At 43.8% G+C, this 72,089-nt stretch overlaps 1 protein-coding gene across 2 annotated transcripts; it reads right to left on the bottom strand.

Annotated features, from left to right (window-relative positions):
- Positions 1 to 38,771: 38,771 nt before the first annotated feature.
- On the bottom strand, positions 38,772 to 51,329 carry RBM47 (RNA binding motif protein 47). Of its 2 annotated transcripts, none has more exons than XM_045989979.1 (4): positions 50,173 to 51,329; positions 49,115 to 49,321; positions 46,332 to 46,540; positions 38,772 to 41,514 (listed from the first exon to the last, which is right to left on the bottom strand). In XM_045989979.1, the coding sequence occupies exons 1-4, from the start codon at positions 51,296 to 51,298 to the stop codon at positions 41,281 to 41,283; spliced, it is 1,776 nt and encodes a 591-aa protein (XP_045845935.1). In that variant the 5' UTR covers positions 51,299 to 51,329; the 3' UTR covers positions 38,772 to 41,280. The 2 variants fall into 2 exon arrangements, with proteins under 2 accessions (XP_045845935.1, XP_045845945.1); XM_045989989.1 differs by having other exon boundaries at positions 49,115 to 49,318.
- Positions 51,330 to 72,089: the final 20,760 nt, after the last annotated feature.

Here is a 72,089-nt window from a genome sequence, read left to right as displayed (position 1 = left end):
TTAAAATGGTGGGAGACCTTCAGGACAGGGAACTAATTCTACTTTTTAACATAAAGATACACATGTGATGTGTATGAATCTATGAATAGAAAACCTATTTCTCCTGCCTCCACTGAATTAAACAAGAGACCAATATTTACTGAACATTACTTTGAAGAGGTGCCCAAGTATCACCCTGTCCAAGCACCCAAGTCTACTTCTGTCAGTGAGGCAGTGGGGTATAAAAGATGGGAGCTCCAGCATTCTGAAAGCTGAACTTGAACACAGGCTGCTGTACTTCCAAATCTCTGTGAATGTGAGCATGTCCTCCATCTTGTTGATTCTCAAATGCTCACTTGTAAAATGGGAACAACATCTCACGGTACAGCTGTTCTTGTCAAGTAGATGCTCATGACAACTTCACCTTCACCTTCATGTTGGGTACAGTGGTTTTCAATGCGTCATCCCTGGACCAGCAGCACAGGATACTTAGGAATGTACTCGAAATGCACATTCTGGGTTCCATCCAAGAACTACTGAATCAGAGACTCAAGGATGGGCCCCACAGTGTTTTAACAGCCACTTCTAGGATTCTGATGTGCATTTACATCCAAGAAGCCCTGGTTGAAAAGTGAGGGCAAGGAGCTAGTCTGCTAGTTTTGAAACCACCTTGACTTCCTCTTCAGCAAGTTATTCAACTTCCCCTATGCCTCAATTTCCTCATGCAAAATGAGGATAATGGTGATGTCTGTCTTCTCACAGAGCTGCTGTTAGGATTGAATGAGTTCAAACATATAAAATACTTAAAATGGGACCTAGCCCACAGTAAGTATTTAATAGATGGCAACTGGTGTAATTATTAATAGTCCTATTGTAGTTGTTGTTCTGCTGTGGACATGTCCAGGTCAAGGGTCACTTGGGGTGAGGTGGCAGGCATACTGTGACCATGTTTGGTATCCCTAAATCTTCCTCCAGTTCTGTAGCTCCTGCTTCATTCCACCCAGAGTGGCTTGAGGAAACTTGGGAATAGTGGAAATATACCAAAAATACATCTTTGCCAAGAAATTGCTAAGTCTTGTCATGCTGAGATATTCATTCAGTAAGCTGTTTAAGCCACTTTTGAACTGTTTATTATGAATCATGGGGTTTCAACCACGTTGAACTGGTTCTTATGAGTTTAATTTTATCTTAGTAAATGCGAGCTCTTTTTTTAACGTAAGAAGTAATTAACAATTCAAAGGACAAAAACTGTATCGTTTCGCTTATGAATATGACCTACTAAGAGTAGTCAAATTCATAGACACAGAAAGTAGAGTGGCAGTTGCCAGGGGTTGGAGGGGAGGGGATGGGATGTTGAATGAGTTCAGAGTTTCTGTTTGGAAAGATGAAAAAAGCCCTAAAGATGAGTGATGGTGATGATTGCGCAACAGCGTGAATGTACTTAATGCTACTGAACTCTACACTTAAAAAATGGTTAAAATGGTAAATTGTATGTTGTGTGTATTTTACCACAATAAAAAATAATGAAAAAAACAAGATAGAAAGGTAATACATGATGGTGGGGGGGGGAATAATGTGCAGAAATTTATTTATTTATTTATTTATTTAAGATTTTATTTGTCAGAGAGAGAGCGCGTACACACATGCATGAGCAGGGGGGAGGGGCAGAAGGAGAAGATACTCCCTGCTGAGCAACAATCCCCATGTGGGACTCCACCCCAGGTCCCTAGGATCATGACCTGAGCCGAAGGCAGACACTTAATGTCTCATGTTTTTATTTATTTTTAAAATTTTTTATTTAAATTCAATTTAGTTAACATACAGTGTATTATTAGTTTCAGGGGTAGAATTTAGTAATTTGTCAGTTGCAGATAAGAAAACAAAGTTTTTAAAAAGAACCTCATGGTTGTGGGGTGTAGGCAAGATTCTGTTCTTTCACCTGGTTACATAGGTGCTGATTTTATAATAATCCATCAAGCTGTTTGCTTATGCAATTTTTTATCTTCGTGTTATATTTCACAGGAACAAGATGGGACAAGGTATGGGAGTGATAAATACTTAAAAATAATCACCCGTGGGACTACAAATTTATCCAGAGGCAATCACTCTCTATGATTTGGGGTATTTCTTTTTCCTCTGCATATAGCTGTGTAATTGTTATTCATTCATTTCATTCATTCAACTGGTATTTACAGAGCACTATTTCGGGTGCTGGAATGTATTCGTTATCTACTGCTGAGTAAGAAATTACTCCAAAATATAGCAGTTTAAATCAACAAGTGTTATTTCACAATTTCTGTGAGCTAGAAATCTGGGCATGGCATGCCTAATGGCCTCTGATTTAAGGTCTCTCATGAGGGTGTACGCACAGTAGGCCATAGTTTCATCTGAAGATTCAGTTAGAAAAGTATCTGCTTCTAAGCTCACTCACATGGGCCTCCACTCCTTACAGTTGGACTGACAACCTCAGTTCCTTGTTGGCTGAGGTCTCCTTTTCTTCCTTGACACTTGGATGTCTTCACCAGGTGGCCTCACAACATGGCAGTTGGCTTCTCTCAGAGCAACTAGTCCAAGAGACAGAAAGAGAATTATCTAAGATAGAAGTCACAGAGACACTTCTGCTGAATTCTACTTGTTAGAATCAAGTCAACAAATCCAGCCCACACTCTAAGGATGGGATTACCAAAGGCAGAATACCATAGGGTGGGGTCACTGGGGTCCATCTTAGAATCTGTCTCCTTTGTGTGGATATAGCAGTGGACAAAAGGGACAACCTTAACTCGAGTTGCTTACATTCCTGTGGGAAAAGTCACATACTTGGTATGTTAAAATGTACTAAGTACAACAGTAGTTGGAATTTTCTTCAGCTTTATTATAGGTTCTTGGGGTAGAATGACCACACAAAAGACCTGATATATATATATATCTATATCTATATCTTATATCAGAGTTCTTAGTTATAGCCCAAAACCCAACTCTGATTCATTTATGCAGAATTAATTAATAAAATAATTTTTACTTAAAAAAATGATTTCACTTTTCTCATCAATGCATGATTGACTTACAATACTCTGTTAGTTTCCTGTATACAGCATAATGATTTGACATTGGTATATGTTGCAAATTGATCGCCACAATAAGGCTAGTTACCATCTGTCACCACACAACGTTAATACAATATTATTGACTGTATTCCCTGTGCTCTACATTATAGCCCCATGGCTTAATTATCTGGAAGTTTGTATCTATTGATATATTCCACACATTTTGTCCCCCCGCCGCACTAACTCTCTTAAGTAATTTTGCTTTATTGAGAGACCAGTGAATCAATACACAGAGTCTCTGGGACAAGAGAACCAGGCTCAGAGTTCCCAGATGGGAACAAGGCCTCGGACTGTACCACAGGGGTGGACGCAGAAGTTCAACATGGCCGTTACTGCAGGGTGCCCACTCTGCCCCTTGTAGCATGGCTGTCGTAGAGCTTGGATAGTGGACACAGGCCCCAGAACCAATTTCCGTTGCTGCCATGTTTGCCAGCAGGTGGTCGGTCAAGTTCTCACTTTCATACATTAGCAGCACTTGTTCCAAGTCTGGGCCGGTATATCTGATAGGGGAAGCCTTGACCATGGGCCATGAGGGAGACCAGGAGAGGAAGTATCTGGCAAGTTTGACTTTGGTGGTGGGAAGTACATTCTATTTTATTAGGAAGGCAGTTCAGATGCTGGGTGGTCCAAGGAAGGATGAACACCGACCAAAACTGTTTTTAAGATCCTGGAGACACACTGCCAAGGGGCTTGTGTGCCTTGCTGGGTCAGTTGGTATGCCCATCAGCAGTGTATCTGAATGTCCATTTCATTGCATCCCCACGGACAATGATAAATTTACAGTTTTCTGTCGACCCTCACTTTCTTGGTGACCTCATGTAAGTCTCAAGTGTTTAAAAATTATTAACTGCAGAGGCACCTGGATGGCTCATTCCATTAAGCATCTGCCTTTGGCTCAGGTCAAGATCCCAGGGTCTTGGGATCAAGTCCTACATTGGGTTCCCTGTTCAGCAGGGAATCTGCTTTCCCCTCTGTTCCTCCCCTTCCCTATACATACATACACACTCTCTCTCAAATAAATAAATATTTTTTTAAAAGATTTTATTTATTTTTATTTGAGACAAGAGATAGTGAGAGATAGCACAGGAGCTGGGGAAATAAGTAAGTTCCCTGCTGAGCAGGGATCCTGACGCAGGACTCGACACCAGGACCCTGGATCACAACCTGAGCCAAAGGCAATGCTTAACCAACTGAGCCACCAAGGTGCCATCAAATAAACAAAATCTTCAAAAAAATTATTAATCTGGGGCACCTGGGTGGCTCAGTCAGTTAAGCGTCTGCCTTCAGCTCAGGTCATGATCTCAGCATCCTCAGATCGAGCCCCGCATCAGACTCCTTGCTCAGTGGGGAGGCTGCTTTTCCTTCCCCCCACTTTCCCTGCGTGCACACTCTCTCTGTCAAATAAATTTAAAAATCTAAAATAAATTATTAACTCCAAAAATGTTTATGTGCACCTTGATCTTTCCCCTGAACATTAAACTCATGGATTCCACTACTTTCACACCTCTCTACTTGGATGTCTAATGGGTATTTCAAGCTTAACATGTCTAAATACCATACAGAGATTCTGCTAACACCCCCTACCCCCTCTACTGACACCTGTACCTTTTTCCTCCTATCAATAACCAGGAACTCCCTTTTCCTGGTTGTTCAAGCTAAAAACTTTGGCGTTATCCTTGACTCCTGTCTTTCTTCTCCCATCCAGAATCCAATCCATCAGTCAATCCGGTCAGCTCCATCCATCTTCAAAATGATCAAAATCCAATCCTTTTGCACCATGTCCATTACTATGACCCTGTTATCTCTTCTCTGGGTTGTTGTCATAACCTCCTAAATGCTCTCCTGGCTCCTGCCTTTAGAATTATTGTCAACCCAGCAGTGAGAATGATGCTGTTAAAATGTAAATCAGTCATTATGGGTTGAATTGGGTAACCCTCCCCACCCCGAATTTGTATGTCCTAACCCACAGCACCTCAGAATTTAACTGTATTTGGAGATAAAGCCTTTCCAAAAGGGACTAAGTTGAAATGAGAATTAGGGTGGGCCCTAACCCAATCTGATTGGTGTCCTTAAAAGAAGAGGAGACTTGGATATAGAGAGAAACACTATGGACGTGCCCATACAGAGGATAGGTTATGTGAGGGCACAAGAAGACAGCCATCTGCAAACAAAGGAGAGAGGCCTCAGGGAGAAACCAAGCCTACGCACTGCCTGATCTTACACCTCTGGCCTCCAGAACTGTGAGAAAAGACATTTCTGTCTTGTAAGCCCTTTAGTCTGTGGTATTTTGTAAGGGCAGCGCTAGCGAACAGACACATCAGATTGCATCATTCTCTCCCCAACCCCTGCCTGGCTTCCCATTTTCTCCCAAGTGAAAACTAAAGTTCTCACAGTGCCCTGTACCACCTGAGCCACATTCCCTTCCGCGAATCTTACTCTTAGCACTGTCTCCTTTGTTCATTCTCTTTTAGTCACTAAACTTTCCTGCTGTTCCTCGCACACAAGCAATCACATTTTGCCTCAGGGTCTTTGTGCTTTCTGGCATCTCTGTGGAGGAGCCCTTTCCCCAGAAACCTTCTTCCTCTCTTTCAGCCACTTACTCATCCCCGGCCACCCTGTCTTAAAAAGCTCTCCCCACTCCCCATCCTAAGGCCCTCCACTCCCTGGCTCTGCTCTCCTTCTTAGCACTTACAACCACCTAACATACTCTATATTTTATTTATTTGTTTGTTTGTTTTGGTCTGTCTCCCACACTAGGCATGCAATCTCCAAGATGGCGGGATTCGTGTTTGCTTTGTTCGCTGCTGCAGCTCCAGGATCTGAATAGTGTCTTCGTGTAGTGCATGCTCAGTATTTATTGTCGAATGAACAAATAAATGATTTTTCATTGAGATAGAATTGACATATAACATCATATTAGTTTCAGGTGTACTAACGTAATGATTTGATATTTGTATATAACACAGAATGTTCACCACAGTGAGTTGTTAACATCTCTCACCTCACACAGCTCTAACTTTTTCCTTGTGACGAGAACTTGGAAGATCTACTATCTTACAATTTTCAAATATACAATGAATATGAATAAATTATTGACAAAGTGTTTTTTAATTAAAATTTACTTAGTTATCAAAGATGGAAAATATTTTTTTCCAAAAGGTTTTTAGTGATTTATATTTATTCCTCTATGTTTTATCTATTCATGTTCTTTGGTCATTTTTATTTATATGTTTTTGAACATTTTTTAAAATTAAGGTCCAACAGGGCACCTGGGTGGCTCAGTGGGTTAAGCCTCTGCCTTTGGCTCGGATCATGATCTCCGGGTCCTGGGATAGAGGCCCGCAATGGGCTCTCTGCTCAGCAGGGAGCTTGCTTCCCTCTCTCTCTCTCTGCCTGCTTGTGATCTCTCTCTGTCAAATAAATAAATAAATAAAAATCTTAAAAAAAATTAAGGTCCAACAGACAATGTTTTCTCCATACTACCCACTGACTCTCTTTCAAATGTTGCTAATAAGTATGAGCTATATATTAAAGAAATTAAACTCTTTGCCATGTGTTGTGACATATATTTTTAGTTTGTGGTTAGTCTTTTTATGATTTTTTTAAACAAAATAATTTTTACATTTTTATGTAGTTAGATCTATTGAGTTCTTCTGATGCAAGTTTAGCCTCAAAGCAGCGGTTTTTCATAATTCTGACAGTTTCCCAGGAAATCTTCCCATATCTTATTTCCAGAGACCCCTCTGAAGCTCATTTATCTGAAACTTGCTCACCTGGGGCAGATGACAATAAGCAGTTTTTCCGCAAAAAGAGACTAAGAAATTTTTATAGCACATATGTCCAAGTCTCATAAAATTGCAATTGTCAGCAGTCACATGGGCTTAGGTTTTTTTGTTTGTTTGTTTGTTTTTGTTTTTATGGTGCCATCCAGGGCCCAGTCCCACTCCATAGGTGCTGGCTTTATGAATGATTGTCTACGTCAGTCATTCAGTTGTGTGTATCAATGTGTGCTCTCTCACTTTCTAAGCTTCTTTCTAACTATTTATTTATAAGATGCTATTTATTTATTTGACACACAGAGAGAGAGAGAGAGAGACAGACAGACAGACAGAGAGAGTTGGAACACCAGCAGGGGCAGTGAGAGAGGAAGAAGCATGCCTCCCGCGGAGCAGGGAGCCCCATGCGAGCCTCAGGACCCCGGGCTTATGACCTGAGCCTAAGGCAGAGAGACGCCTAACGACTCAGCCACCCTGGCGCCCCTCTAGCTATCTTCAGATGCCAGTCACTGAGATAAGTAGCTTCCTCTATCCCAATCCCATCTTTTGTCTCTGGCCAAAAGATGAGAATACCGAGGCACAAAAATGCTTAAGTAACGGGCTGGAATTTACGCACCGATTAGGAGAGCGATATTCAAACCTTTAACCACCTGCGTGATGTTGGTACCAAATACTCAGAAGAGGCAGCAACAGAACCTGACCAATCAGAACAGACGCGGGAATGAGTTCTAACCAATCAGACCGGAGGCCACGGAAAGCTCGCAGGGCGGCCCCGCCTTTGGGAACTCGCTGTGGTGGAGCCAGGACGTGGGCTCCGGAGCCCCTGCACTGAAATCCACTCCGCTCTGGTGTCTCATCGCCAGATTTCTCAACGATCAAGTCCCACAGCTAATTTCAATCCCTCCTGTTCTGTTCTGTAATCTCCTGCTCCTCCCAAGCCTTCAGCCAAGCAATCGGTATTCAACTCTGGCTGTAGTGGAGTCATGAGCGGGGAGGGCAGAGGGGAAAGAAGTTGTGTTCAGGGTGACCCGCCCCCTGGGCAAAGTAAGGAGAAGGCAGGACCAGTGGATAAAGCAGCCTTTAGCAGCCCCCTATACCGAAGTGATGGCATTCCCCATTCCCCAGGATCTGAGAAACCATTGGAAGGGAAAGAGATTTGATTTCAAGATATTCTTGTTGTTACGTTAGGAAAGGAATGGGCGAGTGAAAAGAGTGTGGAGGCTTGACATGGCTACGTTGAAAACCCAACACGGAAGGTGGAAAAATCCATCTCTGCACTCTAGTAGTCATGGCTCTCCTTCCACAGGTTGAGTGATCTCAATCAAACCTCTTCCCCTAAGTCTCCTTAACCTGTAAAACGGGTGTAATGGGGTGTAATGGCTACCCCATAGGGTCTGAGGCTTAAGAAGACAAGCGGATCCAGTCGCTGAGCACAGCGAATGGAATGTTGAGTCAAGGCCAGGCTCGCTACAGAGAGCAGTGACCGTCCCACCTTCGTCATCACTGTGTTCTCTGGAGCATTTTGAGTCCTTAGACACACGCTCACGCATACACACCCCACAGAAGAAAAGCCTGGAGGTATGCTGGCATACTTACTCCTTATCTCCAGATGGCGGGGAGAGAAGCAAGGAGGCGTGCAAGCCAGGAGGGGGAGGGGCGGGAGGTGAGAGCTGTTGACCAAGCTGCTGTGGGCCGGGCAGTGGGCTCTGAGCTCTGGTGACTCCCAGGTCCTGAAAGCAGGGAAATTACAGAAAAAGACGGAGATAGCTTAAGATGATTTTAGGGGGAAAGAGAAGCCCTGGGGGCAAGGATTTCATTGGTCATGGATCTGATTAGAGAACTGAGAGGCAGTTAATCGAGGTTAGAAAAGACTAAGGCAGGGCACGATCAACCCTTTTTTTTTTTTTTTTTAAAGACTGAGAGGGCATCTTAATCTGTCAGATTTTATCCCTTGGCTTTTCATTGCCTCTCTGAAAAGTCAGAAGGTAGTGCAGGTTGGTTGGCTCTTTTACCGTGTCATGATTGAAATGTTTTCACGGTGATTTTGGTCAGGACTTGTCAGGTGAGGCCAGGTGAAGCCTGGTGAGGTACGAATTCTCATGGCATGCTGGAGCGTAAATTAGTAAACCTCTTTGGAAAGCTGTTAGGCAATGCATCTCTAAGTGACTTAAAAACGACTGTGGGCTGGATAAAGACCAAGTGGTGTGCATAAACAATGTAATAATATGCTGCCATAAAGAAAGAATGAGATCTTGCCGTTCACAAGAACATGGATGGGTCTAAAGGATATAAAGCTAAATGAAGTAAGTCACTCCAAGAAAGACAATATAGTATCGTTTAAGAAACAAAACAAATGAACAAAGAGGAAAAGAGACAAAAAACCAGACTTTTTTTTTTTAGAAGGGATCATTTCCCTATATATATATTTTTTTTATTTGACAGAGAGAAATCACAACTAGACAGAGAGGCAGGCAGAGAGAGAGGAGGAAGCAGGCTCCCGGCGGAGCAGAGAGCCTGATGTGGGGCTCGATCCCAGGACCCTGAGATCATGACCTGAGCTGAAGACAGAGGCTTTAACCCACTGAGCCACCCAGGCACCCCCAGATTTTTAACTATAGAGAACAAAATGGTGGTTGCCAGAGGGGAAGTGGGTGGGAGGAAAGTGTGAGATAAGTGAAGGGCATTGAGAGTACACTTATTGCGGTGCCTGGGTGGCTCAGTGGGTTAAGCCTCTGCCTTGATTCAGCTCAGATCATCATCTCAGGGTTCTGGGATCCAGCCCTGCGACAGGCTCATTGTTCAGCAGGGAGCCTGCTTTCCTCTCTCTTTCTGCCTGCCTCTCTGCCTACTTGTGATCTTTGTCTGTCAAATAAATAAATAAAATAAAATAAAAATAAAAGAGTATACACCTACCATGAGGAACACTGTGTAATGCAGAGAATTATTTAATCATTATAGTGTATACCTGAGACTAATATAACACTGTATGTTAATTATACTTGAATAAAAATTTTTTTAGTTATCATCTGTTTGGGTACAAACTTTGGAGCGGTATTCTATGGAAATGATCAGAAATTTGGCCAACAAAAGGGAAGCCATTATGTTCTTTTACACGAGTGACAAAAAGTACATAGGAAGGAGATATAAAGAAACTCATAAAAATTTGAGCACTTGTTACATCTGGGTAGTGGGATTGTGAAAATGTGTCATTTGCTTTATTTTACTTTTAAGATTTTCCTAGATTTCTTCAGCATTTATTTATATGAAAAATGTATTTAGAAATAAATGCGTTAGACAAAAATCAATTTCCTCCTTTTCATTCTGCCTCTGCCTCCTTCCCTTTGCGAACCCGAAACCTACTTAATGTAATGATAGGCACAGGATGACCCATCGTGGTTTCTGGTTCTGATCCTCCCTTCTTTCTTTGTTGATTTTGTTATCGGCTTTGGACTGCGATTGTATGGCTTCCTCCAACGTGGAAAGAAGTTCTGCAGGATGTGCCTTGTAATGGCACTGGTCCCCAGACACCCTGCCATACTGTTTCTCTTCCCAGCCAAACAGGGCACTTCCCCAGTGGGAACGCTCAGGCTTAATTCAGGTTACTTTGCTGAGAGTGTGTCCTATTTCAGAGATGCTGGGAGGGCTGGGGAAATAAAAAGGAGAGAGAGGAGAGGGGTTCTTTTCCTATCTACTCATATTTTTCTTTAGCAAGTCAAAAGTCATATCATACCTGGTATCCTTGGTTAGACATGTCTTGGTTGATGATAACCTGTTCAGTTTCCTACAGCAAGAAGGGAATGTGGTGCAGCCAACATTTTGCAAAGAAGCTCACTCACTCACTCATTCCTTCATTCACAGCTATTAAGTTCCCCTGCTGTGTCAGGCACTGTTCTAGGTGCTGGGAATGTATCTGTGAACAAACCAGGGGAAATCTCTGCCTTGAAGGAGTTTCCATTGAACTGGGGGCAAGAGACAATAGTGCCGTGAGGAAACATGAAGCAGAGTCATGGAAACTGAGACCGCTGGGGTCAAGTGTGTGTGTGTTTCTTTAAGTTGAGCACTTGCAAAAGGACTCTTAATAAAGAGATATTTGAACAGAGACCTGAAGGAAGTGGAGTGAGGGATGTGGCCATCTTGAGGAAAGGCTCTCTAGACAGTGAGAAGACCAGCAGTGTAACGATCCCCTGGGAAGAGCTCTCTCAGCGTGTTCGAGGAATAGTGAGAGGGCCAGTCGTGCTGGAGATGAACTTGGGGAGTCCCAGGAAAGTCAGCTCATGAGCAGCTCAGCAGGCCTTTTCACTCTGGGTGAAGAGGGGAGTAGTGTGGGGAGTGGTGAGAGCAGAAGAATGACACATCTGACTGCACTGGTTTTCAACCTTGGCTGCCCAGTGGATCTCCTCGGAAGCTTTATAAGATCACAAGGGCCAGGTCACAGCCCCAACTCTGAATGAATTGGTGAGGATTGGGTAGCCAAGACTTTTAAAACTTGCCCAGGTGATTTTAATGTCAAGCAAAGATCGAGAACTACTGATTTAAAAGGCTCACTCTGGCTCTTTGGATGAGAAAAGAGGAGCGGGGGGGGGGGGGTGGTGAGAGTGGCTGCCTGGAGACAATTAGGAGACTACTGCAGGATTCCAGGGGAGAGTCGATGGTGGCCTGGACCCAGTGTAGTGACTAAGATAAGATACGATAGTGAGGAGTGGGGGCGCCTGGGTGGCTCAGTAGTGGGTTAAGCCTCTGCCTTTGGCTCGGGTCATGATCTCAGGGTCCTGGGATGGAGCCCCACATCAGGCTCTCTGCTCAGCGGGGAGCCTGCTTCCCCCTCTCTCTCTTCTTGCCTCTCTGCCTACTTGTGATCTCTGTCTGTCAAATAAATAAATAAAATCTTTAAAAAAAATAGTGAAGAGTGGCTGGATTACAGCATTAATCGAGGGTAGAGCACTAGTCCGCTGCTGCTGCTGCTACTGCTGCTGGAGCTGGATGGGTACTCGACCAACGGACCTAACACCTATCCTCTATTCGGGTCTCTATTTGCAATAAAGCCCATGTTTGGCCTCACCATTTACTTTGTATTCTTTTTCAACTTGTTGAGAACCTGATGGGGAAGAGGGAGGCTATTTATTGAAGGAAAGCCTCAGAGATTGATAATGAATTTATGATATGTGTGCGTGCTTGTTTTGTATCTTTGGCTACATTCAGTTACCAAGCTGGTGGCAAATTAGATTTTCCCAGGAAGGAAATGGAGGTAAGGGAGCTAAAGGGGATGATGATGAAGATATTCTGCAGACCCTGAGCTGGGAATGTTGGAAAGCAAGAAAATGGGGTGAAGAGGCAAGACTAATGGATTATATGACCTGATGGGATCAAAGAAATGTTGGAGTGCGTCAAAGGGAATGAGCTGGAAAAATAAAAGTTGGTTGTGATTGTGGGACACCTGGGTGATATAGTTGATTAAGTGACTGACTCTTGGTTTTGGCTCAGGTTATGATCTCAAGGTCGTGAGATGGAGCCCCTTGGTTGTAGGGCTCCATGCTCAGTGGAGAGTCTGCTTGGGATTCTCTCTCCCTCTCCCTCTGCCCTTCCCACTTGTGCACTCTCTCTCTCAAACAAATAAATAAATCTTTAAAAAAATTGGTGGTAGTTGATAACCTATAAGTAGGTTATTATTAATGACAACGTCTAAAGTCTGACCATGACAGTGGCTGAGGTAGAATAGAGAACAAGATCATTGAAGGGAGGAGGAAACAATGAAAAGTGAAAAGAGAACTGAACTTGAAGTCAGAAACCGGATTTGAGTTCCAGTTCCATCATTGACTAGTTGTAACCTTCGACACGATTCTGCATTCTTGGCCTGTAAAATTCCAGGTTAGTGAGCAGTAGGAGGCCTCATAAGACATGACAGATGTGGAGGTGTTTCATACCTGGAAAGTGCTCTCTGGATGTAAGGGATTTTATCCAGGGGTCAAAGGAGGCAATACAACTTTTCCATAGTTAGTGAACCAAAGTGAGAGTCAATAGAACTCCAAACTTTCAATCTGTGGGACATTGAATAATCTGGGTGACTATCAAAGGAAAATAATAAATGAGTCAAATGAATGGCCATTTCAGACTGTCCTATTGACAATCTTCGCGCTTCTTTTTCCATGATGAATAGATCTCCAAGTATGGTGTTTGATGACTTTATTCCCTCTTACAGAGGAGTGCCTTGATGATAGGGAGCAGACCTGGGAGGAGAAAGGTGGTTAAGTAATTCAGTCTTTCAGGAAAGAGTAATTGCCAGATTTATATTGTGTTGGAAGCTATTTTGTTCAGTTGTTTTAAAGGGATTTGATTTACCCTCAAATACACCCACTAGAAGAGCAGAGATGGAAAAAAACACAAACACTGAGAGAAGGAAGCAATTTTGTGCGGATGCATTGCTCGAAAAAGTCATTTAGCACATCTGCTAAAAAAAAAAAAAAGCCAACATGGTATTGGGATATGGAATCATAACTATATTAATATTTGTAAACACCATGTCTTCTCATCTTCTTTACTTCATTTGGCTTGTTTCTGGTTCTGATAACCCTAAATTTCCTTGTGACTCCATGCTCAGACTCCCGATCTGCACCCCCTATTCTAAGAAGAGGCTCATGGTTCTCTTTTTTCTGCTTCATCATTTTCCTGCTTATTATTCTAGTTCTTGGAAAGTTGAGGTCCTCCTTTATGGGGCGTGGCACCCACATACTAACCACTGGTCTCCTGTCTGGGTATTTTTGTCTTTGCTTATGAATCTTCCCAACCACCTGCCAGCTTTCTCTGAGCAGACATACAGTGTGCGTTCTGATTCTAAAGTGCACAGACCTTAGAATCAAAGACAAGAAGTGAGAGACTCTTAGATTGAACTTTTAAAATGGTAACAACAAAACATACTCCTCCTCTCCATCCAGTAATATGTTGTCTGCAGAGGCCTTTATTTGCACTGGAAGGATATGGAGAACTTGAAAATAAGGAATGGAAAAACACCCACAAGGAAGCCAAAGGAAAGGCAGGATAGTGATTTCAATAATGGGTAAAATAGAATCTAAGTTGAAAATGATCATAAGAAAAAAAAAGAAAATGATCATAAGGGACAAAGGAGGACATTAGATGATGGTTATAAGACCTATATCAACAATCATTGACAAATATGATATCTTCCTATATATAAAGCAACAACTTATAGAACTAAAGCAGCTTAACACATCTCTCTAAGAAAAGATAGCTCAAACAGGCTTTGGTGGTGATTAAGCTGACCTGAGTTCACATCCCTTTACCACCACATTAGCTGTGTGACTTAACTTAACTAACCTCTGCGAAGTTCAGTATTCTCACCTAAAAGACAGGAATAACACCAACCTTCTAAGACTGTTATAAGCCCTAAATTAGAAAATGCACATAAATTATCAAGTACAATGTCTAGCTCATAATTGGTACTTTATAAATGTCTTCAATAAAAAATTATCCTTTGGAGGGTTGCCTGGGTGGCTCAACCGTTAAGCATCTGCCTTTGGCTCAGGTCATGACTCCAGGGTCCTGTAAGCCCCAAGTCATGCTCAGCAGGGAGCCTGCTTCTCCTTCACCCTCTGCTGCTTCCCCTGCTTGTGCTTGCTTGCTCTCTCCCTCTCTATCTCTCTCTCTCTCTCTCTATCAAATAAATGAATGAAATCTTTAAAAAAAAAAAGTATCCTTTGGATACCTTGCTCCCCCATCTCCTGCCCTGTTCATATTGGATCTTTCTGATTCATTTATTTATTTTAGGGAGAGAGAGAGAGAGAGAGAGAGCGCGCACAAGTGGGAAGGGCAGAGGGAGAGGGAGAATCTTAAGCAGACTGTGCACTGAGTGCCAAGCCTGACGCAGCGTTTGACCCAGGACCTCAAGATCACAACCAAGCCAAAACCAAGAGTCTGAGGCTTAACCAACTAAACCACCCAGGTGCCCCTGGATCTTTCTGATTTTTGAGAACAGACTATAGCCTGTATCCCAGGTTTTTCTACCATGAAATCTCTAGGGATACAGCAGAAAGCTGAAACAGAGTCTAGAGAAATATGACATCTTTGCACAACTCCAGGTACTTACCTAAAACGAACCGGTAGGTCTATACTGGTTGTTTACAGCCGGCATCCCCTCTGACTGGCCAGGGCCTGTTTTTATCAGTTTATTGTCTTTCTGTCCCAAGTCGAACCTTCTTTATACAGATTTGTGTTATTAGAGCTGGACCCTATAAAATTTCTCCTTTGCCAGCTGGCAGAATCTTAGGTTTCTTCAATAAGACACCAGAGTGACACTGCGAGGACATAGCCACAGAAAGAGAGTTCCCTTCTAGTTGATACGCATTCTAGTTCCCTCCATTGTTCTCAGTCAACATGGCAACCACCCCTGCCCAAGCAGACAAGTTTTGGGAGCACCCTAGCCCCTTGCTCTCCCTACTGTGACTTTCTGGCAGCTTTAGTCTGCCCACGAACTCTGACACTAGAGAACCTCTTCCGGGGACAGTGCTAGCCTGTGTCTCTTCACCCTGTCAGGCTGGTGTTCTTACAGCAGCCGCTTCCTCTTTCAAGAGGGTCTCCCAAGCCCTTTGCCCAGGCTCCTTCAGCCTAAAAGTGGAAGCTTCTTCTACTTCTTCCTCTTTTTTTTTTTTTAATATTTATTTATTTATTGAGAGAGAGAGAGAGTGTGAGTGGGGAGAGGGACAGAAGGAGACGGAGAGAATCCTAAGCAGATTCCCCATTGAGCGCCAAGCCCAATGTGACTCAATCCCAGGACCCCGACGCCATGACCTGAGCTGAAACCAAGACCCGGTTACTCGACTCATTGAGCCACCTGGGTGCCCCTAGAAGCTTCTTTTTATTGCAGCTGGTTCCTGTTGAACCCCTTAGGGGCATTTCTTACTCCTTGTAGTAGTCAGTCACCTTTTATTAGGCAATAGTCCTTTAAAGTTTCCTTATTCAAATAATTGATGTGATTTCTTTTTCCTCATCAGAGACCTACCTGGTGGGTTTCTCCACTAAACTGCTACTGTTACTGAAGATGACTTGACGTGGGGTGGACAAAGAATTCTTTCTCAGCACATAAGTATTCCTGAAAAGTCATCCTTCTCCTGCCACACAAGAGGAATCTTTGCCAGCTCCATCTCCCAGATTCTAGAAGGAGTAAGGAGATAGGTAGAGGAGACAGGATCTAAGAAGTGGGAAGAAAGCATGGAAGACTTAGCTGAGTTGCTCTGAGCTAGGGGAGAGAGAGAAAGGGAGGGGAGGGAGAAAAAAATATGGACTGAATATGGAGGGAATTTGGATTCGAGACATTTGCTGAGGCTTGTGAATGAGGTTTCTGCTGATATTCGTTGAAGGGTATGAGCAAAAATTACAATTTAGCTTTCATTACTTTCAGTTATAGTAGCAGGCTTCCTGAGTTGTGGCTCTGTGCACAGACTTGGCCACATGGGCACCTGGATCTTACTAGGATTATACTTGATTTCTATTTTATTTTAGGGATGCTTCCAATGTATTCACATTTTTTGCTTCTGGTATCCAAATGCTAATATTATTGCTGAGACACTTTTAAAAACTATCTGGGGCGGGGGGCGCCTGGGTGGCTCAGTGGGTTAAGCCGCTGCCTTCGGCTCAGGTCATGATCTCAGGGTCCTGGGATCGAGTCCCACATCGGGCTCTCTGCTCAGCAGGGAGCCTGCTTCCCTCTCTCTCTCTCTGCCTGCCTCTCTGTCTACTTGTGATCTCTCTCTGTCAAATAAATAAATAAAATCTTAAAAAAAAAAACTATCTGGGGGAGTTTTAGGCAATATTGGAAAATTCTTAGGTGTCTGTTTTCAACCATCTAAAAGAGAATTCACTTCTCCCAGTCCCCCTCCTATTAGACTCTTTTCTTCTGATTAAATTGCAATGTTTTTTGTAAATTGATTTTTTTTTTACGAGCAAGAGAGTGTGTGCATGCATGAGGGCAGGGGATGAAAAGGGCCTGGGTGACAGAGGGAGAGGGAGAGAGAGAATCTTAAGCAGGCTCCATGCCTAGTGTGGAGCCAGACGTGTTCTCACAACCTTGAGATCATGACCGGAGCCGAAATCAAGGGTCAGACTCTTCACTGATGAGCCACCCAGGTGTCCCTAAATTAATTTTTTTTTTTTTGAAGACAGAGTAGGCATACAGTTGGGCATGGTATAAATAGTACCAGCTTTAATCTGTGAGTGTGTGCATGCGTATGTATGTATATTCTCAGAAAAAAACACTAGAATGATAAATCAGAAATTAACAGAAATAATTTATAAGGGGGAAGGGGACAGGAAGAAGGGGCAAGGATGGAAGTGGACATTAGAAAGCTAAACTAAAATGTAAGAAAGAGCAGCAGATACAGAGTCAGACAGGCTTGGGCTCAAATTCCAATTCTGCCGCTAACTACCAACTGACCTTGGAAAAGTTACTCAATCTTTGTTGGCTTCAGTCCCATTAATAACATTCAGAAGGTTGTGGGAATATAAAGTGGGGAACACCTGCTGAGGCAGTCTTGGTGAGAAAGAAATGCCTGGGACATTTTAGCTTTGCTCAGCACGCAAAGGAACCTTGTAAGGACTGTGGAAACCTTGTAAGATTCTTAAGCTCTGTAATGAACCATCTCTTTGTTTGTATTTTTGTTGTCCCCTGTTTGTCCTGAATTCTTAGGAAGAAAATCCTTAAGAGAATCAGGGCTTGTATATGTCTTTGGGGGAAGCTGGAAAGAGATGTTCTTCTTCTGTAGCCATTTTGGGGTGGGATGAAGGAGTGATAAGAACTCCAGAAGACGGGTGCCTGGGTGGCTCTGTCGTTAAACGTCTGCCTTCGGCTCAGGTCATGATCCCAGGGTCCTGGGATCGAGCCCCACATCGGGCTCCCCGCTCCGCCGGAAGCCTACCCCTCTCCCTCTCTCACCCCCCCTGCTTGTGTTCCCTCTCTCCCTGTGTCTCTCTCTGTCAAATAAATACATAAAATCTTAAAAAACAACAACAATAACAACAACAACAAAAAAGACTCCAGAGGGAGGAGCAGGTAGGAAATGGAAGTCCCTGGGGCTTGTTGCAAAGAAGGAAAAATGAGCCTAGGGCATGGATTGAGACAATGAGAACCCAGTGGACGATCAGAAGGTATTTCCCCAAATCCAGCATGGATTTCTCCCTTCTTCCTCTTTTAGGAACACATGGAAAAGCAGAGACCCAGCGTGGCTACGTAACTTGCTCAGTGTGGCTTACAAATCATGGGGTTGTCTTCCTTGTTCTAATCAGGAAACGGTTCTCAACTCCCTTTCTCCCTAGATCAATGCCTCATTGTTTGCGGGGCTGAGGAAGTCCTTGGTGCAGATCATATAATCCAGACCAGACCTTTAGCATCTAATGCCTCTTTTAAGAAGGAGCCAAAGCCTCTTTTCTTCCTGACATTTCAAAGTTCACTTAAACCCAAAGGCTTCCATTGCATTCTCTCACTTCGCTACCTGAGTGACTCTGGGTGAGGTTCTAAGCCTTGAACGTGAATGTGTTTCCACCACATGTGTTCCACCGTGAATCTTTTTATCCTCCTTCATGCTCTCACAACTACCTTCGTAAGAGTCATTGTTGGGCTGAGCCTCGCCTTCTAAAACTTCTTGACTTCTGCTGTTAGAGGTGAGGAATGGTGCCTGTAGGGGCCAGGTATCTGTAGTTGAATGCTGGCCAACAATGGTGGAAAATGAATTCATGGAAGGTTGCTCACAGAATCTGTAAGAAGGTAGGAGAAGCAGGCCTGGAAGCCAGGGAGGCTGGGCAGCAGACTCAAATGTGGCCAGCATACCACCACCATCACCAACCATGGTCACAATCCCTGGATGCGAATCTTAATGCAAGACTACCTCAGCGGCCATCATGGATCCCACGCCACTGTTTCTGTGACTTCACATCACTCAAAGTCCTGGGTGGTGGCATTCCTGACTTGTGTGGTTCCTTTGGTGGTCAAGAATAAGGAGAGAAAGGATTTCTGCTTTTTCGCTGTACTACGCACACATTGGCTAGCAAGCAGAAGTTACAGTGTAGTTACCAGGATTCATGTCCCCTCGTTGACTCTTGGGGCACTGGTGTGAGGAGCACCAGCTCTGACTCACAGTTCGGGGGGGCATCCTCAAAATTAAGGAGGATTTAGATCCTGGGCAGGAAAGAAAGGAAGGAAGGAAAGAAAGAAGGAAGGAAGGAAGGAAGAAGGAAAGAAGGAAGGAAGAAATGAGAGAGAGAGAAAGAAAGAAAAAGAGAGGGAGGAAGGGAAGAAGGAAGGAAGGAAGGAAGGAAAGAATGAAAGAGAGAGAAAAAAAGAATGAAAGAGAGAGAGAGAAAGAAGGAAAGAAAGAAGGGGAGAAGGAAGAAAGATGGGCCACCAAAATGTAGAGAGTGTCGTAAAGTGAATTTTTCAACCAGGCCCTTTGCTCAGCCCTCCTCTGGCTTCTCTCCTGTTGGGGTTGGGCCTGCCCAAGTCCTGTCATGCTTCGGTACCCAAACAGGTGCACGGGCTCCTTTCTGGGACCTGGAGTCCTGCCATCCATTGCTCAACTCCGACTTCTTGCTGTTTTAACATTGGGCCTCCATCCCCAGGGCCTTCTCCTGGCAGTGGCTCTTGGTGTCAAGTTTCCTTACATGAAGCTGTAAGTGGCCAGTTAACCAATTATAGATCTTGGGACTTGGCTAGAGATGACCTGTTTTTTTTTTTTTCCTTCTTGGTTCTTCCCTCTCAGGGTCTTCTCTATAATCCCTGGATGTGGAAAGAGTGCCAGACTGAAGTCGAGAGGCCCAGATTTGTTCACTGTGGACTTGGGCAAGTAATTTGACTTTATGAGCCTCAGTTTCCTTATCTGGAAAATCACGGGGTTGTTGACTGTAAAACTTCCTAGAGCTGCTGAATCACGGTGATTACAGTTCTAACTCGAATATCTATTTTTTTCTTCTTCTTGATTTTACTTCATACATCCATGACTTCCCTGGTTCTTCCACCCCTAATTCTGGTGTGCATCATTTCTATTTCTTTTGCTCAGTTTTAACCCACCAGTTATGAAGCACAATAAAAAAAAATAGGAATTTTCCATTCTCCACTCACCCCAGAGTCCTCCCACTCAGTATCATGCATACATTGCCCCAAATCACTCAGCCTGAGGATTCTGACTTTTCTGGGGTCATGAGAGTACAGTAGAGGGGCTGAGTTCTCAGCATCTGACCCTTCCCCTGGAGGGTGGGGTCAAATATACTTGTCATTTTCTCAGTGAAAACCCAGATGATCTGGGTTACATCAGGTTCCTATTTGACAACATGGGCTACAACTTCAGACTCATCTCATTGCCCCTTGGTTTTATTCAGAAGGAGGAAAAAAAAAAGCCATACAAAGCCATCTTTTGTTTATTTTGTATGCTAGAGGATCCTTGTGCAGGATGTTCTACTCTGCCTTGCCTGTATTTTTTTTTTTTAAGAGTTTCACTAAAAACAATGGTAGTCACAAAACCAGCTACCATTTACTGACAATTTGCTATGTGCCAGACACTGGGTGAGGGGCTGGTTCTGTGTTCTGTCATGTAAATCTCCCAATAAATATAGGAGCAAGCACCAATGCCCTCTTTCTATGGATGAGGAAACAGGCTTGGAGAAACTAAGTGACATTTTTCTCAAGAACTATGTTTAAGGGCACCTGGGTGGCTCAGTGGGTTAAGTCTCTGCCTTCAGCTCAGGTAACAATCTCAGGGTCCTGGGATCGAGCCCTGCATCGGGCTCTCTGCTCAGCAGAGAGCCTGCTTCCCCCTCTCTCTCTGCCTGCCTCTCTGCCTACTTGTGATCTCTCTCTCTCTCTCTGTCAAATAAATAAATAAAATCTTAAAAAAAAAAAAAAAAAGAACCCTGTTTAAGCACAGACTCACCAAACAGGCCCTCTGGTGGGGCTGGTTCACTCTCCCCAAAGTCCCCTCAGCATCTCCATCTCCAGGGTAAAGGAGTCTCTGCTGCCTTTCTGACATGCTTTTTCCCAGAAGCCCCTGACTCCCCTGAAGTTCACAGAGCTTCAGTGCTCTGGCTCAGAAAGATTTACAGACTCTGCAGAACCAAGGACTTCCTGGTCCCATCAGGGTCCTGTTCTCACAGAGGCAACCATGTCGGGTGCAGCTCCTTGGACCATGTCCCTATACTGGACTCCAGAAAAGATGGCTCTAACATCAACTCGGGGCCTTCTTGGGATTAGGCGAGCAGGTGTGTGATCTAGAAGAGATGTGCAGAGGTCATTTTGTTCATCTCTCATCTTTGGCACAATTACCCTTTTGGACTCCAGTTCCCAAGTATGGCGACACACTCAGCTTCTCTCACACTGCTCAAAAGAGTTTCCATTTTGTTTGAACCCAAACATTCCTTGTTCTGTCTTATCAAAACAGGGGAAAATTAGTGATAATCTTCAAAAAATTGATTTCTTTCCTTCTTTTCCCTTCCCTTCCCTTAAAAAAAAAAATAAAATCATGAGTCAAGAGCTTTGGGGGCGTTTTCTTTGCCCATCAAGGTGTACACGCACTGTTGTAATGGGAGTCATCATTGAGGGATTAATGTACTTTTCTTTTTTGCTTTCTCCCCACCGGCTGAAGGAATCCTTTTATCTGGAGAAGTGATTAGAATGGTTCCTAAAGGAATTCGAAGCAAAAGAGAGGTAGTTTTCCATTTTGAAATCAAAATAAGACTTCACAGCAAGATAGTCACTTGAATGCTAGGTTTGAGAAAGGATTTTTCTAAATACCTTCAGCTCCCATTTGGTCAGATCACAGAGTTTCTCTCAAAGGACAGAGAAGATAATGCTGTTTACAATTTGGGTTTAACCAACAATCTGTACGTTCTGTTTAGGTTGAAGCCAGAAAACTATAAAGCAGAGAAAGTAAATGACGCTGCTTCTTCTTTTTGTCCTGGGGCATTGTGGGAAGAGGATGCCACAAACTGAAGCAAGTTAAGAGGGGAAGTGGTGAGAGTGTGCTCTGATGTCCCTTTATTTTTTTTTAAAGATTTTATTTATTTGTCAGAGAGAGAGAGTACACACAAGTAGGCAAAGAGGCAGGCAGAGAGAGAGGAGGAAGCAGGCTCCCCACCGAGCAAGGAGCCCGATGCGGGACTCGATCCCAGGACCCCAGGATCATGACCTGAGCTGAAGGCAGTGGCTTAACCAACTGAGCCACCCAGGTATCTCTCTGATGTCCCTTTAAAAGGCGTTTTCTGTATGCTAAGAGGCACCTAGAAGATGGGTTTCTTCTCCGCTCCCTGTTTGTTTAGGACTCTGAGAGGACAACTCAGGCAGCAGGCTGTGTTCGGGGACAGGAGCCAAGAGTGGGCAGTCCAAAGTGGTACAAAAGGCTGGTTGCATACTGAGCAGGCAGAGAGAGAGTCTACTGCTCTGTAGTCCCAAGCCTCCTCCATTCCCATTGGCTGCAAGCCAATCCTGATATCCACTGCACCAGGATGGCAGAGGGAGGCTGGGGCAGAGCTCTGAAGTGTCCACAGCTCCAGAAGGAGCTGAGATGAGGTGAGAAGCCAGGGACAAGTGATGGGGAGCCCAGAGCGGGAGCCATGCCTGTTTTAGACATTAGTAGGTTACCCGTTGAACCTCCAGGAACAAGCACCCACCTAAAGCCTGCATAAAGCCAAGGTGCCTTCTTCCCCCACAAGAGTGCCATGGACCAAAGGCTCAGATACCCCCTTGAGAATGATCCTGACCAAGACCCAAAAGGGACCAATTTAAATGATCAGTTTTAATTAAGTTATAAGGGGCTCTTGGGTGGTGACTTTGGTTAAGAGTCTGACTCTTGGTTTCGGCTCAGGTCCTGATCTCAGTGTCGTGAGTTAGAGCCCTACGTTGGGTTCCATGGCCAGTGCAGAGTCTGCTTGGGATTCTCTCTCCCTCTACTGTTTCCCCTCCCCCTCCGGGGATCGCTCTTAAAAAACAAAAAACAAAAAACAAAAAAACAGCAACAGCAACAACAACAACAAAACCAACTAAATTTTAAGCTAGATTGGACATTCGATTAGATTTCTCCTCTTCATCTAGCAAGTAATAACAAATAAGACAACAACACGAAGAAAATACTTTTCCTGCACATCCAAGTTGTATGGCGAGTATTTTTAAGCCTCCATATTTCAATTAAGCATATTTCAATAAAAAAAATCACCCTTTTCTATTTCGGGTCCAGTGATTTGAATTCTCTTAGCTTTTCTTCTTACGTTATGTTCTTGGTTCTAGTTGCTAACCTCTGGATATTTCCTGAAGTTTTATATTCCTCCAAAATTCTGGGGTACATTCTCTCCCTCCTTTTCATCAACATCAGCAACAATAAAGGAAAAGGAACGCTCACTCTTTTGGGCTGAAATGTGGCCTTCGTGACATAAGTTGAAGCCCAGCTCCCACACCTCAGAAGAAGACTGACTATAACGGGAGATAAGGCTTTTAGAGAGGGAAGTGAAAATGAGGCCCCTGTTCTGAGGACTTGGAGGGTATGTTGCCATCACTTAGCATAAGAGCGTGGCCATGGCATGATCGTGGATGATGAGCCAGTGAGCAGGCTGGGATGAATGAGAACACACCACCTGTAAGATGACTTGCAGCTCTCATCCCCCTGGTTCCAGGCAGGAGACGGAGCACCAGACAGACACACAGATGGCAACTGGGTGCCCCTTGTCCTCTCAAGTCACTTCTCTGTGACAGATGCTTCTTTTGTACTGAAGGGGAACCATAGAATTAGTGAACAAATATTTGAAACAGTGTAAAAAAAATCCAAAGTGGGATCTTGAAACATTATCACCATCCAAGATGTGTAGGGAGAAACTTCAGGAAGTTTGCCATTTAGCAGAGACCTTCCAGCTGGGAGGGTGACAGAAACCCTGTGACTTGTCATCCAAAGGCCTGGGGTCTTGTGAATATTGTTAATGAGCAATGCTTTCTACCAGCTGGAAACCAGCTCCTTAACTGACATCTAGAAATCACTAATGGAAATTGGGTGGGAGGGGCAAAAGCAATGAGGCGCTGGGAAAATAGAGATTGTAGAAAATGTGCCCTGCACATAATTGTACTTCTTTTTCCCTTGCATCTACTTTTTTATGGAGATAGGGTTGACCTAAGATATTCTGGGAATAAGTCAGCCTGAAATCCTTAGCATCCTGCCCTAGGGACCCCGGTCTGAGGAAAAGAAGCCTGTCTCTCTGCTCTGCATCTAAGGTCATCAATCTCTATCCCATATGCCTGAGTTAAGGACATCAGGACAACTCAAAATATTAGGCAGACTAACAGCATTGGTAGGGTTCTACGTCCTCAACCTCCCCCTTCATCCCCGCCAACCCAGAGACACAGCTTTGATTTCACCTACCCACACTCTCTCTTTCTCTCTCACTTAATTATAATTATTCACTGGGCCCCATTCAGAAAAGGAAGGCTTTGCCTCATCCATCCAGAGTCCAGAGGGGGAATTTTATTCTGAAAGTATAGAGCTGTCTCATCCCCACTCTGTCACCACCTGTTTTGGAGGTAGGATCTAAAGAGATGTTGCAAAAAAAAAAAATTTTTTTTAAAGAGATGTGCTAGAACCCCAAGTAAATGTTGACATGTCTGCCATGACCTTGGCCAGAGATCACATCTATTCCCGTCTCTTGGCAGCACTTTAAAGGTGATCATTTTAATATATCCTGCTGCCTAGCACCTTGTCCCTTTTCTTAACAGTATGGTTAAAGAAACACCCCAAATAACTCTTGTCCCAGAGCCTTAAAACACTGTTCAAGGGGAGGGGTAAACAAGTCTTCTCTGCTCATGAAGTTCTTTGCTAACCATTGCTACGGCAACAGTCAATGGCCTCATCTGTCCCCGTAGATAGACCTGCCTACCAGAGCTAAGGCAAAGAATCTTGTTTGTCATGCACTAACAAAATGCCGGAACCTGAGATGCCTCCAAGATCATCAGACCCACAATACAGGGAAACTAAGGACCCAGATAGATGAAACAACTTGCCCAAGAGCACACGGGCAGTAGTAATAACGCCCGCTGCTCCAATATACTGAACACATACGACATTATCTACCATTGGCCAAAACATTTTCCTCAAGTTATGTAAACCTTGCCAGGGGGAGGTACTCTTATCTCTAATTAATGGAAAGAATAAGGAAGTCTAGAGAAGCCAGATGACTTGCTCAGGGTCCCCTCGCTTAGCACAACCAAGCCAGGTTTCCGGACACTGTCTTGGCCGCCATTTTCTGAATTAGAATCCTGCTGGTGGGGCTGGCGGGATGCTGGATTTTCCATATCCAAAGGGTGACAGGTTGTTTCTGCTGTTTCGCAAGTGGCTGGTAACTCGGGGGGAAAAGCACCTGGCCTCCCTGGGGCGAAAGGATTACACCTCTCAGCTCCTCTTTCCACAGGTCTCTCCAAAGAGGCTGTGAAATGTTGACAAACGAGTTGAAGGTGACTCAAGTGCCAGCCACTCACTATGCATTTACTTCCTGCTTAAATGTGTCCCTGGCACTTGCTGTTGAGGACCCAGAAAAGCAAAGAAGAGGATGTTAGCTCTCTCATGGGGTGGTGTGAAATCAGAGGCTCCATGCTGCTCTGGGAGGTGGGGAACATGTTTTGTGTGTCTTCTTGGTATCTCTTCCTTCCTTCTGTCCCAACAGGCCCCCTGCAAAGCCTTCTTCTATGCCAGAAACTTTGCCTTGTCCTCCCTCCTTCCCTCCCTCCGATCCACAAAGACATACTGCTCATGTGACATTTCCCTGGGGCCTGGCTCTCTGCCCTCCAGGCTGGCCCGATAAGCAGATCCCTGTGATATGCGCAGGGCCAACCCTGGCTCCCTTCAGGTGACACACTGGAAAGCTAAAGGGTAGAATTGTCAAGTTTCTGAGCAATCTGTCAGAAATATGTTTGAGGAGCCACAAAGGTCTTATAGGGACATACTATAATCATAATCTGATTCATGCATTTCTAGGGTGACCATGAGCCTGATACTCTGTTTCCCCTCCCCCCAGACTACCCTGGGCAAGATTTCCAAGGCTCTGCCCCTGCCAGATGTACAAGGAGTGAGATTTATTTGCATCAGTGTCCTCACACAAATGTTATATCTCATGTGGGACTTGGGAACTCCCCATTGTACCCTGGGGGACTCCCAGGTGTCTCTCTGATTACAAAAGAAAGTTGAAGCTATGGTAAAATAATATTACACTAGCATTTTTGAACACCTCTTAGGCATCAGGCTCTATGTACTTATCTCTAAGCTTTATCACAGACTTGAGATTCATAGTACCATCCCATTTTACTGATGAAAAAACTGAGATTCAGTGACTTGCCCAAATTCTCCCAAGAAGTAAGTCTGAGAGAGATCCATGTGACCTCAATTGCCCCTGCTCTTTTGTTTATGCAAAGAGATGTGTCTGCTTAGCTCAAAGCATGTCTCCAGCCCAGGCTGGAGCTGGCTGGTGCTCCCTCATGAGAGCTGATTGTTAAATTTTTAGGAATTCTGTGAACAAATTGTTAAATACAGCCATTATTACAAATCAAATTATATAAACTTATAATAAAATAAATTATATTTAAAGAGGTAATAAACAGGGACTCCTGGGTGGCTCAGTCAGTTAAGCGTCTGTCTTCGGCTCAGGTCACGCATGATCCCGGGGTCCTGGGATCAAGTCCTGAAACAGGCTCCCTGCTCAGTGGGGAGCCTGCTTCCCCCTCTGCCTGCTGTTCCCCCTGCTTGTGTGCACGCTCTCTCTCTCTCTGACAAATAAATAAATAAAATCCTAAAAATAAAATAAAATAAAAAGTTAATAAATATTCAAACCTGAATAAGGTTATTTACATCTATTTTCTCTGTGTAGTGGAAATACCAAAAAAATATTAGATTATTACATTTTCCTCCCAATTCTGCATTTGGTAATAGCACCAAAGAAAAAATCTTCATGATCTTGGATGAGGCAATGGATTCTTAGGGATGACACCAAAAGCATAAGCAACAAAAGACAAAAAATAGATAAATTGGACTTTTTTACAATTAAAAACTTTTTCATCACAGCACACCATCAAGAAAGTGAAATGATAACCCACAGAATGAGAGAAAGTATTTGCAAAGTATATATTTGAAATGGGCTTGGTATCCAGAATCTATAAAGAACTTTTACGACTCAACCACAAAAAGACAACCCTATTAAAAATGAGTAAAGAACTTGAATACATATTTCTCCAAAGAAGATATACAAATGGTCGATAAACATATGGGAAATGCAACTCAAAATCACAGTGAGATACCACTTCACGAAGCCCACTAAGATAGTTATAACAAAAAGAAAGAAAGATAAAAAAGTACTGGCAAGGATATGGAGAAATTGTAACCCTCATACATTGCTGGTGGGAATGTAAAATGGTGCGATTATTACGCAAAAACAGTTTGGCGGTTCCTCAAAAATTAAACGTAGAATTTCTATATGAGCTAGCAATTGTACTCTTAGGTAAGTACATACTCAGGAGAAATGAAACAAGTGTTCATACAAAAAGTTGTACATGAATATTCATAGCAACATTATTCATAACAGCCCAAAAGTAGAAACAATACGCATGTCCATCAACTCTTGAAAAGATAAACAAAATATGACATATCCCTGTAATGGAATATTAATGAAGCATAAAAAGAAATGAAGTTCAGATACATGCAATAATATGGATGAATCATTCAAAACATTCTAAGTGAAGGAAGCCAGTCAGTCATAAATGGCCACCCATTACATGATTCCATTGGTACGAACTGCCCAGCAGAATAGACAAATTCATAGAGACAGCAAGCAGATCAGCGGTTGCTGGGGGCTAGGGCTACATGGTATGGGAGTAACTGCTTAATGGGGATGGTTTCTTTTTGGGCGGGATAGTGATGAAGATGTTCTGGAACTATATAGCGGTGATAGTTATCCAATGTTGTTAATATAATAAAAGCTGCTGAATTGTATGCTTTAAAATAGCTAAAATGGTGAATGTTACGTTATGTTAGTTTTATCCTCAATAAAATAAAAAAAAAATAGAGGTGGGAGTATCATGTTCATTACTGATGGAGGAGACTGGAAGGTGTCGGAGGACTTGGCTTGGCGTGAGAGCCAGGTCTGTTAAATAAACCCCAAATTAGGCAGATTTACCCCACCCAGTCCCAGGCAACCCTGGACTGGGAAGATTTAGAAGAGGGAAGAACAGAGAGGAACTCATCTAATGGCTCCTTCCCCAGAGGAGGAGGGAACTGCTTAGCCCAGAATGCTGTGGTTTTTTTCCCCAAAAATATAGTCATATACAAAACTGTCATGCCGTAAGTAAAAAGAAAAATGGGGCAAAGAATTGTATTCTTGGAACTCCCTACACAGAAAGGTAACATCAGGAGAAGGGATGACTTTTCCCTCACTCAATATGCTCTCAGTGTAGAAGTAGTTTTCTTAGTTTAATACAACAGTTTACACCTTTGTGTTCTTGGGAGACACAGTAACAGCAACATTCGGTCTTGCAGTGAAATCCATTCAAGTAAATAGTCAACCGTTTAAAGTTCACCTCCTCACCAGAGCTCTTCTCCTCTTCTCATTCTTCCTCCTTCAAAATGGCGCTGTTTGCCGGGAGCTCACGTAATGTCATGGCAAGAGGGGAGAAGCTCTGGATCTTCATGTTGGTCTGTGGTCTTTGCTGGTTTCTGATGCAGCTGGATGTTTAATCTAATCTCTGGAGGTTTGGTCCTGGTTCTCATGCTGATCAATGGAGTCTGTGGCCAGTGAAACTGTGCTTGCTTTTCTCGCCATGAGTGGGGAAAAGAGGTTTATGTAGCTCACCAAGAGCATTTCACAGTGCTGGAGCTGTGGATCCTTGGAATCTCAGTCACATCGTCGGTCAGCCCCCTGTCTTGGGTGTCCATGGCAACTTTGCTATGGACACCCTGGTTATGTTTCCTTCTCCACTGGGCTGGTGGGGCATGGCAGGGGTGGGGAGTTGGAGGCAGGTGGGAACATGTGGGGAAATAGCCTCATAAGATTGCGGAGAACCTAGAACCACCAACACTATCTTAGGCATATCTATCCAGTCACCTGCCTCCAAAACATTATTCTACCTCTCACGCCATATTGGATTTGAAGGGAAGTAGAGTACCAGCTACAATAGTCTTTGACTTTCCTTGAACATGTCTGGGGTCCCCATTGGATTTTGGATTATCTCCTCTTGTGCCAAAATATTTCAAAAATCCATGCTCATCCTCTTGCCAAGTTTTGTTTTGTTTTTACTCTGGACCAGAACTTTTGCCACCAATTTCCTAGTCTCCCTCCCATATTTTGCTCCTCCTCCTCCCTGTTGGGTGAGCATGACACAGAATCCACAGATCACAGTGGAGGCTGATCAGTCGGAGTGCCTTTTGGCTGATACCCATGGGCTCTCAGCTGAACCGTCATGACAGTGTTCAGTGGTCTGACTTGAAGAGGGAGCTGTCACAATTCAGAAATTCTGCTTCTCTTTTGATAATAACTTTCAAAATAATTGTCTTACAATGGACTGAAAAGAAACTGACCTCCTGGCTGGCCTCTCACTCTTCAAATCATTGAATCCCATTATTCCAGGTATGGGGAGTCCCAGAACATCATGATTAAAGCAAATGAAAAATGCATCCATTGATATTTTCCAGAAGTAAGGGCGCCTGGGCAGCTCAGTCGGTTAAGCATCTGCCTTTGGCTCAGGTCACAATCTCAGGGTCCTGGGATGGAGCCCCGCATTGGACTCCCTGCTCGATGGGCAGCCCTCTCCCCCACTTGTGCTCTCTCACGCGTTCTCTCTCTCAAACAAATAAATAAAATCTTTTTATTTTTCAAAGAACCTTTCCAGAGGTAGTATTTCATTATAAAGGGTCATCCTTTAAAAACCCATAGTTTTAACCCACTTTTATATACCCGGTTACCTTCTGGACTTGGCCTCAATTCTCTACAGGTGTTTCAAATACAGTACATCTCTAAAGTGAGCTTGCCAAGGGCTTACCCGAATTCGCTACTCCCTCTATACTCTTCACTTAAGTAAATTGCAATCCAGAGGTCTGGTTAAGAATGTGGTTTCTGGGGTGCCCTGATGGTGCAGTCCGTTAAGCATCTGACTCTTGGTTTCAGCTCAGGTCAGGATCTCAGGATTGTGAGATGGAGTTTGCTGGAGATTCTTTCTCCTTCTCCCTCTGCCCCTTCCTGCCCCACCCCCACCCCCGCCGATGCTCTCTCTCTGTCTCGCTCTCAAATAAATAAATAAATAAAATCTTTTAAAAAAAACAAAACATAAAAAAGAATGTGGATTCTGTACTCAGATTGCCTGAGTCCAAATCCTGATTCCATCACCTACTAACTATGTGACCTGGATAACTTACTCGACCTCTCTGTGACTCTGGTTCCTTGTTTACAAAATGGGAATAAGAGTAATATCTTGTGTGAAAAAAACCCCAGAAGGATCAATTGAATATCTATTTAAAGAGTATTCAGAGCCCCCAGTCCCCTCCTTGCTTCAGCTGGATATATGGCTGTCATGTCTGTTCTTACCCAGCAGAAGCCCGGGGTTTTATTCTCTGGAGAGGTATCTGAACTGCAGGCTACCAGGCGTATACCCTAACCCCTAACCCTAACCTAAAAACAACAAAAAGAGTATCTCATGGAGTTGTTAAGAAGATTAAATGGGCCCATTTCTGTTACGTGCTTGACACAGAGCTATGTGATATTAGCTCCATAAAACTGTACCACGACCCACCCAGTTACCCGGGCCAGACACTTGGAGTTATTTTCCATTTCCCACTGTTCCATCACTAGTCACCAAAGTTCATTGACTTTAACTTAGCACCTCTCAAGCTCATTCTGTCACTAACTCACTTGCCAGTGCCTTAGCCCAGCCTGTTATCATCTCTCATCGGTTTCCTGCAACAGCTTCCTAAGGGATCTCCCTCCCCTTTATCCTTCCCTTTCTGTCTGTTCTCCATGCTCTGGCCGGAATGTACTCTCTAAGATACAATGCTACTCATTTCCTTGATGAAAATGAATGACTGATTCCCCACTGTGCTCAGGATGGAATCTTACGCCTGAATCTTACGCCAATTCTGCTCTTCCTGCCCCTTCCCCTATAGTGCGCGCGTGTGCGCGCGCGCGCGCACACACACACACACACACACACACACACACACACACACCCCTCAGAAGACTCTCTCTTCAAACTCACATCATGAGCCTCACCCCTATTTAGGCTTTACTTCTTTTGTGCTCTTTACAGGCCCTTTGCTCCCTTTATCAATGATTCCTTCTCCCCCTTCTCGGCCTTCAGAACGCAGCATAAATTGTTTCCCCTCTCCAGGAACAGCTCCCTGAGCCCTGAGTCTGGCTTAAGTATCCCTCCTCGGTACCCCACAAGCCTCCAAATTTCTCTGTCCTGACAGTTCTCTCACTGCACCAGAACTTTCTTTCTTTTTTTAAAAAAAATATTTTTATTTATTTGACAGAGAACATAAGTAGGCAGAGAGGCAGGCAGAGAGAGAGGGGGAAGGAGGCTCCCTGCTGAGCAGAGAGCCCGAAGCGGGCTTGATCCCAGGACCCTGAGATCATGACCCAAGCCGAATGCAGTGGCCCAACCCACTGAGCCACCCAGGTACCCCAACACCAGAACTTTTCTTGAATGCCTCACACAATGCTTACCATATAACTGATGCTCAATAAATGTTCGATGAATGAATGGAAGTTTGTTGGGTAGACACGTAGAGGTAAGAAGAGAACTTCCAAAAAGAACAGAGATCGTTTGTTCGTTTGTTATAATGGGAGAGAATGGTGATCAGGTGAAAGGTGCATAGTCCAAATCTTCAGCTACCAGCGTGGCCTCTGGTCCGTCAGAGGGGCCGCCAGAGATAAATGTCTGGAAAGACCAGTTCTGCCCGTATGTGACTGGCAGGAGATAATTCTAGAGGGATGCCCAGGGGCCAGATTATAGAGGGCTGTGTGTGCTGTAAGCTCATGTCTGAGCTTCATTCGGTCAACAAAATAATGCCACTGAAGGTTTTTGACGTGTCATTCAGGTTTGGTTTTAGGGAAGACCACTCTGGCTATGGTGTGAAGGGTGAATGGAAAGTAGAAAGGGAGTAAGATTGGAGGTGGGGAGACCCATGAGAAGGCCGACTGTGCCACCATTGTCCTTACAACATGGTAATAGATACTGCTGGTGCTTCGTAGAGGAAAACGGGATGCTGTCTCTAATTGTGGAAATCTCAAAACACAAGGAGCCAGACACTCCCTCGTGGGATTACCCCATGGTGAGATTAACCTTGGGGGTAAAGAGGTACACAGATACTCAGATTACCAGGGAGGACATTCCAAAAAGCAGAAGCGAAGTCTTCAATGACCAATCTCCCTCCCATCGGTGGGATAGCCTAGCTCTATTTGGGACAGAGTGTTTAAATGAAAGCATCAAGCTATTGTGGTATGATTTTTTTAAATTTCAAGTTCCAAGTTGTTTGAATGGATGTATTTAACATCTGGATGAAAAAGCTGTTCTGAGAGATGCACTGAAATATGTTTCACCCAAGAAGGAGGGCTGATACTGAGCCAACCAAGTCTCTTTCCAGACTCCCTCAGAAGCATAGAACTCTTACCGTTCTATGGCTTGCCTCAGCGTTGAAGCTCCTGTGAGGGAGTGAGGTAGGGTTCAGACGGGACATTCGTTGTTAAATCTGTAAAATAATGCCTACGATCTCATTTCCCGAGTCGACCCAACAAGGGCGTGAATGGTTACTCTTCCATTGACAGCTGTGAGGCCTTGGCAGTCATTTAGCTTCTGTCTGCCCCTCAGTTTGCTCATTCATGAAAGGGGACTTAAAAGAATGGTAACTCCCTCATAGAGTTGTCATGAGGTCTTAGAGAGACACTGTGTTTAAAGTCTTGGTCACCACGTAAATAGTCATGCAGTATTATTTAATTTAGAGCGTCACTGTCATCTTGGGCAAGCCATGTATCCCCTTTGGGCCTCAACTTCTTCCTTGACAACATGGAGATAAGGTTCACCATTGTTTCTTTAGGCCCCATCACAATGCTTGCCACGTAATAGATGTTCAACCCCTGCCCCCCAAAACACATTTGTTGAATGAACAAAGGAATGAATGAGGAGAACAGGAAGGAGAGACATGTCTTCTGTAACTGTCTTAGGGATTGTCTTGAGGGTCAAGTGACATAGAGCTGAAGACAGATTTCTGTGGACAGTGAAATGCTATTCAAAGGTAAGCTGATAATAATATTACCATTTTAGAATAAAGACATTCCCTTGAGTGGCATATCTTTCCAGGATTTTATTCAGTATGTCTCATATGTGGGCCATTGGTCCTTAACATTAGTCAATTAACTCTCCAAAGGTCTAATTATTTGGCCCCTGGCAACTCAGAATTCCTAGGCTGAGCTCTCTTCTGGGATGTCTTTGTGTACATGGTCATGGGCAGTTGGAGGATCTTCCTGATCCTTAGTTATTCTCTTTACCCTACTGGGTATAGCCTTAAATGCCAAAAAGAGAACTTTACTCCTCAGTTTATTGAACAAGGGATTTGCCATTACTGAAAAATGCCCAACCCTGAGTTGAATTAGCTCATTCTTTCCCTTTCTGGAAATGGAGTTTGATACAAGGGACGCTGGAGTGCAAGAGATTTGGAGCCACAGGGAATAAAAGAAGGACAATCCACAGGGCCCAGGAGCTCCTAAAGGTTTCCTGTCCCACCCTCTGCTGTGTGTGCTGGTTTTTATTCTTTCCTTTCCAATGACCTTTATGTTGATGTGACTGTTAGGAGATAGTGTAAACTTCTAGAAGAAACAAATTAAGTCCTTACAAAATGGGTATATGATAATTACTCCCATCCCCACTACCCACCCAGATACAAACCCTTGTCTCCTAATCTGAAGTTAGATAATCTGGGTTCAAATTCAGCCTCTTCACTTACCAGCTATGTGACTTTGGGGGAAGTTATTAAGGCTCTCTCTGCCTCCTTGCTTAATAGTAGCAGTGATCTCAAGTATGAGAAAAATGACCCATGTGAAACTAATCTATGTTGTTAGAGGTCAGAGTGGTGGTTACCCTTGGGGAGGAGATGGGGACTGGATGGGGCCAGAGGGGTTTCTGGGATGGAGGTTATGTCTCTCATCTGGATGCTGGTGACATGGATATACTGTTTCTGACGTTCTTCAAGCTATATGTGATATGTGCACAATTCTAAATCTACATTATTTTTAATAAGGTTTTAAAAATCCATGTAAACTACATGACTTGATCAGCATAGAAGTTGTTACTGTGAATTTATTACACTGTTAAATTATTCTTACCTCCTGATGAATGATCAGCCTCTTAAGTCTTTAACATTATTTCCAAGCATAAAGAAAATGAGTAATAAGAAGACATACTCACGGAGGGCAGGGGTATATTTGCACTTTGGTATTAGGAAATGATGCAAAACAGATTATTTTCTCTATCATCTCTTATGCTCTGAATGCTTCCTTCTAGAAATGCTGGAGCCCATTTAGACTCAGTCACATTTCCAGAATTTCTCCTCTTAGGGGCGCATCTTACTTGGAAAGGGGAGATTAAGGGCCTGTCAGGAGCTGGGTTTACTTAGCTGGGTTTACTTACTTAGTAAGATTGAGAAAGTCTCAAGGGGCCGTATTTGAATCAGGGTTGGGGTGAAGCTGGTGAGGCCAATAGAAATATCATTTCCTGGTGCCACCACTCTTTAGAATAAAGGTCCTGAAAACAGAGGAAAATTCCCTGCAAAAAGTAAACTGGCCTGACCCAGTGTTATCATAATACCATAAGCTCAAAATGTCTTGACCCAGGGCCCCCTAGCAAGGTCACCTCAGAAACAACTGGACTTCAGCAACTTGTCTTACCTGCCTCAGAGTGACTAAGGACTATTTAAGCCTCGTGGTTGGTTAATCATTAACAAAGATTTTTGACAAACAAAGTAGAGCACGCCAAGAAAGAAGGATGGCTAAAAATTAGCTCAGGAAAGGTCATATTTCTTGCAAATGCAGGGTTTGGTGTCGCATTTGATTGTGGGTATAACTGTGTGGAACAGTCACAGGAAAACATAAGCCCACCGAGGAAGCCCATAAGGCTTGAAAGATTCTCCTTGGAACCCTCCTCTGCCCTCACAGTCCTGGGGAGGACTAAAATTTAGGCCTCCCTCATCTTTGCTGAGAAGTCCGCCTGTCTGCAGGGCTGCCAGGGGGAAAGTGGGGAAGCCCTGTCTGGCACATGAAGCTGCAGTCTGATTTCTGAGAGAAAAGGGAGGAAGGTTCCAGACGCTGGAAAGTGGACCTGAGGAAGGAGGAGGTGGGGAACCCTAAGAGCCCGGGCTGCCCTACAAACTCTGCGCCATGAGGTCAAGATTGGTGGGCATCACCCGGGACCAGGAAGACAGAACGGCAGGAGCTGCCCACCAGGGCGAGTGTTCAGAGGCACGATGCTGTCGATGGAGAGAAAGCTGTGTTTCTCCGCAGTTTAGTAAATGCAGGGCGCCGCCATTTTCTGGACTTCAAAAATCTAAGGAAGAATGATTTAGGGTTCTTGTTTTAGGGGCCAAATCTCTTCAGTTTACAGCTAACACAGGCCCATGAACCCTGTTTAATACTGAACGGAACAAAGGTCGAGTTTCTTCACTGCACACCCTTTCTCTTTCTCCAAGACAGACAGCCCTACTCAGCTTGTTCCGGGTACCTGACAATTCCACGTTTTTTTTGGTGGCGACTTCCTGTTCCTTCTTCTTTCAGCTCAGCTGCCCCGACTCCTACTCATGCTGTAGATCTTGGCTCAGAAGCCACTTCTTTCCCTGAGTCCTTCTCCACCCCCTGCCCAAGCCTGTGGGGCCGCCTCCTCCCATTTCAGAGCGCTTGCGACCCTATCGTACCACGCCTGGGACAGAGTCAGTTTTGTTGGCTGGTGTCTCTACAGTACCTCGCGCTGTGCTGGCACACAGTTAGCATTTAATAAACGGTTACTAAACCAATGAAAACAAAGAGGAACCAAAAGGGGTAAAATGGAAAGGCTTCATGGAGTTAATATAGCAGAATGCATTCACCCTGCAGGGGAAGGGAAAGGAAATGGGTTTCTTGAGTACCTACAACTAGGCTTTTTTAGATTCATTAATTCATCTGATTTACACAATAACTTTGTGAGGTCTGGACTAGTATGTCTGTTTTACCAGCTAAACTGGTGCTCAGAGTGGCGAGGTGTCTTTTCCAAAAAGTCACGTGTCTGGCAAATAGCAAAGCTGGGGTTTTACCCCCCTGGGAGGTGGCCTATAAACCCAGCCTTGTTCCACGAGGCCACGGTACTTGCCCACAGAGACAAGTCTTTGGGCAACCAGATTTTTTGCAGGTATACTGGTGTGAGAAGTTAAGAGACGGAGGAATACTGAATGTCCAGAAAGGGATGACTGAAGAGGGAAAAGAGAAAGAAAAGGCTGTATCCAGTCCAACAGCATGGAACTTGAAATTGAAGCAAAACCCTTTGTGAAGGTCTCTTGAACCTAATGAGGTATTATTGTATTAAAGCCGAATCCTGCCCTTGACCTGGGGTGGTCAGAGATGGGGAATGTGTCAGGAAAGTGGGAAGGCAAGGATAAAGTGAGTACATCTGTATCATCTTACCCCGTCATTTTTTTAAAAGCTGAAGATGTAATTTTTTTTTAAGGGTCATGGTGTCAAAAATGTCATTTTGTCAAAAGAGCCATGCCAAAATGTCACATTTCATGTTAACAAAACAAAACCAACTCTGGTAGAAGCTGAGTGTCCAGAAGACTTTACAATAAAGATATAGCATGTAATAATTGAGGTAATATACTATATATTTCTGTTCAACAGCCAAGCCCCCTAATAGCCTTGAAACAGAGTTTGATAAGCCAGGAAGGTCAATTACAGCTAACAAAACACCCCCCACACTGTCCATATGCCAGGTAACAGAACCCAGTGAATGCCGGACTATCCTGGGATTATCCTTCACTAGAAAAGACAATCCAGAGCTTTGTTTCCTAACGTTCTGACTTTCAACTAGATAATTGCTTACGTATATTGTCATGACAGATATTTTTGGAATAAAAAAGGGGGCACCTATTCCACCGAAGAATCAGAAGTGTGCAGCTGACTTCCTATGGCAGTTCTTTTGCCTTTGCTATCATCTCTGGCTCAGCCTTGTAGGTCGAATTCCTTCAGTCTCCCAGGGTGGACATTTCCAGCAGCTCCACTTAGAGCTGTGAGGTCTTGCAGGCTGAGAAGTGGCATTTTCAGCCATTCAGCCTTCAGTTCTCACCCAAGCGAAGAGGTCGCCTATGGAAACATACCAGAACCCAGTGGAAAACTGCACTGTAGAGAAGCTTTGCTTTTCTCTCTCTGGGCTCTGAGGTGGGATGTTGGCGTGACTGGTTTTATCCACTTCCAGGGTCAGTGTACTGCTTGCAAGAATCTGGGACTTGGAATCTGAGCACAGACTGCAGTCCAGGTCCTTGTCAGCTATGTGACCTTGGCCAGTCACCCTGCTTACTTCCCTGAGTTATTGTGAGGTCCGCATGAGATTATGGAAGCCAAAAAGCCTAATGAGTCACAGAATCATAACTTCTCTCCCTGCTCACCATATGCTGTTTATCTGCTCAGTCTGTGTCCCCCCTGCCCCCCCCCCAGAATGTAAGCTCTACCTGTGCAAGATTTTGTGGGTTTGCTCAAGCTGTGGCTGCTACAGCACAGAGCCAACCTGGCACCTAGAGGAGGAGCGATACACATTTTGTACGATTATTCTAATGAGATCAAACAATGATTCTGTAATTTGCAGGGCATCTGTACTCTTCTCCCAGAACAAAAAGAAATCAGCAGATCTTGCTGCCCTTGAAAATACTGCCTAATCATCTGTCATCCTGGGACGTTCGGCAGCCCCTCCTGCCTCTGAAAAAGGGCTTTATCTTTTCAAGAGGAAGCAACAACTTATTATTTCCAGAAACGTGAGAAGGAAGGCTGTAAGCCAGACTGCCCAAGACTGAACGGTTAAATTCTTTTTTTTTTTTTAATTTTTATTTGACAGAGAGAGATCACAAGTAGACAGAGAGGCAGGCAGAGAGAGAGAGAGGGAAGCAGGCTCCCTGCAGAGCAGAGAGCCCGATGCGGGACTCGATCCCAGGACCCTGAGATCATGACCTGAGCCGAAGGCAGCGGCTTAACCCACTGAGCCACCCAGGTGCCCTGAACGGTTAAATTCTTAATCAATGGTAAAGCCACATGGGGCAAGTTTTTTAGAAGTAATTCCATTGACAACCCATCACCTGCCCTTGAATCATTTGACTGGCTTTGCTAGTGGACCTTGTCTGAAGTTAGTGATGCTCTCTAGAGAAAAGGGAAGGAAGCTTCCTGCTAACCGTGCACTGAGAAAATGAGGAATGCAAGGCTTTGGTTTCTGAATGCAGGGATGGACCTTCAGGTTGCCCAGCACTTTCACGAGATCACCTAACAAACTCAGTGTCTCGTCAATGGCCTCCATTTAGAGGTCTGAGTGTGGATCTCTTGGGATCATAAACTTGAGGACTGACAGCAGTGACAGGCTTAGCCACACCCTACCCACGTCCAGATGTTGAATATAATTTTGGTGCTTAGCCTTCAACCACCTAAGCTCAAGTCCGAGGATACAGATGATTCACAATTTTTACTTAAAACCCATCTTCATGTAATTCCAAGCCAAAAACATGACAGTAACTTGTTGTTTACTCTGGCTGAAAATACTGAACCAGTCGTTTCCTTCCACTTTGTAAGGATTTCTCTAGTCTTGTTAGGGAAAAAAAAAATCAGTATAAAGAAAACACAATTTAAAATAAGGTCTGGAAACTGCTTTAAAGAAAGCTTTATTTACTACATACATCCTAAGAATGTATTGTAAATGGAGGAAGATCTAAATAAATTTAAAAGCTTTTCAAATACAAAGCAACTAAAGATAACTAAACCGCTAACATGAAAACAGAGAACACTAAAGCTTTTTTTTAATATTTATATAGTTTGTTCTTAACCCTAAAAAAAAACTTCACATTTCAAGTTATAAACTTACCTCAGTAGTGTATGTGAAATGGTTTTGAAACAGAAACAGACCATAGAGAATAGGCTCACCAAAAATCTGTTTCTAGGGTAGTTTGGTAGTTGCCATGTTGAGATACCAATTTTTTTTCTTTTCTTCTCATTACCGTTTTTTTTTTTTTTTCTTTCTTGCAAATAATTTACAGGTATATGTAAAATACAGTAAGACCGCTGGGTCAGAGTCTCATCCAGTGAACCTCTATGACAATCCTTCATTGGAAGGAGTTCTTTCACACTAAGTCAAGGGACGAGGATCTGATCCAAATTGCATTTAGTTGGATGACACAGTCCGAAAGATTCGATGCAGCTTGCTGGGTACATCATCAGGAACATTGCACAATCATTTTATGTCATTTAAGAACGATGGAAAGAAATGTTAGAAATGTTTAAAGGCCTTGGTAGGCACTCAATAATTTTATAGAATAGTTAAATAAATATTGCTTATATATAAAAAATTCATCCCACCCTAAGATGAGGGGGAAGAAAAAGGCATTTGGGAGTCTCTTAATTTAAAATTTAAAACAAAACTAAAATATTTGCTAAAGGCGTGATCCTATTATTAATCCATAAATAAGAATTCAGCCATTAGCAAAAATTCAGTGAGTGGAAAGATTTTATAGATCTCTAATGTGACATAAACACACAATTGTGTCCTTGCTACCTATTGCACAGCTCAATTCCTTGATGGAGCCTTTAAAAAAAAGTTCCAAGTTGATGTATTTCATAAAGCAGATGACAATCTTAACATTTTACTGTATTTTACATTCACTCTGCTGAACAAAAGCCTGGAAACAGGCACAACACTGCAACAATACATTTACTTCCTAATAATAAAACTTTTTAATAACATTGAAATAAAATGGTTTCACTCTGCATTAAACTCTATACCATGAACTTCCGCAACATAAAACAACTAAAACCCAGCATTAGACTATGTACAAGCTATCTTTTAATTTCTACAGGTCTCTCCTCCTCCTCCTGGATGTGCACGTCCCAAGTCAGCTCACCTACCACGTGCACAGCAACGGAGGAAAGCCCTGCTCAATAAACATAATATTACCAACACCCTTGACGACCACAGACATTTTGCATTGAAACATGGTAAGTCAGCTAGAAGCATGACTTTCTGCGACAAGAGTCTCTGGGGGCCTTGTCGGCAATGACATTCACTGTCTCTATAAACTCATACTTCAAAAATGAATAAGATAAAAGCGTTAGAAAAGGAACTAAGGTTTTATATGAGACATTAAATAACTATGCAAAGATATCTTATGGAAACTATTAAAATCTTGTGCTTACGCATACTCTGCTATTGAAAATACCTCCCCACCAAGACCAAAAAAAAAAAAAAAAAAAACCCCCAACAAAAATACCCCCACAAAAACCCAGTATAAAAGCTATCAATGCTTTCTCTATCAGAGTAATTCATTTGCCCTAGACTTGCCAGACTTGGAGGTGGGGCTGGGGAGAGGAAGAAAGGAATGAGTAGGGGGGGGTAGGGAGGGCAAGACATATGGAGAAGAAAGGGGAAACAGGGTAATGTGGCAGGTGAGAGCTTTCCAGTGTTTGGACTCAGAAGTGTGACAAGTCTTTTCAACATGGGCTTAAGGAGAGATAGAGTGTTTCTTTAAAAAAACAAAACAAAAAACCATCATAGATAACACATGGTAACACCATCACCCCTTAATGCCAGCTGAAATAGAGATTCTACTCACTTTAAAATTGCACTTTCCAGTATAACTTTTAAAATAACATTTTATGTAGTATTTTAAAGCACTATTGTTTGTATCTTTAAATATTGAATATATTTTTCAAAATAGTTCCCTAGCTGCTCAAGTGTGCTTTTCCATATATAGTTGATATATTATTGAAGGTACTACAAAATAGAAATCTCTGGAGTGCAGAAGTTAAGAAAATAACCTTCATACTGAAAATATATCCTTAAAAATACAAAAACAAAAACCTCTATACAAATATACTAACGGCGTACAAATTTCTGAGAGATGGTATTAAGGCACGAACCGTCGTGAGTCTCTTAGAAATGTATGAACAAGGTCTGCTAAGTGGAAAACAGTCTTTAAAAAACAACAACAACAACAACAACTAGTGGAAACTTCATGAATATAAAATCTTTCAGGATGATACTGGATAACATTCTTCACGTTCAGGTTTCATGAGTGCGGTAATCCCGCACGTTCTTTCTTCATAAATAGTAAAGTGTTCCTTCAGGGGTAGTCTGTGGTCTGCCTGCACTCTCCTCGCCAGTATCAGTATGTCTGGTAGACGTCGTGGATGGGCACTGGGATAGCAGCGGCAGGGAAGGCCTGAGGTATGTAGCCCGCGTAGCCTCCGTACACGGCAGCGGCCGCATTCTTCTGTAGTGTGGCGATCGTGGCAGTGGCCGGAGCAGCGAATGGGACGTAACTGGCCCCGTAGATCCCAGCAGTGGGAATTCTCTGAACGTTCGGAGCCACCGTGTACACAGGGGTAATCGGGCGGCCCTGAGGGGGGAGACACAGAAAGGCCGCTTAATGACCGCGCCCATGGTGCCCTTCCCATGGAGTCAACCCGTGGACTCATTCTTCCCATTCCTGGGGGGCTAGAAGGGGACAGGAAGAGGTGAAGGCAAACGTTTTCATTCTCAGGGCAAGGAGGCAGATGGGTAAAATAAATAATCATTGTAAGGGAAGGTGGTAAGGGCCATTAAGGTAAGCTGGAGTTGTTGAGCCCTCAAGTCAAGGTCCTTTGAGTTCAAATGGTCAAAGTGACAGAACTGTCAAGCTAAGTTTAAATACTCTGGAATCTTCCATCTTGCCATTCCTTTCCAGAGGTAAGGGAGTTGAGAATCTACCCTTTGCTCAGCTGATCTCCCTGTAATTAAAAATATGGTCCCTAAAATACATGCCAGCCGTCTCCACTCTTACTTTACTGAAGGAACATGGTGCTTCAAAAACGGGAGAGGACAAGCGACTGTGACAATGTTATGGAACCCAGTGTACAGATCTCCACAGGGGCAGCTTTGGAAGCTGTGGCCTAAAAACCCTGCAACCACATACAATTTTCAGCAGGTGTCATTGATGACTTCAACCATCTCTCACCTAAGATAGGACACCCACGACACGTACAGTTGACCCTTGAACAACCCGGGTTTGAACTGAGTGGGTCTACTTCCATGTGGATTTTTCCCACTGTTCAGCCCAGTACTCTATATGTATTTTCTCTTCCTTATGATTTTTCTTACCTTATCACTTTCTTACTGTAAGAATACAGTATCTAATCCATGTAACATACAGAATGTACCTACATTTCATCGACTGTTTATGTTATCAGGAAGCCTTCCAGTCAACAGTAGGCTGTCAGTAGTTAAGCTGTGACGGAGTCAAAAGTCGCATGTGGGTTTATTTACAACTGAGTGGAGGGTTGGGGGAAGTGGGCACACCTAACCCCTGCGGGTGTTCAAGGTCAACTGTGCAGATGGTTGTAGAGGCTCAGAAAAGGAATCAACTCACTTGGGAAATTGGAGAAAGCAATATTGGAAGCAGAGACATTTGAGCTGGGTCTTGAAGGAGGAGTTTCTGCAGGAGAAGGCAGTAGGGAACAGCTAGCTCGCTCACTAAAGCTTCCTTACTGAGGACACTACCGCGGGCTCCATCAGAATCCCGGCTACTTGCTCTGGTCTACCTGGCTACTTGCTCTAGCCTAACATGCTACGTTTCCCAAGCCAACAGGTGTAAAGAGTAAAGACTGAAGCTCAGTATTTCCCAAAGGGTTTGCTCCGGAACCAGTTCCGCGAGATGCTTTATGGCAAGGGGGATTTTTGGTGAAAGAAACACACGCTTAACAAAATACCTAGTAGGCCTTACATTCCTCACGACCCTCTGCGGTAAATGCCTATACGGCCTCTATGTCTTCGTGCATCTTCAAAATAAACAATTCGGGATATACGAAATGGAGAATTCAATTTTTAAAAATGAGTTCTTCCTGGATTTTTGTAAGGGAATTAGTTATCCTTCCCTAACAAAATTTGCAAATGAGAGTCATAAAATTACACTCAAAGGTGACTCACCATTGAAGAGCCATTTTTTTCCACCGTAACCAAAATAATAATTACACTACATGATAGTAACAACCGAGGGACTGTGGTCTGCTGGGCACTATTCTAAGTGCCTTATTTGTATGACGTTCTGGGACCATCCCAACCACCAATGAAGCTGGCACTATGATTATACGGAGAGGTCTGACGTGTTAAATGACTTGCACAAGGTGACACAGCTTTTAAGCAAAGGAATGGTGACTCTGGAGCCTGCACTTTTAGCCCTGTGTTATCTCATCTCCCACAACACTAAAACAGCAAAGATCTCATGGGCAAGAGAGAAACTTCAGAACTGGGAAGATGGTGCCTTATAGCAAGACACAAGCACTCTTTTCCAAATGGATGGACATATATTTAGTGACAAATGCACAAAGGGATGAAATTGCAGGGAAGGGGACATCCGAGAGAAACCTCTCCATGTGCTAAGGTCAAGCTCAACAGCTTGGCCTAGAAGGGTTGAGCATGGGGAGCTGGCGGAGGAAGGAGGAGAGGAAGAGACCTCACCAAGGGGAATGCCTATCCCTGTTCTACTTATACCAGAGGTTTGTGAAGATTGAGAACTCTTTGAGAAATAAATTTTTTAAAAAAGGTCTATGCCAGTAAATATTTTCTTCAATTACATATAAAGCCTTTATGAAGTGGAAGATATAAAATGGCTGAGCAGGAACATCCCTGAGCATGTGCAAGATAGAGGAGTATGACCGAAGGTGTCCCACAGGAAGGTTCTGGAAGTAATGCTGGGAACGGATTTCTAGTGTGGCTCCACTAGGAAGAGTGTTCTAGTCACTCATCAGCAGTGTTCAAAATGCTCCTTCCGCTGCTGCAGTTTGGCAGAGAATACAGGGGTGGGGACAAAGAGCCAAACGTTCAGAGAGCCCAGGGTCAAAGAACTCAGAGGGAGGATGTAGAGAACCGAGACTGGTGGGTGAGCACCGAGGCCACTCATACACAAAGAAGTCATTCTCAAGTTCAAAAGTAACAGTTCCAGGAATCCTGTAAGATATGTTGAAGGATGGGGGGAAAATATCTCCATCAGAATCCACTGATAATCACTGTCTGCTGAACAAACTCATAAGCGAAGACTCGGAACAGAGACCCTGATGGCAACACGGAGTGGAGACTGATGAAAGACCGCAAACAGCCTGGGACGGTGAATACGAGAACTGGAATCTGGGACACGGCACACCAAGGGCAAGCGAGCATGAGTTTCTTAGTCAAGGGAAATCCGACATTATTACCAGAATTCCACTAAATACTATTTGGAGGTTATTGTAGATATTTACAGTCAGGCCACAAGCAGTAGCTATGCTCAGTTGCCATTTAGAGTGTGAGTCATTTACGACTTACTCCTCTTCCAGGCTTTTAGAAGTCCAGACTCAAGGAAGGCTTGACAACACACTGACACAGGAATATACTTCAACTGGCATGGCCCTTTCTGAATAGCACAATAAGACTGTGCACAGAGAGGGCAAAAGCGACACGAGGGCCGTGTGATGGGTCCCCAGTCTAGCTCTATCTCAGCATCACTGGGTTCTAGAACTCCAGCCGAGTTCTATCCAGTGGGAGTCTTCAAGGTACGAGTCTAAGAATCTGTTCTGTAAACAGACTCCCTGGATAGTTCTGACCCAGTTAGGGAAAAAATCCCCAGCCTGAGTATCTGTGCTTCTTGACTAAAAAGGTATTTGAGAGCCACTGCCTCGTGAAAAGTAGCTTTAACACGATTTTTTGTTTTGTTTTGTTCAGGAGAAAGACGTAGCATCTATAGGTATTCTGTACGTGCTATGCACTGATGATAAAAAGAAAATACAAGGGGCGCCTGGGTGGCTCAGCGGGTTAAAGCCTCTGCCTTCAGCTCAGGTCATGATCCCGGGGTGCTGGGATCGAGCCCCGCATCGGGCTCTTTGCTTAGCTGGGAGCCTGCTTCCTCCTCTCTCTCTGCCTGCCTCTCTGCCTACTTGTAATCTCTATCTGTCAAATAAATAAATCTTAAAAAAAAAAAAAAAAAAGAAAATACAAGATGCGACTCTCGGGTCGAGAGGAGCTTCATGAGTTGGGAGACAGAACAAAGTGGCAATCATTCGCCAAGGTATAATGTGGGTAACGAGATATATAGGGGACAGGATTTCCAAGGCTACGGTGGATGGGGAAGATTCCACAGAAGTCACGAGGCTGAAGACACCACAGAGAAGAGAAGCTGTGAGCAAGGGTGGGGAAGAAGGCTGGACCCATGAGACTGCACTGGGAGGAGGAGGAACGGGAACAGTGGGGTCTGCTTGGAGGAGAGGGTTAAGAACACATTTTGTAATGTTTCATAGATCTCTATCTTTACAGGCAGCTCTCTACACACACTGTATATAGATATATAAGTTGAAATATTCATACACAGGAGGGGGCAGAGAGAACTTTACTTTTTAGAGATTTTATTTATTTATTTGAGATAGAGAGTGTGAGACAGAGAGCATGAAATGGGGGAGTGCTGAGGGAGACGGAGAAGCAGACTCCCCCGCTGAGCAGGGAGCCTGATGCGGGGCTGGATCCCAGGACCCCAGGATCATGACCTGAGCCGAAGGCAGACGCTTAACCCACTGTGCTCCGAGAACTTTATTTAAAAAAAAAAAAAAAAAGATTTATTGAGAGAGAGAGAAAGAGAGAGCTCAGGGTGGGGAGCGGCAGAGGGAGACAGAGAGTCTCAAGCAGACCGCTCTGAGGACAGAGCCCGATGTGGGGCTCGATCTCATGACCCCAAGCTGAAATGAAGAGTCAGAAGCTTAACCAACTGAGCCACCAGGGGTCCTGAGAGAGAGAATGGAAAAAAAGAAAAAAATCTTCCTCGAACTTCAATTTGGAATGTGAAAGCATGAGCTATCTCCCTGGACTTTGGGAGTCAGCCGCTCAGCAGTAAGAACAGGAGTTAAAAATTATCCAGCGTCATAAAAAAAAAAAAATCGTATGTACAATATCATGACACTGTGAAGAATTACATGTGTCATTTTTGCATATGGCTTCCCATCTTTAATCCAGTGATGACCTCGGAGTAGCACAATTATGATTTTGAATTTTTCTGTCCTGACATGATTTATAGGACCCATTTCTCCCGTCGCCCCATCCCAGGCTTCATCAGAGAACGAGGCACACAGCTGATTGTCCTGCCGACCGGGAAACGAATCCATGCTAAAGTAAGGAGGCCTCCCACAAGGACGTCGAGGACCCCAGCCAGAGCTCTACCTGGAATGGTGGCGGCGTGGACACGGTGGGGATGACGGCGGCGGCGGCAGCGGCAGCAGCGGCGGCCGCGGCGGCGCTGGCTGGGTCTGGCTGCACCGCGATGGGGCTGATCATGTGCTCCATTGTGTGGATTTTGCCGTCCTCAATCATTTTAGGGGCCGGCGCTGCCTGAAACATGGAGTACTGGGCCCCGATGGCAGGGATGGCCACTGCAAGAGAAGGGACAAGGGAAAACACGTGTCGCTTGAGAGTCCCTGAGGGAGATCTGTCCTTTCTTGTTATTTTGCAAAGCCAAGTGTGGTGGTCACGGGCCTCGCCTGCTAACTAATGCTCCTTGAGGCCAGGTAACAAGGCGTGACTCAGAAGGGAGGAGAGGGGAGCTGGCAGGTATGCTCCCCAGCTCCCTGCTCATCCTGCAGAAGGAACCACATGACCAATGGTGTCTCCCAACAGATGTCACAGAGAGATCTCCAGTTAGGTCTCGGCACCAACGTTTTCCCTACTACCTCTACAGAGAACTGTCATTTTGAATCCCACTCTTGATGTCCTATAGCACAGGCAAGGGCCTTCTGACCAACAGGAGAGGCTCAGAGTGAAACATGAGATCAGAGGTTCGAGGCCCCACCAGATGCAAGGGAGAGGGAGCCGGCCTGCCCTCATCCCCCACCCAGCTCATTACCAGACCTGACACCCTTTCACTTTCATGTTTTAAGAAACAAGTGCTGCTCAGGGTTTCCTTCCAGGAACTCAGAGGTCTATGCATGCCTTCTCCATTCTGTTTTAGCTTTCAGCATTACTGATTCAAGCAAAAATACTTAATAAAAATGGCAAATTCCCTCATCTTCTAATGTCCACTCATAGCAGCGAAGCAGGCAGGGTGACTAGTTTTGGGACGGGCCCTGCCAATTCAAAGATGTGATCTGTGAGTGAAGTCCCTATTTTAACCAGGGCTCAAACAGACAGCAGGTAATAAATGCCGACATCTGATAAAGACAGGTACAAGGAAAAAAATTCTAGCTCTGGTTTTGGAGGAGTCTGAGTACGAGGTACGTATGGGTGTGTTGAAGGGTAAGCAAGAATATAAAATGCGTACACAGAGTGGGCTTTCATGTTTTTTCTACAACTGTAGGTATATTTATTCTACTACAAGCTCACTTGACATAAGGTAAAGATACAAATGATTGCAGGCTAAACCACGGTACTATCTTTCAATAAAATGGACCTAAAACCTTCACCAAATCCTTCACCTGCCTTTTCAATCGCAGGGTCTGTGGTCACGTATTTCAGCATTGCCCTGGTGTTTCTCCTAAAATATAAAGTTCTAATTTTCTGGATGAGTTAGAAAGAGAGGCCATGGGGATGGGGACCTGAGGCGATTAGGAGTTTAAGCTACATTGGGATTTTACTGAGTAACTCTGGATTGTTTTGGCTGTCAGGCCGCAGGAATTTCTATGTCAGGCCCCAGGACATGACTATATGCTTAAAGATGGTTTAAGAGCTCTTTTCTCTAGTTGAATCTTAAATCATCCCAACTTGCCAACAGGAGTCCCTTTTCCAACAGGAAGAAGTGACAGCTCGCACATCTAGGTGCTCTGTCTTATGGCATTAGGGAGATCCACGATCAATTTAACACACTTAGTGTCAGTGGCATTTATAAGAAAATCCAGTGTAAGGAGTCACTTGGCTGAGAATTTGCAACACTTTTTCACAGGCAAAAAAGAGAAAAAAAAATTGCTGGATTATCAAAAGGAAGCTCTACTGGGAAAACACTTTTTAAGCCCTATGTGGCAATGCGGATTCCTGGGATCTCAGCTAGGGGAGGGAGTGTACAATCCTCAACCAGAAGAAAGTTGGAGCAGCTGAGCTTTAAGGGGAGGATTCTCTCCAAGAGCTTTTCGATCTGCTCTCCCTGAAACCAGGAAGAGGGCTGGGGGAGGATGGCTCTGACTGTCCTCGAATGAGGTTTCCCTACGTTTGGACACCTGTGTGGTGTGAGCTGGTGTTACGCTGCCCTCGGGATGTGAGTTCTTCCCAAGTTAGGATCAGAAAGAAGACCTGCCTCTTGTTAAGATTGACCAATGGGCACTAGACACACTGGCAAACTGGTTTGTGGGGTTTGCAGCTTGAAAGCAAAGTTCAAGGTTTCTGGCTTGAATTATGTGAGTGTTCCTACCCCCAATCTACTGCTTCAGCAAGACGGGGAGAGAAGATTGCTGGGAACTGGAATCCAAGAAATGAGCCGCTGCCAAAGCTTTCACTGCTGCCTTGTTCCCAGGTCTTCTGGCTTGTTCTAAGACCATGACAAGGGACACTTGTGTTTTGTGCTCCCGAAGAAATTTTTTACCCTTTCCACCAACTCTTGGCACCAGCGATCAGCCGTACCTTGTGGCTGCTGACTGCTGGTGTAGCAAAAGGCTTGAGGAGGGAGAAGACAGTTTGGGCCAGCAGAAGATACAGAAGGGCCTCCCAGTTTTCCGTGTCTTCCGCCACCCCTCCTTACCACTCCAACTCGGTCACAGATTGAGAAACAGGTTAACCACTCGTGACACCCATTGGAAAAACCCACCACTGGAAAGTCTGACTTGAACATGATCCGGGATATAAGAGCCCCTTAAGTTCTAGAGAAGGCTCAGGAGGCCATAGTCTTTGCCTGACCTCTGGCTGCCTGTAAGAAGAGGAACGCATATGCCAATGAAGGAGCCCGAGGAAATCTTAGGGTCACTTCAAAGACAGCGTTGGGGTTTCGTCTGAGTGGATGCAGGCTATCTCTGGTTTATACTGACCTGTACCAGGTTTAATGGCAACGGGATTGACAGCAGAGATTTCCAAATTCGGCACAAGCTCATATCCTTTTTCTTGTTGCTTTCCTTTCCCTTCATGATAACGGCTATATATACCACGGCCAGCCGAATATCCGCCGAGGTAGGAACCCCTGGGCCCTGGGGCTCTGTTGCCAGCCGCACCTCGACCCCGGCCTCTTATGCTGCCTGCTTGGAATAACAACACAAAAAATGGTGAGCACCCAACAGGTGATGGTACAAGAGGCAGATCTTAACTCAAGATTCTTGGCGTTCAGGTGTTTGCCCCAAGTCTAGCTGCAGGTGGTGTGTAAGCTGCTCTAGAATGAGCTGGTAAGAGGCTTCAACATTCTATTCCAGCCTAGATTTGTATCCTAAATACTTACACTCATGCAAGAGATGAACTTACACGGCAAGTTCCTAGGACTGTGACTGCAACTTCAATAAAGAACAACATTCCCCAGCTGCAAAGATGTTAGATCTGGAAAGGGATCTGCTGGTTCACCTTCCTCATCGTATGGGTGAGAAAACTGGCGGAGGGAGGGTCAAGGGACTGATGAAAGTCACACAGCCAGTCAATCTGATGACAGCAGGACTCAGAACCTAGGTAATGGTTTCCCCGTGTAATGCCTGGTTTCACTTTACCTTAGCGAGTAAGTTAACTACCACCGCCACGCCAACAACAACCTAAAGATTAATTTCACAGGGAGGCTTTAACTTAAGTACCCAGACACTGGCGGACGAGCCCCAGATCGGGTAGGTCCTGCAAAGGTAGTGTGCAAGAAAACGCTTGCATGCCCCCGTGATTTCAGGACTCATCCCATACAGAGGAACGACCTGCGTGTCCCGCAATGCTATGGAAGCAAATGCCCTATATGCCCGTGAAGAACAGACCCCAGAACCGACACCCAAAGGAGTGGGTGACTGGGGGGAGGAGCCCACCTAGCAGCTCAGCAAATTACAGCCACAACACCCCTGACGCTGCCCGGGCCATGAGGCTCTCGGCATCTCCCCCCCACCCCCGCAGAACATCCCCCACTAACCTTTCACAAAGTAGTCTCTGTTGGGCCCGATGAGCGCGTTGTAGGGGTAGCCGTAGTAAGCCAGCGTATAGGGGTCGCACGAGTACACGTAGCTGGGCTGCTGCACCGCCGCCTCGGCCGCGCCGCCGCCCTTGGCCGCCTTCTGGTAGCGGGAGTACTGCTCCTTGTCCACAGGCTTGGCCAGCGTCACCTCGAGGCACGAGCCCTCCAGCTCGGTGCCGTTGAGGTTGTTCATGGCGTGCACGGCGTCCTCGCGGCTGACGAAATGCACGAAGGCGTAGTCGCGGATCTTCTTGACGCGCTCCACGCAGCCTGGGTTGAACTGGCCGAAGCTCTTCTTGATGGTGTCCTCCGTGGTCTCGATCATGAGGTTGCGCACGTAGAGGATCTTGACGGTCTCCATCACGTCCTCGTCCACGTCGATCTCGGGCTCGGCCCAGTCCACGGCGATCTGATGGCCCCAGAGCTGGATGCGGCCGGGCATGAGCTTGCGGCGCGCCATGGCGGCGGCGCGGTGGCTCTCGTACTCGACGAAGGCGAAGCCGCGGTTCTTCATCTTGTCGGCCGCGCTGGCGTAGACGATCACGTCCAGCACGCCCTCGGTGACCTTGGCGATCTCCTCCAGGATCTCCTCGCGCTTCTTCATCTTGGGGATGCCGCCGATGAAGAGGCGGCAGTTGTCCACGCTGCAGCACACGCCGAGCAGGCGGCCCGGGCGGATCTCGTAGTTGTTGAGCTCGCGCACGGCGCGCTTGGCCTCGCTCTTGTGGCAGTACATGACGAAGGCGTAGCCGCGGTTCTTGCCGTCGAAGTCCATCATGAGGCGCAGCTCGTAGATGCGGCCCACCGCCTCGAACACGGGCACCAGCTCGTCCTCGTACACATCGCGCGGGATCTTGCCCACGAAGACCTCGCAGCCGCGCTGCGGGTGCGGGCCCTCCCAGCCGGGCGGCGGGCCGCCGTACTTGCGCTGCCCATTCTCCTGCACCATGCTGTAGCCCGTGCGCTCCATCAGCGCCAGCAGCGCCGCCTCGTTGGGCGCGCCGGCCACGCCCTCCGGCACCTTGGCTGAGGACGCGGCGGCCGAGTCGCTGCTCATGGCTGCGGTGGAATCCTCTGCGGTCATAATGTCAAAGGCATCCACGGCTGCAGGAGACCTGGGAGGGGAGGAGGCAGAAGGCAGGGTGAGTGTGGAGTCCGCACCGTGTCGAGCCTCAGCCTGGCTACTTCATTCTTTTTTTTTTTTTTTAAGATTTTATTTATTTATTTGTCAGAGAGAGAGAGAGACAGAAAGATCACAAATAGGCAGAGAGGCAGGCCGAGGCAGAGGGAAAAGCAGGCTCCCTGCCGAGCAAGGAGCCCGATATGGGGACTCGATCCAGGATGCTAGGATCATGACCTGAGCGGAAGGCAGCGGCTTAACCAACTGAGCCACCCAGGCGTCCCTTCTTCATTTTTTTTTTTTTAATTTCTTTGACAGAGAGAAATCACAACTAGGCAGAGAGGCAGGCAGAGAGAGAGGAGGAAGCAGGCTCCCTGCCAAGCAGAGAGCCCGATGCGGGGCTCGATCCCAGGACCCTGGGACCATGACCTGAGCTGAAGGCAGAGGCTTTAACCCACTGAGCCACCCAGGCGCCCCCCTTCTTCATTCTTTTAAGACCTGCGAGACTCACGCCTTAACTAGCAGGTGGTTAGATGAGGAATAAATACACCAGCTCGAACAGAGTCTAAATTAGCCAAGTTGTTTTGCTGGAAAAACCAGAAGGGATTCGGGGAAAAAAAAAATCAGAACGAGTCAGGACTTCCGCTGAATCAGTACCCCCAAGAGCTTTGAAGCACCGCAAACCTGCTGTACTCGGGAGTGAAAACCTCATGTTCTTGCAGCAAATGGGAACATCTTTTGCTCAACTCCTGCACTGTCGACTCAGACTGATTTCCTTTTCGTTATATATCATTTTACCCCATTTATTTCTTGGGCAGACAAAGGCTCTTTCTTTGCCTTTTTTTTTCTTTTTTCTTTTTCTTTTTTTTTTTTTAATTTGTTTATTTACAACATAACAGTGTTCATTGTTTTGGCATCACACCCAGTGCTCCATGCAGTACGTGCCCTCCCTATTACCCACCACCTGGTTCCTCAACCTCCCCCCCCCCCCACCCCGCCCCTTCAAAACCCTCTGGTTGTTTTTCAGAGTCCATAGTCTCTCATGGTTCATCTCCCCTTCCAGTTTCCCTCAACTCCCTCTCCTCTCCATCTCCCCGTGTCCTCCATGTTATTTGTTATGCTCCACAAATAAGTGAGACCATATGTCTTTCTTTGCTTTTTTAAAAAAAGACAATCTTGTCCATTGAGGAATGGACATAGAGCAGTGCATTTAAGTTGTCAAGGAAAACTTGGAGGAGATGTTATTCTACAAGAGAGAGATGTGCCCTGAAGCTTTTTCCAAGAGAGAAATGGAACATCAGCATTGCCAAGGACGTGGCCTAGGAGCTGTGGCAGGAGCTGGTAAGTTGGATTTTTACGGTGTCATTTAGGTAAAAGTTTGGGTAGGAACCATGCATGGATTTGGAATCAGTCTCCAAAGAGCTATATTAAGTTCAACTGGGGGGTTTTTTGAAGCAGCTACAATCCTGTGAGCCACAGTACGGGTTTTTAGGGAACTGTCACACGCATTATCTTATTCCTGATTTTCTTAATCTCCTTACATAAGTGGTATTATTACTACTCCTAATTTGTCTGTAGGCTCAGAGAGGTTGAATAAATTGCCTATTTCACACAGCTAAGAGTCATCTCCTACCAGGATTTGATTCCAAGTCACCTGGTTCCCGATGCCACGTTTTTTCTTTGAAAGCAGTGCTGTGCAACAGAACTTTCAGTGAGGATGGAAAAGCTGTCATTAGCCACTTGTTGCTACTGAACACTTAAAAGGGGGCTAGCGTAACTGTTGAGCTGAGTTTTTTATTTTACTTCGTTTTAGTTAACTTAAAATCAAATAGCCATGGAGAGCCTGGGTGGCTGAGTCGGTTAAATATCCTACTCTTGATTTCGGCTTAAGTCACGATTTCAGGGTTGTAGGATGGAGCCTGCATTGGACTCCATGCTCAGCGGGGAGTCAAGGACTTGAGAGTCCCTCTGCCACTCCCCCCCACTAGTGCACGCACACGCATGGGCAGGCTCTCTCAAATAAATCTTAAAAAAAAAAATCCATATACAATAGTGTAAGTCTAAACCATTTCACCTTCACTCATACAGAATGGAGCTCTGTGGAGATGATTTTAACTATACAGTAAGGTTATCAGGAGCTTTGTGCCATGCTTTTGTAAAAAGGTCCTTTAAAAAATGAAGTTTATTTCATTTTTTGGGCTACAAAAGTATTCAGGTAAATTTTATGGAAAATTAAGAAAAGCAGGAAAAGAAATCATTCCTGTTATTCCTACCCAATGATAGCCAAAATTAAACTCTCCCATATTATTTTTTAATATGATTTTTTGGGGGGTGGGGGTGGAGCTTGGCTTCCAACAAATTTGCATCCTGTTGCTTTGCTTCATTTTATAAGCATCCTTCCAGATTCTCAAAAACTCTTTGTAAAAACATATTTATTATTTAATAGCATAAAGTTTCGTCATTCAGCAGGAATCTGGAGCATGATCTGTAAAAATTCACCAGTAGGAACTATATAGAATATTAAGGGAAATTTCAAGAATAATTAAAGTAAGTTTGATCGTCTCACCAGTAGGAACTATATAGAATATTAAGGGAAATTTCAAGAATAATTAAAGTAAGTTTGATCGTCTAAAAACACACACACACACACACAAAAGAAACTGGAGGGACATGACAGAAATCTGAGATGTTTATTTGCCAGCTGGCTGAACAAGTACTTTCTTGGTTCACCTGCCGTTAACACCAAGGGGCAGTAGGATTTTGTGGGGAACTGAGTGGACCCTGGAGCCAGATTACATGTTTCTGTTGTTGTTTTTAAGATTTTATTTGTTTATTTGTCAGAGAGCAAGAAAGCACAGCAGGGGAAGCAACAGGCTGAGGGAGAAGCAGACTCGCTGCTGAGCAAGAAGCCTAGTCCCTAGAGTCCGGGATCATGACCGGAGCCAAAGGCAGCTGCTTAGCCGACTGAGTCACCCAGGCATCCCTAGCCCAAGTCTTTCAATTTCAGGATAATTTGACACTTTCTCAGTTCTTTCATTTTTATTTTTATTTTATTTATATTTATTTATTTTTAAATATTTTTAGTATTAAAAAATATTGATTTATTTGACAGAGAGGCAGGTAAAGAGAGAGAGAAGAAAGCAGGCTCCCCGCTGAGCAGAGAGCTGAGCAGGGGCCCGATCCCAGGACCCTGAGACCATGACCTGAGCCGAAGGCAGAGGCTTTAACCCACTGAGCCACCCAGGCGCCCCACTTTCTCAGTTCTTTAAAAACATCTGTTTCATATGGCTCCTATTCTTATTTCTTTTGTTGTTTCAGTGATTGAGACTGGTTTGACAACATATCCACTTATCATGAAGTCTTTTTTTCTATTACAAATTTGAAAATGATACATTTGTTCCTGTAGTTTCTCACTGAAATAGAAATTTCAATATCAGATTTGAACATGAAGCTTTTCCCTTCAAAAGGGAGATAAGGATATATTCTTAAGAAGACTATTTGTACAAGCATATATATGTTTATAATTTGTGACCTGGGAAGGATATGCCAGGAACATAAACATGTATGAGGCAATGCAAGATCTTACATGTTGTGCTACATAAAATGTTAACTAGTCCAGAGGAAGACACCCTATTGCTCTGAGATGAGCAGAGCTGACTTTGTGTTTTCCTAATTTTACTCTGAAATTACCATTTTACACTGAGAAAAGTCTTATAAGGGTCAAGCTATGGGAGTCATTTCCAGTTGCAATTCCATTAATTTTCTAAAAATTTTTGTTTGCTTTCAGTCTGAAATCTGCTGGGGTCAGTAATATAATCACTCCTTTTAAAAAATCACTTCCTTTAAAATTGTTATAGCTTATTTCTTACATCTATAAGCCAAGAAGTCTTTTTTTCCTGAGCTTTCATCATCTGGAATAAATGAATTGTGTTATTGTCCCTCTTTCCCCTTTTTCTTTGGCCACTAGGAAGTTCCGGATGAAATCTGCCACTTCAATTCTAGTAATCATCAAAGACATTATGACACAGTCTCAAGTTTATCTAATTTTGGCTATAGTGTCATTGTTTTTTAAGTCTTTTATATACCTGGTGCCATGAAAATTTAGCTATTTGTATTATTCATCTTATGCATTATTGTTCATGTATTCCTGGAAGACATATCACTTAATTTTAGAACTAGGAGAGGAATGAAAGCATCTACACACACACACACACACACACACACACACACACACACTCACACACTAATTTGCACCAGACATTGATGAGTGTAATGTCTAAATGAACTGTCTTTTACACTAACTAAAAACATTGACCTACAAATAAATGAGAACCACAGTGAGATACCAATTCTCACTTATTAGCATGGCTATTATAAAAAACAAAACAAAACACAAAATGAGCATTAGCAAGACCGTGAAGAAAATTGGAACCTTTTTGCATTGCTAGAAGGAATGTAAAATGGTATGGTTACTGTGGAAAACCATATGGTGGTTCCTCAAAAGCTTAAACCTAGAATTATCATATGATCCAATAATTCCACTATTAGTTATATACCCAAAAGAACTGAAAACAAGGATTCAAACAGATATTTGTAAACCAATGATCCTAACAGCGTTATTCCCAATAGTCAAAAAGTGGAAACAACCCAACTGTCCATTGGATGCATGGGAGGACAAATGAAATGTGGTAGGTATACTTAGTGGAATATTATTCAGCCTTGAAAAGGAAGGGAATTAGAACACATGTTACAACTTGGATGCACCATGGAGACATCATGCTAAGTGAAATAACCTAGCACAAAAGGAAAAATATTGTATGATTCCACTTATATGAAGTACCTAGAACAGACAAATTCATAGAGACAGAAAGTAGAATCATGGTTGTCTGGAGATAGGGAACGGGAGAAGGGAGCACCAGTGTTTATGGAGTTCCAATTAGGCATGATGAGAAAGTTCTAGAGGTGGACGGTGATGGTTACACAACAATGTGAATGTACTTAATGCCACTGAACTGTATACTTAAAAAGAGTTTAAAAATAGTTAAAATGGTTGTTATGTATATTTTACCACAATTTAAAAAAAAACCTCAAAAAGATAGTGAGAAAGCTCAGAGATGCCAAAGGGACCAAAAAAAAAAAAAAAAATCCCATAAAATTAGGATTTCATTAGAGGCCTTAAAAAAAAAAAGCACAACAAGGAAGTTTAACACATTCACGAAAATCTTGTCTACAAACGCCATTCTCCTTATCTTTATGTCTGTTGTACTATAGTTAAACAAATTATATGGTGTGCTGCTCAACGAATTTTTAAGTCCAAAGGCTTCAATATATAAAAGAGATATATGATTTATTTAATGCCTTAAAAAAGGGTATTATAGAGTTAATATGACCCTTCTCTAAGAGACGGAACAGAATACCTAATTTATCACAATTAGACCAGGTTTAGACCAAGAGCCTGGGAACTATGACCATGGGCCAAATGTAGCCTGCCACTAGTTTTTTTTTTTTAATATTTTATTTATTTATTTGACACACAGCAAGAGAGATCACAAGTAGGCAGACCAGCAGGCAGAGAGAGGGGACAGCAGATTCCACGCAGAGGAGAGAGCCCGATGTGGGACTTGATCCCAGGACCCCAAGACTCAACTCACGGAGCCACCCAGGTGCCCCTGCCATTAGTTTCTTATAAAAAAAAAATTTATCACAACACAGCCATACCCTTAAAGGAAATATTAGCTATGGTTGCTTTTGTAGTACCATGGCAGAGTCAAATAGTTCAGACATGATATGGCCTGCAAAGCCTAAAATATTTGCTGTCTGGCTAGGTAGAGACCAAGTCTGCAGACCTCTGCTCTAGGAGATGCGCAGAGAACATCAATGGGGGTAAGCAGCATAGACTGCTACCGCTAAGTATTACAATCACTTTTCCCTCAGTTTCCTAGGCTCAGCAGCGACTTTATTTCAGGAGCAACTTTTAAGTTCTAACATATTTCAAAGAAGGTCTTCTTGATCTGCCTTTTCCCCTCTTCAGTCTAAGTTACTTGCCCTTTAAATATGTAGCCAAGTTTATGAGACCTAGAAGAAGAGAGAGCTGGTGAAAGTGGCTGGCTCAGCTTCCAACCCTTACACATGCACAATAATAATTTTTTTCAAAGACGTCATTTATTTGAGAGACAGAGTGAGTGAGTGAGAGAGTACAAGCAGGGGGAGGGGCAGAGGCAGAGGGAGAAGCAGACTCCCCGCTGAGCAGGGAGCCCAACATGGGGCTCGATCCCAGGACTCAGATCATAAGCTGGGCAGAAAGCAGACGCTTAACCAACTGAGCCACCCAGGTGCCCCAAATAATTTCTTAAGAGTCACAAACACAGAAGTTCATTTATATTCATTCATTCTGCAGATATTTCCTGAGCACCTGCTATGTGACAGCAATGGGTAGACCTGGTTCTCATGGAGCCTACCTTGGAGTTAATGGAACAAGAGAATTACGCTACACATCCCAAGAAGCTGAGATGAGGGCATCTTGTATTTGTGCTCAATGACCAGAGACTGATTTAAAAGAACTGTACCTCTTAATTATTATTAATATTATTAACACTTTGTTTCTAATAAGGCTGTAGTTTCCCAAGTTAAAAGCATAGCCACCATGACTATTGTGTTTTTAAAAAATTAGTTTAGAATACCCTCTTTGGAAGGGTGGAAGTGTATGTATGCATGTGTGTTTGGGGTGGGGGTGTCTGAGCAGTGAGAAATACCATCTTTTGAATAACAAGATTCTTGTAGTAGAGACGTGGACACAATGAGTAATAAGTGCACTTTATAAGCTGAACCTTGTGAGTAAAAAAACAACAAAAATTTGGATAAACGGCACCGAATTATCCATTCAATATAAGATAGTTTTTTTTTTTAAAGATTTCATTTATTTATTTGAGGGGGGAGAGAGAGAGAGAGAGAAAGAGTGGGTGGAGGGAGGGATAGAGGGAAAGAATCTCAGGCTGGCTCCGCGCTGAGCCCAATGTGGGGCTCAGTCTCACAACCCTGAGATCATGACCTGAGGGAAATCAAGAGTTGGACATTTCACCCACTAAGCCAAAATAAGATAGTTTTTTTTTTTTTAAGATTTTATTTATTTATTTGACAGAGAGAGATCACAAATAGACAGAGAGGTAGACAGAGAGAGTGAGAGGGAAGCAGGCTCCCCACCGAGCAGACAACCCGATGCGGGACTCGATCCCAGGACCCTGAGATCATGACCTGAGCCGAAGGCAGCAGCTTAAACCACTGAGCCACCCAGGCGCCCCCAAAATAAGATAGTTTTAAAATAGATCGGATAGTCTGATTTGGGTTGCCTAGCAGAAACCTAGGGTCAAAACTTGGCTCCTCTGGTTACCAGTTGTGAACCATGGGGAAAGCCACCTAACCTCTTTTTATTTATTTATTTTTAAAGATTTTATTTATTTATTTGACAGAGAGAGATCACAAGTAGGCAGAGAGGCAGGCAGAGAGAGAGGAGGAAGCAGGCTCCCTGCTGAGCAGCGAGCCCGATGTGGGGCTCGATCCCAGGACCCTGGGATCATGACCTGAGCCGAAGGCAGAGGCTTTAACCCACTGAGCCACCCAGGCGCCCCACCACCTAACCTCTTAAGCCTCAATCATCTCATCTTTAAAATGGTGACAAAAACAGCTAATGTTTCTTGAACGCCCATTATGTGCCCAGCATAACTCGCTCCAACCCTCACCACATCTGTACAGGGCATTATTGTATGCTTCACTTTACAGAGAAGGAAACTGAGGCACAGAGAGATTAGGCAGATTCTCATGAGCCTCAGAGCTGATATTTGAGTCACTGGCTCAAGTCATTGGGCAACTGCCTTCGGCTCAGGTCATGGTCCCAGGGTCCTGGGATCGAGCCCTACGTCAGGCTCCCTGCTCGGCGGGAAGCCTGCTTCTCCCTCCCCCTGCTCCTTTCCCTCTTCCACTATCTCTCTCTAGGTCAAGTAAATAAATAAAATCTTAAAAACAAAACAAAACAAACTGTTAGAAGAAATTTGAACTTAGAAAAAAAAATTGAATTTGAGATGAGACTCTTGCTTCTGTGTAGGAGTCTTGTGTGTGCGGGGAAACAAGTGCTTATCCCAGCCAACCTCACGCATAAATTATAAATCAGTATGGGAAGCCTAGCCCGCGTGTTCTGGTGTGGACTGGTGTCCCAGATTCTCCCGGATTCCATTCCTAGCAGGTAAGCTGTCTGGCAGTGCGGCTCAGGCATCCAAGTGTAAGCCTGTTTTGCACCTAAACTTTGGCTACAGCAGTCTGCGGAGGCTTTTCCAGAAGGAACCTGAAGAGACTTGTGCTGGATGCAAAGGGTCCAGTCATCCGCACGGATGCCAGGTCCCCTGAGGCAGGACCGTCCCAACACAATGCCGTCCTTGCACATGCTAAAAATGCTTCTGTCTTCATGGAGGGCTGCTGGCTTACAAACGTGGCAATATGCGTGAAACATTTATTCACAGCTGGGCATATAAAACAGCGCAGAATATATTTTCAAATCCAGCCATTATTCTGACCTATTAGCCAGAGTTTTCGTTGTCTTTGTTTTAGGCCAAGTTCGAGCTTGTCAGGGAAAAATAAAATTTCAGGGCTAACTCAGACTTAACGCAGACATAAATCAAGGATTTAAATTCTTAGTAGTGGTTCAGAGTATCTCCTGGGAGGACTTTAACTTTGAACCAGGACATTTTAGAGGGCGAGGAAACCACAGTGCTGGGAAAATACTTCCCACGTTTGCCAAGCAATCTTTACCTAGGATTAAAAGCAGAGTGCGTATACTCCAGAATGATCCAGACTACTAGTTACCTCTGCTTCACGGCTGTAGGGATGTACGTGCGTGTGCACGTGTGTGTGTGCACGTGCGTGTGTGCACGTACGTCATGTACCCGAGATTAATGTGCAATCTGGAATTCACGGGAGAGGTTTATTTGCTGACGAACGGACGCACTGCAATTTGAAGATCATATACAGCGGTAAGCAGTGTCTTCCAGCACCGGCTGGAACTTAGTTCAGTGGAAGGTTTTAGAATGTATTTATCCAAGCCGTAATTCTATCTCTGTTTGTGGTTGGCTTTCTATTTTGATGTCCCTTATTTGTACCACAACATTTTTGTCTTTCTTGACAGTCACTTCTTAGGCATGGCCTCACAGACTGGTAAAATAAACCGTACAATATATTAAAATACATAATGTAATGGAAGATTCTAGAAGAGTGAAGACTTTAGAGTCAAAGAATCAGGATTTCAAATCATGACCACTGTCATATGAGGCAAACTACCTCAGCTCCATGCCCATAGGTCCAGGATGGTTCTAGCGAAAGCACCCATTTCAGAGGACTGGTTCCAGGATGAAGTAACATTTAATGCCACAAATCAAGGGCAGAAAATATCGAAGGCTAGCTTCTGCAGAAAGCTGCCAAGGTTTGGCCTCACCCTGAGTGGTTATCATATTGCCCTGGGCCCACATTACCACCACCCATTAGAGTAAACAGAGAACACTCCCACTACCAGGCAGGCCTCTGGCACTGGGACATTCTGTTACCTCAGGGTTTGGAAAGCAGTAAAGGAGTTCCACTCAAAATGGAGGCAGACTATCTGGAATTTACCTGGAGGCCTGAATAGTAAGCTCAAGATTCCAGCACAGGCTCTCCTCACTGCCACCCCTCCCCCCATCTCCACCAGCAACCCCATGCTATTTGAAGGCATGGCCCTTGCGACACATAAAAAATCCTTCCGTGACTCTCTCTTCTTTAGGTAAAATCCCAAAAGGATAAAGAGGCAGTACAGTAGAGTATTTTGGGCCATACCTCTGTTGGCTCCCAGCTAATCTGAGAAGAGTTAATTCTCCAAGGGTCTCACACTATGTTGATGGTTGTACAGATTTTGTTATGGCAAAGCACACCATTTAGTGAATGACTGTGTTTGATAAACAGATGCAGAAGCCAAGAGACTCACTTTTCCCAGGCCATTTCTATCAACACATCCCCCAAAATGAGGCATTTCACTGTGGGTTCCCGGGGAGCGGGCTATATACCATGAGACGGGAAAAGCCACCCGCTTTTGCGGTGGGAGTGAGTTTTCTATGGGTGTTTGGCAGCCCACAAATACTGTTAAGGATCTGTTACCAGGTTCCCTTTAAATAGACGTTACACGCTTGTATATTTTTTCTCAACAGGTTGATGGGGTAATGCCGAAAAAAAGGAATCCCACAAAGCTGGCACACATCCTTTCCTGGATTAACATTTTCCAAAACTGTAAATAAGCTGTAGAAGAGACTTCTAGTCTCAACCCTTATCTTGGCTCCTTTGACCCAAACCTTTGAGTGATCTGGCAAGGAACAGAAAGACAGAAAGGCTGACTGGCAGAGACAGAGAGGAAAAGGACGAAGGAGAAGGAGCAATACTTTGGTATCATATAACAGTATGTTGTTCTGCAATTTGTAAAATTCTTTCACAGAGATCATCTAATTTCACAAAATCCCAGAATCTGAGCTGCAAAGGGACCTCTGGTACACTTTAATCCAAAGTTTCTCAACCTTATTCACCATTGATATTTGGGATGTGATAATTCTTCATCGCGGGGAGCTGTCCAGGGCACTGTACATGTCCTAGCACCCTGACATCCACCGACTTGATGCCCACCCCCTCCCATGTGTGACCACCCAAAATGTCCCCTGGGGGTGCAGGCAAAATTGCCCCCTCTTGAGAATTCCTGACTGAGTCTATTTTTTCCCCCTAAAAATCTTTTTATTCATTTGAGAGAGCTCCACACTGAGCAAGGAGCCCGATGCAGGATTCGATTCCAGGACCCTGAGATCATGACCTGAGCCAAAGGAAGATGCTTCACTGACTGAGCCACCCAGACGCCCCGAGTCTGACTATATAATGGAATGATAACCAGATTATATACTTGTACATGGCAGGTATTAATTAAATAGTAAGAGAAGTTATTTTATACTCAGCACTCGTGGCATGCACGTGGCATCTTTACCTGGCTCTTACTGCTGCTGAGACTGAGAAATGTACAACATCCTTCACAGGTCCAGTGTGTCTCTGACACCAAACTACTCATTTAATTTGTTTCAAATTCAATTTAATTCTTCAAACCAAGCAACTACCACCATACCGCCCTATCAGATGGATTCTTTCATCAAACTGATTTGTCCCCGCAGGCAAGCCGACAGGCGTGGGTCCCACAAACACTATTTCTGGAATCAGCCTAAGCATCTGCCAAGCTATATAAGTGCCTCATTTAAATTCAGACCTCTCTACTACATGGCACGGGAAAACTGCTAGCATCTGGTTTTTAAGACCTAGACCCTTCTCAAATGTCCCTGCTGGTGTCTTCAGTAATGTAGAAAGCCTTACTCAAGAGTCAGCATTTTGTTTTTTAAAAAGACATACTATGAACAATCACTACAAATGTTCTGGAACCCAGTTCACTGGTACTACTATCAACACCTACACCCCTTAGGCAAGAGGCAATGATCTGATGAACTAGATGATTCAGCAATATTCACGATGCATTTATTCATTCATCCACTCACTCATTCAAATGATGATGGGACACATGGCTGTGTGCCAGGCTGTGCTAGGTCTTGGGGAAATGGTGGTGTCTGGCACAGCCCTTGGGCTTCCTAGTCTACCAAGGCTAGACGAAGAAGAAGGAAAGAGAGGAAAGAGGGCTGAGTGAAACCAAGAGCCAAGATGGGCGGCCACATAAGATGACTCAGTCCTAGAAGGTTACACATGTCCTTTCAATGTTTTATCGAGTGCCAAGGCTACAACAGTGGCTTAAGCAAGTGTACCAGCAAGAAAGACCATGGGTCAAAACAGCAACCAGGGAGTTGCCCAGCTGTAACAAGGACTGAAAATCTGCATGTATCTGCTTTACTTATATTTATGGACCATTGGAAATTCCTCAAGAGTGAAATTGTCCTTATCCTCTTATACTTAGAACTAATACAGTATCATCTATCACCTATTACAAATCTAATATATACCCAATGACACTGTAATCCAGTAAATTCATTAAAATCATAAAAACCAAAATCCATTTTATTGAGCATCTTTATGACACACAGCCTCTGTTGACTGCTGTCTTTAGCACAGTGGGGATTTCGGAGGAGGACACCACTCCCCAGGGTGCTTCACTTACATGCCAAGAAGAGAGCGGCCCTGAGGGACAAACAGGACTTAAATGCAAGTCCTCTCTAGAGGGAAAGATATGGACTAGAAATAATATCTCAACGAGTTTCCGTAATGCTTAAAGAACCCTGAGTTAATGACAGCTGCCATTTTGGAGCACCTGTTATACGTATAATATACCTTTAGGAAGACACTTATTTTTCATGACATTCCTAGAGTCGAAGTTTACAATGTGGGCTCTAGAGTAGGGAGGATCTGCAAAGTCCAGCCCAGGGGCCAAATTCAACCTTGTGGCTGTTCCTACCAAGTTTTGTTGGAACACGGCCATGCCCATTTGTTTAGATACTGTCTATGGCTGACTCATGCTTCAATGGCAGAGGTGAGTTGCTACAACACAGTCCGGCCTGCAAAACCTAAAATATTCACTGTCTGGCCCTTTAAGCAAAAGCCCCCGCTCCAGGGTCAGATTTCCTGGGTTTGAGCCCCAGCTCTTTCCCTGTGTAGCTGCATGATGGTAAATCATTTAACCATTAGCTGTTTCTGCCCCCTTTTAAAAACCAGGTGCTTGAGACTCAGATCAAATAGCTTGAGTAGGATCACTCAGAACTGAAACTTAGCTGATGACACACACAAGCTCTCCCTACCCTGGTACTTTTTTACTCTGTTTTTGCGTTTTCCCTAGTGATAGCAGGGTTAGCAACAGCCAGTGTCACCAGAGTAAACCCATGATCAGTGCAAAGCAAACACTGGTTCAAGGAGCCCCAAACCCAGACCCTTTCCCCCTGCATGCCCGCACCCTCCCCGCCTCATCCCTGAGCTTTCAGATTCCCACAGTCTGTTCCATAACCTGTTTCTGGCCCTTTGTGAAGTAGTGAATATATTCCAGTTGTATCTCTACACTTAAAAATCTACTGAGTTCAGTAAGTGGAAAGGTATAAGGGCTAGAATTCACATGAGCCCAGATGCTTCCGTGAGAAGGTGGGATTTGCGATGAGGTGGTGGGGACAGTGCGGACACTGCCAGGCTCTGGGGCCAGACTGCCCGGCTTCATATTCTGGCTCCGTCACTTCGTCTCCCTGAGCCTCAGTCTCACCACCTATGAAAGGCTGATAACGGACCTCCTGATGCTGTGAGGATTAAATGAGATAATGCCTACGAAGCACCCAGAAAGGTACCTAGCTGAGGTACATGCTCCAATCCCATCATCATCATCATCGTCGTCGTTTCAACTACTGCGCAAAGCAGTAGATGTGTTTCAAGGATGTTCTCTTTGTAGAGAACTATAGAGCCACAGTTTAGAATCACACATTTTCTGCTTGAGAATGTAATTTTAGAAGCTAAAGAATTTGAGGGACTTTGCTTCCAAATTGATGTGAACAAACTGGAAGTGAACTTAGGTAGATACTGCCTTCTCTTTTATATGGGAAAGTACTTAAAGACTCTACATATGAGGAGCCTGGGTGGCTCAGTGGGTTGAGTATCTGCCTCTGACTCAGGTCATGATCTCAGGGTCCTGGGATTGAGCCCCGAGCCTGGCTCCCTGCTCAGTGGGGAGTCTGCTTCTCCTTCTCCCTCTGCTGCTCCCCCTCGCTCATGCATGCACTCTCTCTCAAATAAATAAAATCTTAAAAACAAGACACTACATGTGAAATATGTGGTTAAAATCATGCATTTTAAAGCCAATGATAATGCAAAAAGTAAACATGTTCTTTTTGAGATTTGTCCAACTGTATATTATATTTTTTATTGCTACTAAGTAGACCTACACTACTGCTTTGTGCCTACTCATTGAATGTAATAGGCCCCAAATACTGTTTGTTAACTATTAGATATTAATTAAAATTACTAACACAAATTTAAGAAAGTAACCTGAGCACAATATTCTCAGAAAAACTCTTATGTGGAACCATTTGAATTTAAGAACTGGTAATTTAAAGGATGGTCATTTTTATTATAATAGAGTTCCTTTAGAAAGAAGTCCTCTATGTCATTTGGAATATGACAAGTTATTCAAAGATTGATTTCTCCTTACATATCCTTCCTATGTATATATCTTCCCTATGTACCTATATATACCTACAATACCATGCAAAAGGATCAGTCCCATTTTCCTGATGGAGGAACTGAGAACAAGGGTGATCATGTCCTGAATCTCAAAACCACAATTAGATAGTGGTAAATTCAGGATTACAATTTAATCGAGAAGGCTAATCTTTGGGGTGATAATCTCTAGTTTAACTTCTATTTGACACTAGTCTGTTTATATTCAAAAGCAAACCAAACCCAGGCAGTCAAATACAAGAGAGTTCCAGATATAAATACATACATACATACATATACAAATATAAATATAAACATATATATACACACATATATGTAGGCTTTTAAAAAAATTCTAAAATATGTGTGCAAAGGATATTTTTCATTCGTTGAGTTTCTTGAACTTATCTCAAAACAGATTTGGAAAGTGAATTTTCTCCAACATAAGCTTACACAGTCTTTATAACGATGTATAAATGCTATTCTTTCCTGCTCCCCAACTGCAAACAATATTAGTGGTTTGCAAGTAGTAGTTATAGAGTAATGATATGGTCTAGTATTGCTATGTCATATTGTACCCCAGAGTACATGTTCTACAGGACGTGTTCTTTTATTACCTCTTGGTGCTATACCAGATGTACTATACATCTTTGTAAGGAATAGTCATTTTCCATGGTCTCTCTCTCTTTTTTTTTTTTTAAGATTATTTATTTATTTATTTGACAGACAGAGATCACAAGTAGGCAGAGAGAGAAGAGGAAGCAGGCCCCCGCCAAGCAGAAAGCCCGATGCGGGGCTCGATCCCAGGACCTTGGGATCATAACCTGAGCCGAAGGCAGAGGCTTTAACCCACTGAGCCACCCAGGCGCCCCGCCATGGTCTCTTTGTAAGGAAAGTCACAGACATACTGCCTGTCTCCGAACAAAGACTCTGAAACAGAGTGACACCGTCAAACATTAGCTTCAGTGTTAGGTGTGACCTTCTGATTTATTTGGTTAACATTAGTCATTTCAGTTGTGACTATGAAACATTACCCGCTCCCACAGGGGAAAAAAAAAACCAGATCCTGTTTAACATGGATGTCCTTGCAGTTCACTGACCAGTATCTCAAGGCAATAGTTACAGCGAACTCGCATTTGGCCAGGAATACTCTTAACATCGAGGAAGACACGGATTACTATCTCCTCGATGTTTAAGTTGAATGTGGGTTTGTTCTTTTTTAAGATTTTTATTTATTTGACAGAGAGAGACAGAATGAAGGAGGAACACAATGTGGGGTGTTTTTTGTTTTTTTTTAAGACTTTATTTGTCAGAGAGAGACAGAGCACAAGCAGGGGGAACACCAGGCAGAGAGAGAAGCGGGCTCCCTGCTGAGCAGGGAGGCCGATGTGGGACTCGATCCCAGAACCCTGGGACCATGACCTGAGCTGAAGGCAGACGCTTCACTGACTGAGCCACCCATGTGTCCCAATGCAGGGTATTTTTGAAGTTAAAAATATTTTCAAATACCACAACACCCTTTCTTGACAATGCGACCATCATAGGCTCTTTGTGAGAAAAAAAAAAAAAAAAAAAAAAAAAAAAAAAATATATATATATATATATATATATATATATATAAAACGAAGTGAACTTCCTAGTGGGAGACAGAGACGGCATGCATTAAAACGCATCTTTAATCAAAAAATACCTTTTCTTTTTATTCATTAAATGTTTAATGTTGTTTTCCCTTTACTCAGCTTGCCAGCTTCATTTTATCTCTGGTGATGGTTGGACTTATCATTACTATTATATTATTATTTTGCATTTGGTGGGAAACAAAAATGATAGTTTATTGAACAGGTCCTTCTAGCAAAAGGATGGCTAAAGTCAAACTTTAATGCCCAATAGATTAATTCTTTATTACAAAAAACTTGGCAAAGAAAGGAAGAACCGTGAGTTTATTAGCATGAAGGAACCTGAGCCATTCTGGGTGGGTATTGTGAATATTGTGAATATTGTGGGATGTTTTATCAACTTCATTTGATTTTCAGTTTTCAAAAAGACTCAGTGAGAAAAGGAACCATCTGAGACGTCCTTTAATAACAGAAAAAGTAAAATTTGCTTTCTATTATGGAGGGATTTTAGATATTTTAGGCTATTTCTACTTTTATCTATACCATTTGAAATGTATTAGAAAAATCAAAACAATATGGTTTATTTCATTAGCTGTCACTGACGCTTTCCAAAGGCAGGGAAGCTGATTTCAGTATCCCAAGCGCCTAGCACGGAATGGAGGGATGTTCCAATAAAAGCATGAATGAATGAAAGAATCATTGAATGAGCACATGAGCACTGTCTTTTCTAAGAAACATGGTAAGATAAAGCCACGGAGAGAATTTTACTATCATATATAATTACCAGCAAATTGCTTTGGACATTTTTTCCATTTATCTATTTATAGGCAACTTCTGTGGTTTACCTACATCCAGAACTGTGTACAAAGAGCCATATCAAGCGGTCTATGGGACTAAAAGGAGCCCATTAAAGAAGAGATAAGCCAGCTTTGGAACAGGAGCTGGCATTGCTGATACACAACTTAGACAACAGTATTGTCAAGGGACAAAGCTATATGGAACCCTTCAGTGGAGGACACCCGATGCAAATGTTAATGAATCTCCTTAGAAACTTCTTGGTAGGGACGCCTGGGTGGCTCAGTCGGTTAAGGGTCTGCCTGCCTTCAGCTCGGGTCATGATCTCAGGGTCCTGGAATGGAGTTCCACATTCTCCTTCTCCCTGCAGCTCCCCCTGCTTGTGTTCTCTTTTTCTCTCTGACAAATAAAATTTTTTTAAATAAAATCTTTAAAAGAAAAAAAAAAGAAACTTCTTGGTAGAGGAGGCACTGGTCAGAGAGCTATAGAACCTAAATGACCTTCGTTTCTGCATTAGCCCGATATGCTTAGCTTCCACTATGTTGTTTCAGGGTAAGGATTTCAAGCCACAAGGAAATAGGCGCAGACCATGCCTGACCAGGAAGGCAGTTTCCAAACGCTCCTTGATACGCAGGTATTTCAAGAGGCTGCGTGTTCCAGGGCTTGAGCTCGTGAGCACTGGCTGGGAGACGGTCCTTATCTCCCTGGTACTGCTCTGCTCTGGGGCAGTTCTCTGCCGTATCAGGAGGGGGGTCTTGATGAATTGGAAAACAGATACAAATTTATCTGATACAGAATATAACACAGAATTTCACAAAGGCTTGTATGTGAAATCCAAGGCTTGGGATCCAATAATGTCACTCACTTATCTGTCTTTCTCCTTTCCATGAGTGTGCCACACGGGGACACCTCTTACTACAGAAGGACAAAGGTGGGAAAGCAGCACCGGGACTTCTAGTTTCAGGGGGAAAAAAAATCACTAACTGCCGCCACTGTTCCTCCTCCTTCATATTTCCCTCACCATTTTTCAAATTATTTTCCTCTCATTCTCATCTCAAATTCTCATTTAACAGCCCTGGTTTTCTTTTTTCTTTTTTTTTTTTTTTTAATTTTTTTTTCTTTTTTACAGATTGAGAGAGAGAGAGAGAGAGAGAGAGATTACAAGTAGGCAGAGCAGCAGCCAGAGAGGGGAGGAAGCAGGCTCCCTGCCAAGCAGAGAGCCCGATACGGGGCTCGATCCCAGAGACCCTGAGATCATGACCTGAGCTGAAGGCAGAGGCTTAACCCACTGAGCCACCCAGGCGCCCCAACAGCCCTGGTTTTCAAATGTAATCACCTTGGTTAATAAATACTCCGGAGTAACATACAGAAAAATAGCAATGTCATGTGATTAGTTATTTGTTTTAATCCTTGTTTAAGTCACACTCACACACACACACACACACACACACACACACACACACACACACCCTACTTTTTAATGAGTATTCACCATTTGAAAGAAACATAGGAAGATATGGTTTAAAAGTAGGGGAGGGAAGAGAGATTGTCAATTATACATTATTTAAATGCTATACTTATAGTTTTTTTAAAAGATTTTATTTATGTATTTGACAGAGAGAGATCACAAGTAGGCAGAGAGGCAGGCAGAGAGAGAGGAGGAAGCAGGCTCTCCACTGAGCAGAGTCCGATGCGGGGCTCAATCCCAGGACCCTGGGACCATGACCTGAGCTGAAGGCAGAGGCCTAGCCCACTGAGCCACCCAGGTGCCCCACTTATAATTTTTTGAGGTAGAATTTGTAGATATTTGGGAAGACACAATGCTGCTCTACTCTGAGCAAAGATATTTATTAAAAGAAGGAAGAAAAGAAAGAGAGCGAGGGGAAAGAAAACCAGTTTTCCCAGTCTCTATAATTTAACTAGGCAGTTAAAGTTAGTTGGACATTTACATAAACGTTCCATAGGCTATAAAAGTTCCACGGAAACACAACCATATGAATTAGAGGACTTCATAAAATATAGACTTAGATTTTAAGAATAGGAATGAATAGAAAATATATATCTAGAGTTTTACTGAGCCTAGGGCATTTAGAATGAAATTTTCAAGTGAGGAAGCTTATGATTTTCCAGGTATATTAAACTCCGTGGGATCATTTTTGTAGACATAATTGCTGGTCACATCTCACATACTATATAATTTCACTGTGCACTTGGAGTTAATATTTTAATTGAAAAATGAACAAACTGGTAAAAATGCCCCAATTTGGGCTGGTCATTTATTCCCAGCTTCATAGAAAAATAGTGGATATTCTTTGAGTTACTACAGTGTGAAATGACTTTAATGCTTCAAGGGAAATACAGTATACCTGTCTTGCAAACTGTTTTCAGAAAGCATGGCTTATCTTATCCCACTCTACATCAGAAAATTTAATTAGCTTATTTCCTTTTTCTCCAAATCCCCTTTTATGGCAAAGAGAAAATGAGGACCTACAACAGCAAACAGTTCATCCCTCATAAATCAGTCCCCATGAAAACCAAGAGAGAGGGCAGACTGAGTCACAGTTTGTTTCTCAGAGTTTCTGAAGCTGGAGCCTTAGCAGATTTAATAAGAATGTATTTGCAGTCTGGACACCCAACTGCCAACTGATCATCTAAGGCTAAGAATTGAATCCATGTGGATAATTCTGCCACAGTGGGTTAATTTCATGTGGCTTAGTGAGGCGTTCTTATCTCCAAGCCCGTGAGAACAGCCGATCCGGCACAGACCTTTGGTCTTGGTGATACTAGGTGAGGCAGCTGACCCAGCCTGGAACTTTGCTTCTTATCCTCAAAATCCTACCCATGAAGGCTAAGTAGACCTTTGCATTTCCTGCTGGAAGCACGCCTAGGTTCTCCCCACAATAAAACAGACCCAGGAAAACTGGAAACACGGTTTGCCCACGGAATCGTGGCTAAACCCGGTTGGGTTTCTCTAAAGTCACACGGACAGAAATCTATTTGTATACATAAACAAATATTTACTGTAGCTTACAATTCACAGTCACATTCAGTGTGGAGTATCCCCTGTCTTTCCCTGTGCTGCCAAATATAGACACGTGTCCAACACACAGGTTCACGCGTGCACACACGCACACACCCACGCGCATCCTTTCTCCTTCTTAGCCTAAAATGCTATCTAGCCCTGCTGTTCTTTGGCCAGGGATTTCATCAAGCATGTTTACATCAGAAAGCCTGCTGATCCCAGCCTCCACCTCACAGCCGTATCCTAGTTACCACAGCAGAGCCGTGAGGTCCCTAATCGCTCCAGCTTTCTCTCACCTGCCTGTTGGGAAACCACGTAAGCCGACACTGGGAAGAAAGGTAAGTGAGGATGAGCATTAGGTGGGACTATGTGTGCCATCTGCTTAACGAGCTGGCACACATCTACCGAGACTCCATGGGATTGAAAAGCACCGCTTTAAGAAGAACCCTGGTCTGGGGCACCTGGGTGGCTCAGTGGGTTAAAGCCTCTGCCTTCGGCTCAGGTCATGATCTCAGGGTCCTGAGATAGAGTCCCGCATTGGGCTCTCTGCTCATCAGGGAGCCTGCTTCCCCCGCCACCCGACCTTGCCTCTCTGCCTACTTGTGATCTCTGTCTGTCAAATAAATAAATAAAATTTAAAAAAAGAAAAAAAGAAGAAGAAGAACCCTGGTCCTTACCATACACCAGATAACAAAAATTGACTCCAAATGGTCAAAGACCTAAATGTAAGCTCTAGAACTATTAAACTCTTAGAAGAAAAATGTATCTAACATAGTTTCATATTTCTATAAACCATAGAAAATCATGACATTAATTTGGCATTCATTTCTTGGCTATGACACCAAAAGCCCAGGCAGCAAAAGAAAAATAGATAAATTAGATTCCATCAAAATGTAAAACTTTAATGAATTAAAGGACACTTTTAGCAGGGTGAAAAGGCAACCCATGGAATGGGAGGGGGGAAATCCCTTAAAATATTTAAAATATTAAGGAATTAATACCCAGAGGGTATAATGAACTCCTACAATGCAACAACAACAAAACCAACCAATTTTAAAATGGACAAAGGGCTACATAGGCCTTTCTCCAA

This window comes from Meles meles, chromosome 2 (assembly GCF_922984935.1).
Source record: "Meles meles chromosome 2, mMelMel3.1 paternal haplotype, whole genome shotgun sequence".
NCBI classification, from domain to species: domain Eukaryota; kingdom Metazoa; phylum Chordata; class Mammalia; order Carnivora; family Mustelidae; genus Meles; species Meles meles.
Note: the sequence above shows the minus strand (reverse complement) of the source record. Positions and strands in the feature narration are given on the sequence as shown.

Coding starts and splice junctions, on each gene's coding strand:
- RBM47 (XM_045989979.1), bottom strand. CDS start 51,298: ATGACCGCAGAGGATTCCACCGCAGCCATGAGCAGCGACTCGGCCGCC. Junction 49,322..50,172: donor CAGAGACTACTTTGTGAAAG/GTTAGTGGGGGA, acceptor TGTTATTCCAAG/CAGGCAGCATAAGAGGCCGG. Junction 46,541..49,114: donor TGCCATTAAACCTGGTACAG/GTCAGTATAAAC, acceptor CTTCTCTTGCAG/TGGCCATCCCTGCCATCGGG.